This window comes from Vigna unguiculata, chromosome 9 (genome assembly GCF_004118075.2).
Source record: "Vigna unguiculata cultivar IT97K-499-35 chromosome 9, ASM411807v1, whole genome shotgun sequence".
Lineage (NCBI taxonomy): Eukaryota > Viridiplantae > Streptophyta > Magnoliopsida > Fabales > Fabaceae > Vigna > Vigna unguiculata.
Genome location: NC_040287.1, coordinates 27,823,105 through 27,895,193, shown reverse-complemented (window position 1 = coordinate 27,895,193; position 72,089 = coordinate 27,823,105). Strand labels below are relative to the sequence as shown.

At 31.7% G+C, this 72,089-nt stretch overlaps 6 protein-coding genes across 10 annotated transcripts in view; 4 read left to right on the top strand and 2 right to left on the bottom strand.

Moving 5' to 3' along the window:
* LOC114195887 (carbamoyl-phosphate synthase small chain, chloroplastic-like) overlaps positions 1–1,083 on the top strand; it is a 2,860-nt gene extending 1,777 nt beyond the window's left edge. The window contains exons 8-10 of the mRNA XM_028086315.1: positions 1–170; positions 373–538; positions 699–1,083. The exon at positions 1–170 is cut by the window's left edge and continues 178 nt beyond it. Of these exons, the coding sequence (XP_027942116.1) occupies positions 1–170; positions 373–538; positions 699–787 (425 nt within the window). The 3' untranslated portion in view covers positions 788–1,083. The remainder of the gene's footprint in view (positions 171–372; positions 539–698) is intronic.
* A 5,103-nt stretch (positions 1,084–6,186) lies between these two features.
* On the bottom strand, positions 6,187–7,339 carry LOC114162845 (RING-H2 finger protein ATL78-like). The gene has a single exon (XM_028046825.1). The coding sequence runs from the start codon at positions 7,030–7,032 to the stop codon at positions 6,352–6,354; it is 681 nt and encodes a 226-aa protein (XP_027902626.1). The 5' UTR covers positions 7,033–7,339; the 3' UTR covers positions 6,187–6,351.
* A 36,628-nt stretch (positions 7,340–43,967) lies between these two features.
* On the top strand, positions 43,968–46,411 carry LOC114163140 (serine/threonine-protein kinase ATG1t). Its single transcript, XM_028047258.1, has 8 exons — positions 43,968–44,568; positions 44,753–44,870; positions 44,948–45,006; positions 45,331–45,395; positions 45,503–45,596; positions 45,668–45,748; positions 45,827–45,938; positions 46,039–46,411. Exons 1-8 carry the CDS (start codon positions 44,302–44,304, stop codon positions 46,104–46,106), a joined length of 864 nt encoding a protein of 287 aa, XP_027903059.1. The 5' UTR covers positions 43,968–44,301; the 3' UTR covers positions 46,107–46,411.
* A 203-nt stretch (positions 46,412–46,614) lies between these two features.
* On the bottom strand, positions 46,615–50,440 carry LOC114163139. The gene is made up of 7 exons (XM_028047257.1): positions 50,203–50,440; positions 49,501–50,103; positions 48,426–48,610; positions 48,071–48,309; positions 47,761–47,960; positions 47,292–47,417; positions 46,615–47,196 (listed from the first exon to the last, which is right to left on the bottom strand). Exons 1-7 carry the CDS (start codon positions 50,356–50,358, stop codon positions 47,098–47,100), a joined length of 1,608 nt encoding a protein of 535 aa, XP_027903058.1. The 5' UTR covers positions 50,359–50,440; the 3' UTR covers positions 46,615–47,097.
* Positions 50,441–52,916: 2,476 nt separating this feature from the next.
* LOC114162737 (UPF0235 protein C15orf40 homolog) lies at positions 52,917–55,134 on the top strand. 2 transcript variants are annotated; one of them, XM_028046699.1, is made up of 3 exons: positions 52,917–53,174; positions 53,256–53,344; positions 54,823–55,134. In XM_028046699.1, the coding sequence occupies exons 1-3, from the start codon at positions 53,015–53,017 to the stop codon at positions 54,982–54,984; spliced, it is 411 nt and encodes a 136-aa protein (XP_027902500.1). In that variant the 5' UTR covers positions 52,917–53,014; the 3' UTR covers positions 54,985–55,134. The 2 variants fall into 2 exon arrangements, with proteins under 2 accessions (XP_027902500.1, XP_027902501.1); XM_028046700.1 differs by lacking the exon at positions 54,823–55,134 and adding an exon at positions 53,665–54,020.
* Positions 55,135–65,006: 9,872 nt separating this feature from the next.
* On the top strand, positions 65,007–68,519 carry LOC114162235 (probable serine/threonine-protein kinase WNK7). 4 transcript variants are annotated; one of them, XM_028046062.1, is made up of 8 exons: positions 65,007–65,400; positions 65,572–65,660; positions 65,756–65,793; positions 66,125–66,352; positions 66,449–66,669; positions 66,797–66,954; positions 67,034–67,490; positions 67,583–68,519. In XM_028046062.1, exons 4-8 carry the CDS (start codon positions 66,309–66,311, stop codon positions 68,401–68,403), a joined length of 1,701 nt encoding a protein of 566 aa, XP_027901863.1. In that variant the 5' UTR covers positions 65,007–65,400; positions 65,572–65,660; positions 65,756–65,793; positions 66,125–66,308; the 3' UTR covers positions 68,404–68,519. The 4 variants fall into 4 exon arrangements, with proteins under 4 accessions (XP_027901863.1, XP_027901861.1, XP_027901862.1 ...); XM_028046060.1 differs by having other exon boundaries at positions 65,554–65,660; XM_028046061.1 differs by having other exon boundaries at positions 65,551–65,660.
* The last annotated feature ends 3,570 nt before the right edge of the window (positions 68,520–72,089 follow it).

Here is a 72,089-nt window from a genome sequence, read left to right as displayed (position 1 = left end):
AAACAGTGAAGAATATAATTGGAAAGGTACCTGTTTTTGGAATTTGCATGGGCCATCAATTGCTAGGCCAGGCTTTAGGAGGTAAAACATTCAAGATGAAATTTGGTCACCACGGAGGAAATCATCCTGTTCGTAACCTTCAAACCGGCCATGTTGAAATTAGTGCTCAGGTATGTGAACTAATGGATGATTATCTGTTACTTCTTACTTCTTGCGTTCTACCATAATAATACTTAAAATTCCATTGGAGTGCATTAGGGAGTATGTTTTTGCCTCATAAAATCATAGTCACTTGAGAATTTTTCTTGTTTTTATCAAGGAAATCATTGTTGTTTTATTCATGGCTCATGGATTGGTATATAAAATTGGCAGAACCACAACTATGCTGTTGACCCTGCCACACTGCCGGAAGGAGTGAAGGTTACTCATATCAATCTCAATGATGGAAGTTGTGCCGGTCTTGCTTTCCCAGCACAACAACTTATGTCTCTTCAATACCATCCTGAAGCATCTCCTGGACCTCATGATTCTGACTACGGTGAGACACTTAAAACTTGCTGTTTATTAGGCTTGATATGATCATCAATTCATATGTGATTAGTCTTGAGAAATGTTAGTTTCAAGAGCTGAATTGTGAGGTACGTAACATTTGTCATTTCTTAATGCAAATTTTAAATTAAAATTTGTTGGTAATGCAGCTTTTAAGGAGTTTATAGAGCTAATGAAGCAAGGAAAAAACAGAACAAAGGAAAATCTACCCCAATTATCTGCGCTGCATAGCAGTTGAAGCATGCTGTTCTCTCCTACGGGCAGAAAGAATAAAAACATCTGCTAAGAAGTTATGAGTGTCTGATTTTGTAGATGAGTTTGTTAAGGTTTTGTAGGATCAATTAATATTTTCTCTTCATTTTCTGTGCTAGTGTGAGCATGATCATGATTATCATAAACCTCAATGAGGCTTAATGTTCTGCTACTCGCAGTCAGCATAAAACTTTGGTTGCTGGCTTTACTAATGTTAAGATTAATAATTGTTTCCTTTTCAAAATATTGAGATAAATAATCTCAACAGGCCTTAAACTAAAAGTGGCTTTTGTCTCCAACTTATGTATTGAAACTGAGAAAAATTTCCCTCAAATCGTGGCCAATTGTGCACACATGGTAGGTGTTGGACTTTGGACTGATTCATGTTTTATATCACCTCAAGTTCTTTTACTTATTTAACATCAAATACGAAATTAGTGATGGAAAAAAAATCATAACTTTACAGAAAAAGAAAAGTAAAATTACTGAAATGCAAAATATTGTTAAAATGATGAAAGAAATGAAAATAGATACGTGCACCATAGTTAGACAGGCGTAACCAAAAGGAGCACTTTGTAGCCCAAAACTATTCATCTTTTTTCCTTTACATCTATTACAAGTGATGCATAAGCTTTATAACCTACTTTGATTACATGTTTACTAAAATTAGTTTATACAGATTTTAAATTTTATAGATAAATATATTTATTTTATTTTTATTTTAAGTGTTTATGAGAATAAATGCTTATGGAAATATTTGTCAGGATCCATCCGAAGGGACTCTGGTTAACTTAAATGTATGGGGGATTCATTTTAATGTGTTTCATGTGTTCAAAAATGGGTTGATGCATGTTTTTTTTTTATAAAATTTTGTTCGATATCAAATTTGTGGCTAGAAACAAATCGACCGTCAAAACTATAAAGGTTGTCAAAATTGAAAATTTTGGAAAGCTATAAATATTTCTATACAAAGAAGGGGGGTAGACCTAACTTATTTTTCAAATCTATATTAATAAGAAAATCAATACACACGTTATTTTCACGAAAAATATGTTTTAAAACAAATGACTCCGTCTTTTCTTCTAAAATAAAAACTGTTACAATCAAGTTAGAGTCTTATAGTTTTATATAGGGTAGAAATTGAATATAATATTTTAATATCTTATACAGATTTATTTATAATTTATTAGTATTGATTCCCCTTCGTATTTCCTATTGAAAGATCTTAACAAATATCCGACATAATTGGTTTTCATAATATACAAGATGAATAAGAAAGTATGGGTATTGAGAAAATTCGGCATGAATAATAGTGTATGACACAATATTACTGGTTTTTGATTTTTCATGTCTATAAGAAACATTTCCGCAAATACCACTCTTCTAAAAAGAAGATTAAATCAAATGAATCATTTTCGACATTATTTTTTCTGAGCTTAAATATGTTTTTTTTCTCTTAAGTTATAGTGAAATTTGAAATTAGTTTCTCTTTAATTTTTTTGACTAATTTAGTCTTTTATCTTTAAAAATACGTGAATTTAGTCTTTTTAATAAAATTTTGTTAAGTTTATATAATGTTTCAAGCGTATTTCATGATAGTATTTGAATTGTTTACACCGTTTGACATATTTATGCTTCAATGTTAACTCAAATATTATCATGCATTTAAAATGTCAAATAAACATAACAAAATTTGGTAAAAATGACTAAATTCACGTATTTCTAAAAATAAAGAACTAAATTGGTATAAAATTTCAAAAATGAACTAATTCCAAAATTCACTTAAACATAAGGAATAAAAACATATTTAATCCTTTTTCTAATTAACTTTGAAATTTGAGTAACAAAAATATATTTAAACCTTTTACTTTTATTAATTAGCTTTGTATTTTGTTGTGCATTTAGTTTCCTAATCCATTTACCCTATTATTTGTATTATAAAGAGATCCTTTTTCTATGTGCTAGTACATAGATCAGAGTTAGGTGTGAGTCATCTCATCCACATTACATATGATTCCCTACCCTAGTATCCTTTTTATTAATTATAGTTTTAAACATGTATGAATGGTATATGTGATTAAGTTATGATGATTTTGACATGTAAAAAGTGAAAAAAAAGAAGGGAAAAGGGAATGTGGTGTGAGGTTTTATTCCGATGTACTTGAATCTATTCATAGAAGGGTTTATCATAAGCTAGATCCTGCCGCCATTACTCCACCCTATCTCACTTAGGTACTCTCAAAAGTAGATAATTCATAATTCATTTTACCCTCTAAAGTTTAAGCAATTAATATGTTTTTGGTTTAAAAAAGTTATTAGCCTTCCTTTTTGCCCGGTATTAACCGAGGAAGCTTGATATTCTACTGATAAAATAGAAGAAGTTAACCACAGTCATGAACTAGTGGTGAATTTTTAATATGCTTTTATCTAAACAACCAGTTAAAGCCTGCCTTCAAAATATGGAATTGAACGATATATAAATGAGAAAAAATGTTTTTTCTTGTATTTAAAATTTTGTATTAGACATTGACAAAAAAACCAACGATGTTAAAAAAGCATTATATATATTGGTTGAGAAATCATATTAGTCAATAAATATATATATTTGATCTACCTCAATATAAATAATAATCAAATAATATTAGAAAAAAAATTGTCAAACTAATGACACTTATGTTAAGTTTGAGTTGAATATAACAAAATTAATGTACAATTGATGACTTCTTGAGCGATCTAACAATATTTTGATTGAGATTGAGTTAATGATCTTTTAATCAATATGTGAATCAAGGTTGAGAAATGATTATTTTCTGATCAAGACGAAGTCAAGAGATAGAGCCATCAAAGTGGGTCAGAACTCGTGGGCCAATCCGGCTTACCACGGATTTTGATCGGATTGGGTTGAAATAATTTTTTTACAAATGTTAGTACAGGTCAATTTTTGACCCGGCTCACCCGGGTTGAACCTGTGGTGAGCTGGATTGGTCTACCAACCCGTATGGTCTCACATTATGTGGGACTTTGCAATGTTAGGCTGTTTTTTAAACCAAACACATTAGTGGGTTGACAAATGGAAACCTAGCTTCAACTCCAAATAGATGGGGATAAAGGATATGCTTCAAGAGATGGAAATGTTGTGGATTTATCCATTCAAGACTCTAATATTATAGTTGGATAAGTGACAAGAATGTTTTGATCTTAGATAGTAATTTGTTTTTTTTTTTTTTTTGTTTGTTGGAGTTTAACATCATTTTGGATTGTATTTAGATTGTATTGAAGTTTATTAAAATTTTAATTTGAATTATAATTTTATGACTTAAAAAAAATATATTTAATTTTAATTAGGTGGGTTAGTGAGTTAACCCATTTAACCCACCAACCCGTGGTGGTTCGGGTCAAACTGGGCTGGACAGTCCATTTTGACAGCTCTATCAAGAGATTATTGATTGATGCTGATTTGACAATGTTAAGACCAAGAGAATAAGAAAATGTAAAAAGAAAAAAACATAAATGTTAGATGAAAAATAATATAAAATTTCAAATTATTATTCTGAGAGTAAAATTTTAAATTTTATTTTTAAACAATCAAATTACTTGAGTTTTTAGAATTTTATTTTTTTGAAAATTCTATTCAAACAATATATTTTATCTCTCTCGATTTTCTTTGTCTCAACAGAAGTATTAAAGTTGTGAGTTAAATGTGATATAATATTTTGTTTTATAAAATTTACTTGTAATATCCTTATGAAAGTCTGAGTTAAATGTGATGTAATGTTTTGTTATGTAAATTACTTGTAATCCACTCACATCATATCTTATTTGTATACTCCTAGAATGTAGAAGTTAATATGCAGGAGTGTTATATTTATTTATGTTGTTATCTGAGAGGCTTTGGTGGTTCCCTTTCCCTCTGGGAATTGTTTTTGCAGTATTGGTAGAATAATATCCTCAGAAATTGCTTTAACGATAATGCTATGGGCGTCCTATAGGCACACACATTTAGCATATGAGTAATGCGTTGAGCTTTATAGCAAATCAAGTTTCAACCGTTGGGGATAGTGTGGTTAGTCAGTGTTAGCAATGAAACCAAACACTCTTTGTCAGCTACTACTATATGCTACAACCCCTCACTTTTTGTACACTTCTTTCATTTGTTACTTCATTAGTGCTTTCACCCTCATCCTCCATTCATTATATGCTCCATTGACTGTATAAAGTACACCACTTTCAATCTTCTTTCTTTTTTCATTATTTTTTTTTTTCCCAGAATATGGAATATGGAGACATATTAATCCATATGGAGACATATCAAGACACCACCAAATCATATTTTTTTTGTTTCTAATAAATCTTGTATTATTAAATCATTTTAAGTAATATTATACTAGAGGGTGTGTTAGAAACCATTTATTAATTATCTAGTGATATTATATTGCTGTTAAGTTGTATGTATGGTATACAAATTTTGAAATACTTATCCCACAACTTCGTGGTCGTGCATGAACTTGGTTACAGAAATTAATTATCATCGTATTACTTATTATACTGGATCATGTTTCTGATGTCGGAACACAGCTAGATTTCATATTAGCTTTAAGCTTATATAAATAATGACACTTGAGGCTCTGGTCAAACAAAATACATAAAAAATGGTATCTCTTGGAAGCATAAGTAAAACACTACTTAATTATGAGAAATGGGGAAGCGAATTTTAAACAGATTTATTTATCTGATGAGGCTCTTCTCGTTAATTAAAGAAAACGGTGGACTTGTTTTTGGAAAAGACATTAATTTTATTAAACAAAAGGTGTGGCATGATTGGTTGCAGAATTGAGTAGTTAATAAAACTGTGCATTTTCAGCAGAATGGTATGTTATGCGAAGAGCAGAGCCAAATACATGTGGTTGGAATTACATATAGTATAAGGAAGGTATTATTGTTACTAATAATACATGTGGTTAGAATTACTCAGGGTAGTGCAGTGGCACATCATAAAACCAAAAAGTAACTTACACGTCTTTGCATTAACTTGTTATTTGGAGAATTGTTTTTATTTTCTGATAAAATCTAGAAAAAGTTGTATTTATTTCATCACAAAAACAATCACACACTTAATTTCCTTAAAAGGCATGAAATATGGTGCTTGCCTCCTCACCCTCTTGCTTCAATTACCAAGCAGATCAAATTTTGTAGCCAATCAACTCCAAATATAGTTCCACAGGTTTTACTCTCTCCTATATAATCTTAAAAATGATAACTTTGTACAAACAATTTTCAAATATTAAAACTTTTAACTTGATCAGAACTTTGAAGGACTGTTCTTACTGAATACAGAAAACAGGTTAAGAATGTACAGTTAGGTGAGGTGGGAAGGGGAGGGTAAAATTGAAAGAGGTGAAAGGAGATTAATTATATACATTAATGATTAAGCACTACATTAATTATGATGGAGTGGTGGTGGGTGACTGGTCTTAACCAATTATGGCTGACCAGGGTCCAATCCAATCCAATCCAATCCACTGCAACTGTTATGTCATTAAGCAATAAGCACTAAAGTTCCCTATAGTTACGCACCAAACCTTCTGGCTCCAGTGGCGTAATGGTGAGAATGGTTTCTGGCACCTGCAACACGGGTTGTTGTTGTTGTTGTTGTTGAGAGGAGCTAGCTTGCTGAGTGCACCCAACAATCTTTTGGCAAGTCTCAATGAGGCAGTGTCTGCATTTGGGGCATGAAGAGTGTGAACTGAGCCACATGTCAATGCAGCGTACGTGGAAACCGTGGTTGCACTTTGGCAAAATGCGCACCTTTTCACCACTTGTGAACTCTGACAAACATATCACACACTCGGAGTCCAAACTCGGGAGGTTCAGCTCAGCTGAGTAAATCACTGTGGGGAAAGTTTTGAGGGCTTTTTTCTTCACTCCGGTGTTGGCAACTCTCGCTGGAGGGGTGTTGGTCGCCACTGAGTCACTCACTACGAAATTGGAACATCTCAGTGCACACCTGATGATGGAGTTCAAACCCAAGGAGCAGATGAGTGCACAGAGTAGGACTGAGAGTACCATCACAACATTTGCATCGAAGTTTCCATCTCCGAGATATGTTTCTGTGGAATCGTGAGGGGTTGCTGGGGGCTTGGCTGATTGGTTGAGTGGGGAGTGAAGAAGCAACCTTCTTGAGTGGAAGTTCTGAAGGTCATGGAGAAAGAAAGTAGCAGCAGCAGAATACATTTTAGTTGAAGGTGTTGTTTCTGGTGTGGTGTGGTATTAGAGGTTCTTGGGGTTGGTTGGTTAAGGGAATTATATATAGGGAAGTAAGTTCACATGGTTAGATTTTGGTGCCTACCATTGATTGGAATGTGAAAGTATTGTTTTTTTGGAGAATGGTAAATTAGAATATTCCCAAGGGTTGTGGTCAGGTTGAAAGGGTTTTTATCTTTGTCTTTAATCAGTTGTTGTTGCCTCTTGCAGATAGATAGATGTCTTAGCACAAGGATCCTCCACTCACTGTGAACCTTTTGTGATTGGCTTTCACAATCAACATGGTCCCATTCAATTTCAATCCCACCTTACACGCAGCACGATTTGCCACCTGCCACTTTAGTTTCGTATTATACATACGAGGAAGGAGGGTTTTCTTAAATTTAGCTCACTAAACTAAGGATAGTTTACCTTTATTAAACTTAAACACAATGAGGCTTTTCTTTTTATGTTTTCATATACTGTATCATGCTGTTCCCCCAGGGACCCACCAGCACATGAAGGAATTGGGAAGCTTCCTGATGGAGATGAGTTCAAAATTGAAAAGAAAAAAATTATGCTTTTGATTCCAAGGTTCATTTATGTCCCATCTTTTTGGGTCCCAACTAAAAGGATGAGCTTCAAATGTTGATTTATGTCCCATCTTTTGGGCCCCAAAATAAAAAAGGATGAGCCAATTGCTTTTGTTTTATCCGTACTTGCCCAAAGGAAAGAGTTCAGATGAAGGATATCTATCGTCTTTTCTTTCCACCTAGCTTTTTGATCATGCTTCAATGTAACAACCTAGAGCTACTGTACATGTTGCAATGCCACCACAAATTGGAGGTTCTGAACATGAACATAACAAAAGACAAGATCAAGAAAAGGAAATTGAAATACAAGTATGAGCATGATTTATTGTATTTGGAATCTGACATTGTGAATTGTGTACAGTTTGTGTGTCTGGTAGTAGTGATGTATCTCCATCTATCAGAATCAGAGCGTGAGACGTTTACATCGAAAATGGTCCCGTGTGTTTCTGCGTTGTCAGAAGAAGTTTGTTTTACAATCTTTACATGGTGTGCTAGTGGTTAGATATGGCAACAAGTAGTGGTTTGTGATAAAAGCAGCATCCATAACGATATGAATTGATGAAGTGATTGGGCAAATGTATAAGCCAAAACTGATCTGGATCTGATTTAGTTTGTCTCTGACTAAACTTTTTGGCTTAAACCCCACGTATTAAAGGCGGAAAGTAATTGCATTAAGCGATGTGGTATTATAAAAGTGGTGAACAAAGGTCATACCTTTGTTCTACCCTTTTTCTTATTTTATCTTTTCCTCACCTTTGCTTCCTCAGGATAAAATATGAGTCTAGATTCTGTAGTCATTAATGGTACGGAAGTTAGTCCCATGATAAAACCGATTAATACATGATTAAATAAAGATTTACGTGTTTTAGAATGCAAACATACTTTTCCACATATTCAATTAATGATGATTACCCAAGTAAAAAGTAAAGGTAATATTTTTACTAACAGTAGAGTTTGATAGCAGATAAGCAGAAAAAAGTTGAATGGTGTGAGGTATTGCATTTTGGCTCTTGCAGTGGTCGAAGTACCACTTACCTGGATGAATATGTTAGTGGGTTGGATCTCGGTGTGATCATGGTTTGTTGTGGACCCACTTAAGAAAGAATAAGATAAGGGCAAAAAGAGATGTAACTTCATCAGTAAAAACAGTATCTATTTACAACCATGACATGAGCAAGGATTCAAGAGTGATTAAATTGTTGATTTTCTTGCATTAAAATAACGAGTAAATGTCATACACGAGTGCTTTCTCATCAATCAGGATTAGGATCAGGATATGAGATAATCATTTTATATTATATATAAAAAATAAAGGTAATAATAGAAAGAAGATGTATCATTCATTTCAGTAGTATAAAACTATTGAGATAAGACATTCCATATTATAATATAAAATAAAACACGCATAAAAAGTATATGAAAATCAACTTTCTACAGTTATCCAAAATATATCAAAGCAAGAGTACCATAGACACATAAACAAGAAATAGTATGGCAAAAGGATTGCTCAACATAGCAGAGAATTATAATTAAAACTTTTCTTTAAAAGGGTACTCCAAAGAACAATAACTACCACCTAGTCTAAACAACGACATCAAAACCAAAACCATCAGAACGATGTCCATGAATCTCCACATCTACTCACACCAAAATTTGGTGATCATTGCAAAAAGGAAAACCATATAGGAAACATACATAGAGAGAAAATAGTAAGCTAATTGCAAAAAGAAAAAGAAACACACACACACACACACACACACACACACACATATATATATATATATAACACTCAAAAGAATTACAGAATAATGCACCAATTACACCAAGCTAAGCAATATCAACTAACCCATCACACATGATGACACTCTAAACTCAATTATCCAGATCTAGACATTGATGTATGATTCTTGGTGGTTTTTGCACTTGTGGTGGCCTCTACTACCTGCAAATTGTCAGTGAGTTTCATCATACCACACAAGGTTAGCCCATTTAATCTTCATAAGAACTCTCGGCTTGTTCTTAAAGACAAGACCTCTTGTCCCTCTCACCACATGACTCATTCAGCTCTACATGAGTTTTGAATGAGCATTAAAGTATCAGGATAAACATCCAGTACTGACTCCTTACATCAATGAACACACTACTAATTAAATCAAATAAGATTTCTCCCATGGAATCTCCTATATTCTTACACAAGCATTTGAAAACACATATTAGAAACCTTACAACATATGTCTCTCTTGGAAAATAACTAATTCTTATCATTTTTATCCAATCTAACTTAACAACACATTACGCAAACAATTTGGAATTTTAAAAATAAAACTATAGCTTGTGTAAAGCTCCAAAAATTTTGTATTTACATTCAAATTAAAGATAATTGAATCAAGAACTCGATGCAAAAGGAATCAATTTGATTGGCTACCTATAAAAAAAGTTATGCACTAAACAAGTGACAAAGGTCAAAGTTGTAAGACCCGAGAAATTTAAATAATTAAATTAATAATTATTTAATAAATGCAGGTAGTAGAAGCCTTTATGGCATTTAATGTTAATTGTTGTGACATGAAAAAGTACTAGCTTAAATGGTTGAGAGTACTTGATTGTGTGAGAGAATTTGGGTTCGATTGAATGGGAATAATATTTTATTTTGTGCATTATTTTAAGGTTATGATTGAATGGGAATAGTGATAATGTAATCCTAAAATTATAAGAATTATCACGAGACATGAATTGGTTGAATTGGTTGTGTATTGACTTTATCATTGAGTGATTGTGTGTTCAAACCTTGCTAAGAATGAAATTAACTTCTTTATTTTTGCTAAAATAATTGTGGCCTGAATATGAAAGGGTAGAGAAAACCCTAGTTGCAAATAGTGGTAGCCAAAAGAGCTAGACCATAGCCATAATGGACTTGAATAGCAATTAACCACATGATTAATATTAATTATCGTTTTTGGACCATTAGACCTTTTTAAGGGATAATTAAGAGATATTGAATTGGGGAGAGGAGAGGAATTGAGATTGCATTTTTGTGAGGGCTGGGAAGAGGGTTTTACATAACAATTGTGAGTCTTAGATGTGTGAGAGCCGAATTGTGGAGAGTAGCCAAAGGGAGGCCCTTGGTAATCTTAAAGCAACGGTTAGAAGACCATTAGGAGCAAGGATTTTCCAGGTAAGGGGATCTTTTTCGTATATTCTGAAATGCATATGTATGAATGTGTTTTGCCATGAATTTTCGTGCTCTATATGGTATAATTCAGAGGGTTGATTGTTTTGATGTTGTTTGAGCAATCCCTTATGCGTTTGTATGTATATGATGGGGGGTTTCTGTACTATATGTTGTTTATGGTTAAATATCAAATTTTGGTGATCAAATTGGGTCTAAATAATGTTCATAAGATTTGTGCACTGATTTAGATTGTTTAGTAATAATTGAATGTGATTTTGGGCATTGTTCTAGTGTTTGCGTGCATGAATAGGGAGGACGTATGCTATTCTCGCTCAAGCGAGCAAGGATCGCCTAGGCGAAAATAGTAGAGACTCAAACTTGGTTCTGCTCGAGCCTCTCGCTCAAGCGGAGAGCCCTTGTTTTGGGCGGCAGGTCATCTCGCTCAGGCGAGCGAGTCTCGCCTAAGTAAGAAATCGTGAGGATTGTGTGGTTCTGCTCGAGCATCTCGCTCAGGCGGAGAGCCCTGCTTTGGGCCACAAGTCATCTTGCTCAGGCGAGAAAGTCTCTCGGGGAGGTACGTAGCTGGTGAATCACGTGTGTTGGATCCGTAGAGCAGGACTACGAGCAGGGAGGTTCGTAGAGGTAGGACCACGAACGGGCAGGTTTGTGTGAGCATCATAAATCCTGAATCCAAGGCTAATTGTTTGTGTGTTGTGAAGGTTGAAAAGCCTTGGGGATTAAGATCTTGGCAAAGAATTAACTAGGATAAATCATATGTGTGTATTGATTTTATTCTATTTCATTATATGTTATTTTTATTTATAAGCTCACCCTTTCTGTTGTGATTGGCGATGATCGTGTAATTCTTTACACAGGAGCAGATAATGCTACAGGTGATGCTGGTGATAGAGACGGAGAGAGGGCTAGCTTGGGGGCTCTTGAGATAGGGACTTTTTTTTTGTGATGTGATCTCATTTTGTTGGATTTTAAAGACTTGTTAAAAGATTATTATTTCGTTATGTCGATTGGTTTTCTATATTTTATTTATTTATTTAATTAAGTAATTTCTCGTAGGGACGTTACAAAAGCTACCAACAACCTAATCTAAGGGAACCTTTTAAGAGAAAAAAAAACTGCTCTTACTATAAACTTCCAAACAAAGATCACAACGGTCAAAACAAAGCATCATATGTTTAGGACATGCTGTAAAAATTGCAGCTTGATCCGATGGTTAACGAAGCAGAAATTCAAAATTTCACGAGATAAGTCAAAGTTGGAAAGCTCAACTCGTCTAACAGGTCTGCATAATGTAGAAACATGAATTCTGCATTTTGACAACGTCAAAGGAACCTAAAACCAATTTTAAGCCCCATGTAAGTCAGAAACATTTCCAATTTCATGTTACAATTATAATTTTCATCAAATTTATCTTTAATCACATGCATTCAACAAAACCCCTAAATTTCTCTTACCTATAGATACCTAAACGTGAAATTCATCCCCATTCAATGCAATAATCAATCAGACATACTCAGCACATTCCAAAATGAAAATAAGTACAATCAATTTCAAAGAAAAAGAAGGAGTTCTAGCTTCCCTTACCTTTAAACAACTACCAACTCTGAGAAAGGAAAACCCTAAATTGAATAGGGCATAGGAACCCCAAAACTCAACCTAAGGATTTTGGAGAGGAATGACGTTCGGTAAGAAAGAGGAGAGCTCCGTAGTGGTCTCAAATCCAGTCTCTGTTGCAAAAAGGATGGAAGATGTAGACGAGAAGCAAAAGATTAGTGGTCTGAGAGTTAGGGAAAGGTAGAGAGGGAAAATGGGAGACGATGGAAGGAAAGGTTTAGTGGAGAAAAGGGAGACTGGTTTTCTCTTTATTGAAGTGTGAGTATTTAAACAAAAGGGGTTTCATAAAAGAAGAAAAGGAAGAAAAGAGAATGAAAGGAAATATTTGTGGGTGTTTTATTATTGATAGGAAAAGTCTTATTTATATATACAAAATGTAATCCATACATGATACAAATTAAATAGTTAGTACACATATTTGAACATCATAAAGAGTAATTAATCATATGAGCAATTATAGCAAATTGATCATATGAGTAACTGTATTAATTCAGTGGACGACCATTAATTCATAATACTCCCCTTGGGTATCCATTGAGAATCTATCTTGTTAAAACCTTACTATGAAAAATCATTTGGGATGAAAGCCTAGTGAAGGAAAAATAGTACAACATTAAAGAATATTTTTCATCGCATATTTTATTTCCATCCCATATTAAACTCGTATCATTAAGATGGCGAAGTCCAATCTCATAAACTAATTGCTCAAAAGTTCGTTTTGGTAAAGAATTTGTAAATAAAATTTTCAAATTTTCACATAAACAAATCTTTTAGATCTCTATATCATTCTTTCAATTTGAACAATGCACTATTGTCTTCATATATGGTTGTTGATTCCATTTTTGCCTGTGATAGACCAAAAGTTTGTTGCACATGTTGATTTATAGACCTTAACTAAACACATTTACAACTTACCTGATGTAATGTTACAATTCCGTATGATTTGACGATGTTATTGTTATGGTTTGTTTCATAGACCGATATGAAATCATTGTGCTACCACATGGAAACAAATATTCTGTATGTAGTCAACCATTGTGATATTGTGAGGATCTGATAAATAACATGCATCAGCATAATCCATTAGATCTAATTTTGAATCATTTGGATAAAATAAACCCATATTCATTGTACCCTTAAAGTAACAATGTACATGTTTTCCTCCAATCCAATGTCTTCTTGTAGGTGAAGAACTATATCTTGCTTAACAAATTTACAACAAATGCAATATCAAGTTGTGTATAATTAGCAAGATACATTTAGTGCTCCTATAATGCTAAGATATTAGACTTCTGAACCAAAAAATTCTTCATTATTTTCTTAAGATCTAAAAACGTCTTTATAAACATCTAACGACCTCACAATGAATAGAGTGCATAATGGATGTGACTTGTCCATTTAGAACCTTTAAAGCACCTTCATTATATAAGCCTCTGGATCTACAAAACACCTTTATTTAAATACTCAATTTCTAATCTCAAACAAAACTTTGTCCTTCCAAGATTATTCATCTTAAATTATTTCTTTAAGCAATTACCTTTGCGAGCTCATTAGGAGTTCCAATGATGTTTATGTTATTTATATAAATAACAATTATGGAAAATTCATTTTCTAATATAAATACAAGGACAAATAGGATCGTTCTTATACCCTTATTTTAACAAGTACTCACTAAGACGGTTATGCCACATACGTTCTGATTGCTATAATCAACAAAGAGATTTGTTCAATTTTATTGAGTAATCTTCTTCAAAATTTGTTTTGTTGGGCAAATTAAATCCTTTAAGGATTTTCATATAAATATGATTCTCAAAAGAATCATACAAATAGGTTGTAACATCATTCATTAAATGTAAATGCAAACTTTTTTGTGCAATTAGGAAAGTCAAATATCGAAATATCGTTGCATCCAATACTAGTGAATATGTATTTTCACAAATCAATATCATGTTTTCGTGAAAAACCTTGAGCAACTAATTGTACTTTGTATCTAACAATTTCACCTTTCTTATTTTATTTTTGCGCAAAAATCCATTTGTACTCAACGTGTTTTACACCATCAGGTGTGCGAATCATTTTGGCCAATCATTTCTTTGTCGAAAATCTTCAATGATCATTAGTTCTTGATGATCATTATTACTCATAACATTCATCGCTATATTTATATACAAAAGTCTCGTCAATGTTGACTTCATTTTTTGTTCCATATTATCTTGTTCATGACATAATTTATGGAGATCTCATCATTTTCAACAATTTCATGTACATGAGATTTTTCTGGAACCGAATAATTAATTATGTCAAATAAATCTTTTGGAATTTCCAGCTTTTCGATTAGGTCATCTTGCATTTTAGCTCATTATCTCAGTCGAGAGTTTTTATCTTTGGAACCAATAAACCTACCATGCTTCAAGCGTATCTTTGGAACCCATAGGCCTACCACGCTTCAGACGTGTTATGAATTAATATCAATTCTACTTGGAGCATTAGTTACCCTTTTTTTGTCAGTAAAAGCATCTGGTAATTAACTAACTCATTTTGTAAATGAATTATCCTTTGAATTTTCAGTTCACATTCTTTTTATACGAGGATCAATATGAGATAATAATAATTCATTCCAACTGATATATATTTTTTTCAATTATTTTCTTTCTCCCCCTGATGTTGGAATAACTTATTCATCAAAATGTCAGTCTACAAATCAAGCTGTAAATAAGTCTTATGTTGATAGTTCAAGATCTTTTATAATTGATGTAGAATCATATCCAACATATATTTTCAACCATCTATAAGAACCCATCATAGTCCCTTTTGGTGGGGAAATTGGAACATGTACACCAACCAAAAATTCTTAAATGAGAAATATTATGTTACTAACCAAAAGCTAACTGTATAAGAGTATTTGTGATAACTTGTCGGCTTGATGTGAATCAATACTCCAACATGAAAAATTTCATATCCCCAAGTAGCCATTGGAAGGTTAGCTCTCATAAGTAATGATCTTGCAGCCAGTTTTAGATGTTTTATTAATGATTCTGCAAGTCCAGTTTGAGTATGAACATGTGCTACTGGTGTTCAACTTCAATTTCAATTGATATACAATACTCTTGAAAAGCATGAGATGTAAATTCACCAACATTATCAAGACGAATTTTCATAATAAGATAATTTGGGAAGTGAGCTCTTAACTGTGCTAATAATTGCAAATGTCTGATTGCAAGTTGATAATAAACAAATATGTGACAATCTAGTTGATGCATAAATTAAAATCATGAAATATCTAAATGATCCACATGATGGGTGTATTGAACCATAAAGATCACCCTGTATTCGTTCTAAAAATGAGATTGACTCATTTCTAATTTTTTTGGTGATAGTCTTATTATCAACTTTCCTTTGTGAACGTGCAGTATATGAGAAATCATTGGACTGAAGAAATTTTTTACTCTTAAATGGGTGTCCACATGAGTTTTTCAATTATTTTTCGCATTATAATAGATCCAGGATGACCCAACTTATCATGTCAAACTAGGAATTCATTTTTATTCGTAAGCTTCTAGCTTATAATGACATGCATTTCAATTGTATTAATTTATGTGTTGTACAAGCCATAAGATAAGGATGATAATTTTCCAATACACATTTTTTTTATTCAACTCTATTCTAGTGATATAAAAATATTTCATATCTCAATATGATATCGTTTAGACAAATATCCTTGAAACTTATTAAGTATCTATTAAACTTCTATTAAAACTTATTCTAGCGCACCTGTGTGTTCACATTTTTTTAATTTTCAAGAAATTGAAGTTAAGATCTATAAATATATAATTAATTTTTAAAATAGTTGTTAAATGTAAAATTAAAAAAAATGTACAATTTTATTTAAATAATGGTTTAAGACAAAAAAGGTTTTTATAATAACGGTTAAAAGTAAATAATTTATAAAATAATTAATTTTTAAAATAATTAAGGGTAAAACTAGTATTATGAAATGCGGACATAAAAAAGAGAATCCTCTTTATATATTTTTCAAGAAATTTAAGTTAAGATCAATAATAAATATATAATTAATTTTTAAAATAGTTGTTAAATGTAAAATTAAAAAAAAAGATATGTACAATTTTTTTTAAATAATGGTTTAAGAAAAAAAAGGTTTTTGAATAACGGTTAAAAGTAAATAATTTATAAAATAATTATTTTTTAAGATAATTAAGGGTAAAACTAGTATTGTGAAATACGGACACAAAAGAGAGAATCTTCTTTATATATTGTTATATATAATTGCTCTTTTAGAGCCTTTAAATATAGTTGTAGTACTAGAGATCATGTTAATATTGACTTCTCGCATAACAAAACAAGAAAAAAAAGAATATTATTACACTTGAGAATTGTACGAGCTGTTAAAATATATAAAAAAAATGACAATATATTTATTAGTCCATACAACACTAATGCAGATAAAATGATTATATATATATATATATATATATATATATATATATAATTAACTTTTAATGTACTCAATAACCTTAACTAGTTGTAGGTAAGGGCAGAAGATGCTTATGACTGGGGAGCCACGACTCCTCCAACCATTTTTTTTACTTTGTTTTTTATTTATTTAAAAAATAATATTTATATATTATTATTTTATTTATATTAATTAATTTATATTTTATTTTATTTTCTATATATTTAAAAAAAATATTTATATATTATTACTTTATTTATATATTATTACATTATTTATATATTATTACTTTATTTATATTAATTTAGTTTGGAAAATCTTTTTTCCGAATATTATAATTTCTTATACTTTTTTATTTAGTTTCTCTCTTCCGTGCCTCCATCTCTTTCTCTCGTTTTATTTTCATCTCATTTTTCACTATCAATTTCTTATTATTTTCAAAATCAAATTGCACTACGACAAAATTGAAGAGTTAAGAAATATTTTTGACCAAACAATTTCTTCTTTTGAGTAAGTTCATTTTTCCCTTTTTTTAAGCAATTTGTTTCCCTCTTGTATGTGGCTTTTTTACGCTCTAGAATATCTCTATGTGTTAGAGATCATAAAATCATGCTTTAATTGTTGATCAAAATCTTCTTTGTGTAGATAGAGCTATTTTAGGCTTTGAAGTTGTGTAAGAGAAGAACAAGATTAGGAATCTACTCTAAGGTAAGGAAGCTAATCATTTATAAGTTATTAGTTTTCTTAAAATATTGATTGCTTTTAAGATTTAATTTGGGGTATTCATAATTTTATCTTTTTGTAAATAGGTGAGAGGTGACAAATTTATATTAGAAAAATTATGATAAAGAGTAAAAGAATTGATTCTTTTTTCAAGAGGAAGACTTGTGATGAAGATGAAAAAAATGCATCTACGTCATCTAAAATTGAGAAACTTCATGAGAACCCAAATATTGAAGAAAACGAAAAACAACTTTCTAAGGTTCCTAAAGTTACATATAATGAATTTGAAAATACTTTAGAAAGTGATCCGGGAAAGCGTCTTCCAATTTGGCAATACCCACCAAATAAAATTGGTTAGGTACGAAGGGCTTAATCTAAAATGGGGTCCATATCAAATGCATCTAGAAAATTATCCGTTGTCTGGTAAAGATGATCATCCAAGAAGATTTCAGTACACATGGTTTAGTTTATTTCCTTCATGGTTAGAGTATTCACCATTAAAAGATGTTGCATATTGCTTACCATGCTATCTTTTTAGTAAAAAATCAAGTGAACGACCTGGCTCAGATGTTTTCATTGTTACAAGTAATTGAGTTTATTTTCATTGAATTCTAATTGCCAATAAGTTGATTGTCATCAACATGTTTGAACTTTTTGAATGTTTTTTATAGGTTTTAAAAGTTGGAGGAAAGTTAATAATGGAAAAAATTGTGCTTTCCTTAAACACATTGGGAAGGATCCTTGTTCACCACACAATATTGCAGTGTCTGCTTGTCAAGACTTGTTAAATCAAAATTGTCACATTAGGAATGTTTTGGAAGTGCAAAGCTCAGATCAAATTATGAAGAACTGGTTATGTCTCAAGACTTCAATTGACACAATTCGTTTTTTTTATCACTTCAAGCTTGTGCTTTTAGAGGTCATGATGAAAGTACTGAATCGAGGAACCAAGGTAATTTTCTTGAGATGATAAAACTCATAGCATCATACAATGATGAAGTTGCAAAAGTTGTGTTGGAAAATGCTCCATTCAATTCCAAATATACTTCACCTAAAATTCAAAAGGAGTTATTGAATATTCTTTCTAGTAAAGTGAAAAATCATATTCGTGAGGAAATTGGGGATTCCAAGTTTTGTATAGTTGTCGATGAAGCTTGTGATGAATAAAAAAAAAGAGAAAATGGCTCTTGTTTTGAGATTCATTGATAAAAATGGTTTTATTCAAAAGCAATTTTTTGATATTATGCATGTTAAAGACACTTCAGCAATAACTTTGAAGAATGAATTGTGTGTTGTACTATCTCGACATAATCTTAATGTTTCTAATATTTGTGGTCAAGGGTATGATGGTGCTAGCAATATGAGAGGAGAATGGAATGGATTACAAGCATTATTTTTGACTGATTGTCCTTATGCATATTATGTTCATTGTTTTGCTCATCGGTTACAACTTGCCTTGGTTGCTGCATCAAGAGAAGTTATTCCAATTCACCAATTCTTTTCAAAATTGACTTTTATTGTCAATATTGTTTGCTCTTCTAGTAAACGTCATGATGAGTTACATACTGCCAAGTTAGATGAAATTGCATATTTGTTAGAAATTGATGAGCTTGAAAAGGGTAAAGGGGTAAATCAAATTGGTACTTTAAAACTATTTGGGGATACCCGTTGGAGCTCTCATTTCTTTTCTATTTGTAGCTTGATCAATATGTATGATGCAACTTGTTTAGTTCTAGAAAAAATTACTGTTGATGGATCTACTTATTCACAACATGGTGATGTTGATAATGCTTACAAAAGCTTGACCTCATTTGAGTTTATACTGATCTTGTTTTTTATGAGAGAAATTATGAGGATAACATATGTTCTTTGTCAAGCATTACAACAACAATCTCAGGATATAGTTAATGTTATGCGTATAGTTTGTTCTACAAAGGACTTATTCAAAACTTGAGAGAAAATGGTTGGGATAAGTGTTATGACTTTGGCAAGTGTACCAAGTCGCGCAAGTAGTAACCGGTAAGACCGGGATATCGTTTCCCAAGAGACTCGTGTATACTAAATAATTGTGTAATTAGTGATTAATTTAAACTAATGAATATATTCATGATTTGGGTTTTTATATGCAAGAAAGTAAATATTTCATAAACAATTAAAATTGAACTTGGATATTTGAAGACTCTAGAAAATGGTAAAGGCTAGAAATGCAATGGATTGATATTGTTGGAGTTAGACTTCACCTACTTCACTCTCATGTATATTAAGCAATAAAACTTTTCTCCATTAATTACTAATGTCAACCCACAAGTTTACTCAAACTCTAATCCCTTAGTTGAATGAACCTAGGTTTCCTTATTTAGAGTCAATTCCTTGAATCCCTAAATAAACATACTCGCTTTACAAATTAGGGTTTAAGACAACTAATGGGTCAAGTTCCATTCCTAGATACAAGTTCCATTAGGTATCTTGTTCCAATTCAAGGTTTCAAGAGATATTTTCCAATACCTAATGACCCAAATATCATGCAATGAATGGGTAAAATAAAGCAAGCTTTAAATGCATAAACAAAGATACTAGAAATCAATGGAAGAAGCATATATATATTCAAACCATTCGAAAATACATAAGAGTTCAGTGGCTACATCTAACCCCAACAAAAATGGGTTTAGCTCTCCATTGTCATGGGGAGCTCAAGCTTACAAAATGGAAAATGGAAGAGAAAGAGATACAAAGAGGAAGATGGAGTTGTTCCCACAAGCCCTAGCACTCCTCCAAGCTCTCCAAATCGCGTTGCTCGAGCTCCAAAATGTCCAAGATAGGTTTCCCCTCGCGAAAACAGAAGAAAAAGAGCCAACTTGCCACATCAGCGAAAACGGGCGCCTGGCGGAAGGGTCTCACCGCCAGGCGCTAGCCATCAAACAATGGGCAAATTCCTCATCTACCGCCCGGCGGTGGCCAGGTGCCGCCAGGCGGTGACCAGCAGTGGCGCCTGGCTGGCGCTTGTCTGGCGCCTGGCGTTGGCGGCCTGTTGCGCCTGGCGCTGTATTTCTGTCGCCGGGCGCTTCCTGTTGATATTTTTGCTCTTCTCCTTGCTATTCCGGGTCACTCATTTATCTGGACTTTTGGAGCAAAGCTTCCAATCTACAAAAAGGATACAAAAAAAATGGGGATTAGTGGTATATTTGGATCAATGCAACTCACAATGTATTTATTTACAAAAGTAAGGTAAAATTGAGGATTAAGTAGGTTAAAAGCTTTGGAAGAGATGATTTTGCTAATGAAATATAGCTTGGATAATGGTAAAAATTAACATTATCAATAAGTTATTAAAAAATGTGAGCTCTTTTTGTGAAAAACATGACATTGAGGTGCCTAATTTTGGGGCTTCTTATGTAGCAAGGCAAGGACCTCGTCACCAAAAAGATCATATTACAGTGGAGCATTATTTCAGAGTTGAAATATTCTTTGTTACCATTGATAAGCAATTACAAGAGTTAAATTGTAGATTTAATGACCAAGCAATGGAGTTATTAATTCTAAGCTTTGCTTTGGATCCTAAGGATGCTTATAAAGCTTTTAATATTGATAAAATTTGCACTCTTGTGAACAAATATTATCCCATGGATTTCAATGAGCAAGAGAAGATTAGTTTGAATTTTCAACTTCAACATTTCATTATTGATGCTCATCAAGATTCAAATTTGAAGAATTTATCAACAATGCAAGAGTTATGTACATGTTTGGAAACAACAAAAAAGTCTGGAGTTTACTACTTGATTGATAGATTACTTCGTCTTATCATGAATCTTCCAGTTTCTATAGCTACAACTGTAAGATCTTTTTCTGCAATGAAAATAATCAAGAACAAGTTGAGAAATAAGATGGAGACTGAATTTTTAGCAAGCACTATGATAATCTATATTGAAAGGGATATTGCAACTAGCTCCAGTTCTGATTCAATTATTGAAGATTTTAAGTCTTTGAAAGAGCGTAGAGGAGCACTCTGACTAAACGTAACTTTTGTTTTTTATTATATATTATTGTTGATGATAAACTTTATGTTACTCTTTCATATATATTATTGTTATATTGTTTGGATTCTATTGTCATGAGTGCTAATTTTGAATAAAAAAATGATGTAAAAAAATTATTATTTTTTAATTAAAAAAGATAATTTATATATAACAAATATAATTTGGCCCCCATAAAATTTTTGGTCAAGTTCCGCCACTGGTTGTAAGTACCACCCAAAATTAATCAACTCCGTAAGACATATATAATCATATAAAATCAAATAAAACTAAGTATAAAACATCATCTCCGAAAAACTTTGAACCCTTATATATGTATATGTATAATATAACAAAATTAAAACTACAAATCCATATCAAAACTCTTATTTCACATTTTTACACATAATATGTATATTTTAATATATCATTAACTTAAAGCATATTCATTTGTAATATATGTAAAATGTATAATATTGGTAATTGAATATCTCCATTCACACTTCTATAACAATTACTATATAAAATCTATATAATAATAAATATTCATCATACACCCATTTCACACATACATTCTATATAATACATAAGTAAAATTGATTCTTATTTCTATACATAATACAAACATTAGACATGCATATTTTAAACCAATATATATATATATATATATATATATATATATAATTTACTTTAAATTGAATTATTAAAAACTTCATCACGTAGAGACTTCTCATGCCATTTTATATAAAACAAAAAAAACATAAAAAATTATTTCTTAACACTCCCATAACCGATGAGGTGATAAATGCTTCCATCTGGTTTAGGAAAGAAACAACAATATCAAGATGAGTGACAACCATATGGACATAAGAAAAATCACCATCTCCATAAGTAAAATGTATTTCTAAGTTCTAGTCCTTAATTTTTTTAAGATGCTTTGGTATACGACAAGTACGACTCAAATGACCTTTACCACTGCAATGAGAACTTATATTTTCATCTTATTTGCCATTATTTTCATCTTTTTCACATTATTGTTCCACTTTTGATGATAAAACATCTCTTTAAAATTTTCTTTATGACATGTCCACAATCATCACTAGTACGACCATGATGACGACCAAGGTCACCACCATGACCATGAAAATATGAACTAGATATCGGTTCATTCACTTATGGGAATGAAGCATAACCAGTTAGGCAGGTCTCATGATTTTTCATCAAAAGCTCATTATTTTTTTAGCCACAAGAAGACATGGAATAAATTCAAAATATCTATGAAATCTCTTTTCACGATATTATTGTTGCAATAGCAAATTAATTTCTTAAATGTTTTATTAATTTCTTTAATGGCCCCACCAAGACCCATTGTATCTAAATGTATTTCACCATTTAATATCCAATATAAGTAATTCTTCCTCATAATATCAAGAGCCACAAATTCAAAATTTGCAAGATTTGACATGTTTAGAACTAACACATAAAATAATAATAATAATAATAATAATAAAATAATAATAATAATAATCATATTTCATGAATTAATATAAAAATATTAAATTTTATAAAAAAATCAAATATAAATGATAATTATAATAGTAATAATAATAATAATAATAATCAGAATTATCATAATAAAAATAATAATAAGACAGACGAAAATTGATAAAGTCAAACAATTCTTATCACAAAAATAAGAATATAGGATAAAATTTTAAATGAAGAAAGGATTAGAAAGAACTTCGATTGAGATACACAAAGCACTGTCCTTATAGAGAAAATGCTCCCACTAATGCTCGGTTGGCTTGACCATTGTGGTGATAACATGTTACAAAATACAATTAATAATAAAGAGAAAAAGGAAATAAAGAAAATAAAATGTAGAATAACTTTACTGTATGTCTTATTATTGATAGAAAGAGTTTTATATATATATATATATATATATATATATATATATATATATATATATATATATATATAAAATGTAATCCATAAAGGATACAAATCACAAATTAACCAATCATATGAGTAACAATATCAAATCAATGAACGATAATTAATTCATAACATTTTTAAATTATTTTGTTCATTTCCATTTAGTAAATTTTAAATTTATTATTCTTCTTACTACTTAAGAACTGACTAAATCTTTTTTTTTAAGAAGTAAAGAATTATAAGAGCATAATAAAAATTGTAAGACAAAAGTAAAGTTTGTCTGATTGATATACATATATAGTTTTTTTAAATATTTGACTCATCATTAATTGAATTAGATATAAAATTCTCAACTATTTCTTTTAAATGTAAATAATCATATTGTCGATAAGGAATTCATCTTTTATTTTATTTTGTGACCTTATTTTGATAATTTTTATTATAGAAAATAATTTTTCTGTTATAGATAGAAACAAGAAGAGTTAAAATAAGACAAATTAAGTGATCAATCAAGTAAAAGGTTTGACTTCTTTGATCTTGGTATAGATTGACACAATTTAAGCATGATTGATAAATTCTTAAAATTTAGATAATTAGAAACATCAACAATAAAATGATGAAGTTGAAATTTTAAGTTAATCTTCTCTTGTTCTCTAAAATCAAAAGGATATAATTTGTTCACATAAATACATATATCATCGATATCAAGTTTTATAAGTATCCTTAAGAACTAAAATGTTGGTTAGAGTTAAAAGTTACATTAATTGTTCACCAAACCCGTCATTTAATTCTTGTTACACATAGTAACCTAGGTATTATTTTTATATTTTATGATTAATATAAAATAAAAACAAAAAAAACACTTATTATTTTACATTAACCGTAATATTATTTTATATTAATTCCAAAAAACTTAGAATTTTCTTAACACGTGAAGACAAATAAGTAAAAATATAGATAAGGTTCTACATTTATGAAAAATTAAAATTTAGTTTACCCAATACAACTTAAATTAATATATAAAACTCCTTTTACACTGTGAGTTTATTGATTCGTTTAAACCATTAGTGGTTAAATACATTTGTAGTCCTTAAACTTTAACATACAATTTGATCCCAAACTTTAAATAAATAGACATTTAAGCTCTTTATAGTATTTGACACGTTTCAACTCAAATGCTAGCTTGGAATGCAAATAACATGTAAAAAATATTAACGACATTGAGTTACAAGGACTATATCCATTCATTTTTAAATTTTGGGAACCAAAATGTATTAAAGTATATGAAACTAGAGATGTCAAAAAAATTCATATACGCGGGTATCTGCGAAATAAATCTATAACGGGTAGGAAATAGATATTGTAAATAGATACCCGCTGGTAATGGATACGAGTATTTTTTATACCCGCATATTAACGAGGTGGGTACGGGTATCATATTATTCGTACCCATGAATACCCGTAGCCGCTGTACTCTAATTTAAATTAAAAAAATTAAAAAAAACATTATTAAAATATTAACACATCGATTTTGAATGTGTTATTTTTTATCAATTGATTTTAAAAAAATATTCATTTATTTGTAAATTTTTATTCAACACTATTTAAATGGATTATTTGCATTTTGTTTGAAATTTATGAATGTTATACATTGTATTTTTATTTGAATTTATGGTTTAAATATGTTCTTAAATATTAATTTTTTCTTTTGTAAATATTCGTGGGTACCCGTGGATATTAAAAAATATGTAGGTACCCGTATAATGGATACACGCACGAATATAAGTACGGGTACGAGACTAATATTTATCTAGTGGATAGGATACAGGAAACTACTACTCGTACCCTACCCGCCTTATTGACATTACTATATGAGACTGACAAATTTTAATTTTGCATCCAAGTTTAGATCTACAAACATATTTAACCTTTAACCTTTGAAAAACCTATATAAAAGAAATTGTAGTGACTAATGCAATGGGAGTCAATTCTTTATAAAAATGATTTGAATCTCAAGTAAAAGACTACAATAACTTGATTGATTTTCTTATAAAGAAAATTGATTACAATTCAAAAGAACAGTAATTACAAATTGATTATATATAATTTTACGATAGATTGAGTATTCCTAAGATCAGATAATATATATATATATATATATATATATATATATATATATTTCTTTTTTTTACAGTAAATGAATAATAATAATAATAATAGTTGATGAAGTTAGAGATTGAGAAGCAATTATGCTTATTGATTGATGGATGAATGGTAATTGTAATGGAGCATATACCAAAATCCCATCCATAAACCTCACTAAGATGCGTGTAATTTTGTTTGCAATGATAATTTTGCATATTCTACCACCCTAATAGCTTCAACAATAATGCAAGTTTCACTCATTAATCATCATTATATTTCTATGGTTTACATTATATAAGGTACAACATCGCTCAACACCTTGGTTAATGGTTGGGTTGGGATATGACCACCCACTAAATCACCAATCTCCTATACTTTGTGCAAACAAGATTAAATTTGATTAGTTAATACAATTTACACTTTTTTTTTAATTTAAACTCTACAATGTAGAAAAACCAAATCCCTCAACACCAAAATTAACTATGAATTTATATACATGTGATTTACTAGGAATATTGGACCTGAATTGGGAAAAGTTATAGTAATGTTTTTGGTTAACTTAATTATGGTGGGCTATTTCATCCTCCACCAATATTGTTTTATGCAACTACATACAATTTTAGAAAAAATTAATTTGGCTATCACTTTATATTTTTTGGTTCTGGTATTTGAAGGTCTTTTATTTAAACCAGTGGAGTTTTTTATTTGATTTTCCAAAAAAACAAATTGTAAAAATTATATAAACAAATGGTAAATCATGTTTAAAAAATACAACTTTAAAATAAAGAAATCATACTTTTCAAACATGAATTTTAATGAAAAAGAAACATATTTTAAAATTGTTTTTTTTTCTTATAAAAATTATATTTTAATGCACAACTTCAATTTTTTATTATCGTTTTATTTGTTTATCTTGTTTTTTTTTTTTGGTTTACTTTCAATTTAAGATTTCCTTTTGTTAAATTTTTGTTTTCCAAATAAATTTGTAAACCTACCCACCCCCTCCCTTACCTAATTATCTCCTTTCTCTCCCTTTCTTTTTCTAATCTCCCTCTCCCACCTTCTTCAAGCATAAGCCACCCTCCTGCTATTTTTCTTCCACCAGCTTCCTACAACCCTACACCAGAGAGATAGAGAGAGCTTCATCCTCACCAAGTTTCCTTCAAAAGTGTAAGTTCTCTTTCGACTCATTTATTGAGTCAAGAGTCTTCCCATGCATGTGAAGTTTATGGACTCTGCATGTGTTCTTGGGGTTGTTCTTAGGGGTGGCAATTAGGGCCTAGCTTGTCGGGCCGACCTGCAGGCCCGCGAGAAAAATGGGGGCGGGCTAGGATAGTGAGCTCGCAGGCCCGCAGTCTGTGTGGGCTGGCCCGCAAGCCCACATAAAATTAAAAAAAAATTGCACTTGTGTATATTAATTACATCTTTTATGGAGTCTTGCATTAACGTTTCAAATTCTTGTATAACTGAAAAAGACAAGTATTATGTACTTTTTAATGTGCTAAAATTTAAAGAATACATTGTGTATGTCATAATATGAATATGATGAAAATGTTGAATTATTAATTTATCATCTAATTCCCCAACGTCTTTACTTAATTTTGTGAACTTCTTAAAGTTTTCCAATTTTTAAACATTGAAAGTTTTATCATAAAAATTAAAAAAAAAAAAAACGGGTCGGCTCGCGGGCCCGCAAGCCAAGGAGTATGCGAGGCGGGCCAGTGTTTTCAGCCCGCATAAAGTGTGCGGGGCGAGCGGGCCGGCCCGCATTGCCACCCCTAGTTTTTCTAGGGTTCTCAACCTATAGTTAATTTAATAACGTATTTAGATTTCTAATACTAGTTGAAATTTTGTGTTTTAGATCTTCTTGGAGTGTTGAGACTAAAGAGCTGTAAAGTCAGAGTTAGGATTCTACTTTTCACCGGTGAGGGAAGCAAACTTTTAAATTCTTGAATGATGATTTTCTTTTGGATGTCTGGCTATGTATTGATTAAAGATGTCAAAGTGAGTTAATCTGGCTCACACGGGTTGGCTCACCACGAGTCGGGTTAAAAATGAGTGAATCCAATACGGTTCACTTTATGGTGAACCAGAAATTTTGTAACCACAGGTTGATTGGTTAAGTGGGTTGACTCACCAACCCACAAAAAAATCTATTTATTTATTTATTTTTAGGTAAATAATTTTTTAAATAGTCCATGAGATGACAAGACAATCACAGTAAAATCAAGAACTAATGTATTCATCATGCTCACCACCAATATATGATGTATTGTTTCCAATTGTCCATATGGTCCAAGAAAACATGGGTAATATTACACATTTTCTGTCATGCTATTCAATAAAATATAAATTAAAAAACTACACATATTTGTCATGCTAATTTAGAAATTTTGTTTATAAGACGGTTGCTTTGGTAATTTATTATAAAGATTATAGTTAAAGATTAAAGTATCAATATATACAATCAAATTAATTAAGCATTCAAAGTATTCAAATATGTTTGAACAACATTCTAGCCTTTAAAAATATGAAATTGTGACCTATATAATTAAGAGTAGTAAATAATTATTAAAAAGAAATAAAAATTGTAAAAAAATGTTGGTTGGTTAAGTGGGTCAACCACCTTCAATCTGGCACGAACCCGTTTAACCCATGGGTTAAGTGAGTCGGGTTGAGTTTAACCCACTTTTGAAAAAATTAATTTTTTCTCAACCCAATCCGACTCAAACCTGTGGTGAGCCGGTTGGCTCACGGGTTGAAACTCATTTTGACATCTCTATTATTTATATTGTGTTTTAGTAGCTTAAATTGATTTGTTGATTTTGCTTTGTGTGGGTAGAATTTCTTGCTTTGTAGATGAAAATTCCTTGCAGATTTTGTTATGTATGTATTGTGGAAATTTTGGTATTTTATATGACATGTACCGTAATTGAAATTGTTGGGTTGAAATAAGTTATTGGTAAATAATGGTGATGTTTTTGAGGTAGGAAACATTGAAATGGGTCTTTGGTTCTTTTGGCATTGTCATTTTTGCAAAATTTGTGTTTTTGTGTTATGGAGATTTGTTGTACGAGCCCATTGCTCCTTGAGTGAGTGCCAAAATTGATCTTGGTAGAGTTTTACTTGCTAGGCAAGTGTAGATTTTGAACTCTAAACCATCTAAAAAAGATTAAGATTCCTCCTTTGTTAACCATCAGATCGAGTATAAATTTGAACATATGGTCCTAGACACAAATTTCTTTGACCGTTCGGATACTAAATTGGAGGTTTGTTGACAACTTTAACCTCTTCTGCTTATTTGGTACATAACTTTTTCTATAGTTATCTAATTGAATTGATTCTTTTTGTATTACATTGTATTCTTATTTCAATTATCTTTAATTTAAATGTGAGAACGTAATTTTTGGAGATTTATACAAACTGTAATTTTATTTCTAAAATTTCAAAAGTTTGTACCTATTATGTTAAGTTGTCATTTTGTACCTTAAAATACTTATATAAGAATGTGTAGATTAAATTTGGATTTCTTGAAATTATATGAACCATTTGGGTGATCTAGAGATTTTAGAATATATATATATATATATATATATATATATATATATATATATATATATATATGAATATTCGAGAAGATTAGAACCTATGACGACTTCTACAAAGCATAAAAGTCGTGTTTTCAAAACACGAAAGACACGAATTATTTTTTGTAGTCATCTTTTTATATTAAACGATTTATCCATTTATTTACATTTTTCAAAGTTATTCATTTTTTAAAATTTAAATCAAAATTACACCAATTTGAAATATTTTTCGTTAATATCGTACATATAGAAACTAAAATATAATAATGATTTTCTTTATGTTAAGTTACATGTAAGTTACATTTAGCTAAGAATATTATAAAGAACAAAAACACACTAAAAAAATTAGATCATGCATCTTAAATTTATTTATCACATGTTCTTGTTTTACTCTAATAATATAGAAATCCTTTATATCACATTATTTTCATGACTCTTCGATATAAAATGCTAAGAAAAGTTCAATTTTACTCTAAAATAAAAATTTTAACTTTATTCCTATCATACATATAAAAATTAAAATATAATAATGACTTTATTTATTTTTAGTTAACATTGACTTCATTTATCTCAAATTACATATAGTTAGTTACATGTACTTAATAGAATTATGATGATGAGATAGAGCAAACACACTCTAAAAATTAGATCATGTATCTTCCAATTATCACATCTCCTTATTTTACCCTACTAAATCAATAAGGTGGAAATCACCCCAGCATTTATGTCACATTATTTTCCTAAGTTTTCACTATAAAATGCTAACCAAAGCTCAATTTTACTCTGAAATAAAAGTTTTAACTCCATATCATAATGACTTTCTTTGTACATATGATTATTATGATTATTAGAAAGAGCACAAACACTCAAGATTTATATAGATGAATTATATTAAAAAACCACAAAAATATTTTTTTAGAAATAAAAAGTAAAATGAGAAAAGATAACAAAAGACAGAATAAAAATAAGAAGCAATTGTGTAGGTATGTTTTGATGCTAATTGAAGCATATGTGTTGAGCTAACTTTGGAGGTTAGAGCCGTTGGCACGAGGCAGTGTGGCAGGCATACGGAAATGGAGTGGAGTGGTTATTCTAAATTTGGGATGTGTGCAACAGTTTCTTTAGACTCTGAAGAAGATTGATGAGATGCTGCTCAATATGTGGGATTCCAAATATTGTAATGTGGGATTCCAAATATTGTAATGCCTGTAGTTCTGTAGTTGATCAATTGTGTTTTATAGGCTTGTGTTAAGGTTGCATTCAGGTATTTAAGCTTTGAGATATGATGATAAATCTTTGAAAGAGAAAGTAGTCATGATCTGCAAGAGTTATTCAACAGAGACACATAATCAGTCATGGAAATATATGTTCCACACATACATGAGATTTATAAATATTATATATCACTATAAAATGCTTTATTATAGTAGGGGTTTATTAGTAGATACATGAGAATTGTAATAACCTCCGGTAAATAGTAGATACAGGAGGTTTTAGAAACCCGTGTTAAGGGACAGTGGTTTTTTTAAGAACTCCGAAAATTTGGATAGACTTTTTTATTTTTCCTCTTTTAGATTCTTTTTTAAATTTTTAATTAGAACCGACCAGTTTTTCGTTGTGAGTGTGTTTACCTTAGGGAAGAAAAACACCCTTCTTCATGTTCTCCTTTGTGCCTGTACAACGTTCTCAGGTAAAGAAGATCTTTTCTCGCTTCCAATTTCATCTCCCTCAATCGGTCTTTCTCTTTCGATTTCATCTCCTTACATTCAATTTCGATTTCATTTCCTTGTATCACTCCGTTCGATTTCGTTTTCCTGTGTCACTGATTTTGATTTTGATTTCAATTTCATTTTCTTCTTTTAATTTCGTTTACTCTTACCCTAACCCACTTATTTTGCCAATGTCAAGTAGCAACGCTTGTTGGGAAATCACGCATTAAAAATAATAACCTCTTCAAGCGGAAGCACACCCAAAATAAGAGCAACAAAAATATAAATAAAAGCACACAGGAAAATTTAACTGGTTCGGCGCCTCAAGGCCTACATCCACAAACTTAACAATAAGTATTATCACCCAAGTGCAATTTTTTGTGGACCAAAATTGCAAACCCTTCATAGTGTAATTTTTCTGGCAAAAATTGCAAACCTTTCCATGACACACAACTACCCAAGTCCCCCATACACCCAAGAGATCTATTGAGTTATGGTGACAACTCCAAAACCAACTCTTTACTTTTATAATATTTTTCTGCTACTTTTTTCTTCAGATGACCCAATGTGGGACTTTGGTGAATACTCACTTGAGAACCAACATATCCTCCCTTCACCAAAAGTCTCACATGCTATGGAACAAACATTTGACACACCACCAACAGATATATTTGAACCACTCTTGCTACTAGTGATCCAACAGATCTGCTTGAACCACTCTTGTCACTGGTGATTTGCACGAACTCATTAACGATGACAATCTTTCCTCATCATCGACCCTCCCCTTTTTTCACATCAAACTCGTTGTCGACAACTTCCACATGTTTGTCATTAACAATTCACTAATACTCAAGGGGAATCCATCATGACGCCACCTTGGTCAAGCCACGACATTGTCACGACACAACGACGCAACACTGTTGACGAAGCATCGCGTGAGTCATGCAAAACACCACCATTGGACATTTCGAGCTCCACCCTCACCATGCAGATTCAACGTTACCAAACATCGCAGTCCACTGGACTCAACAACCAAAGCATACCTGTAAGCCGTACAGCATTTCCTCCATGCACGTGTCGCAAACCACGAATCACACAGATAAGATCTCCATGGTACATCACTCATTACGCCACATGAGCACCATTTGCAACCTCCTCCGTAAATTTGGGAGCATCTCACCACACATGAACTCCACTCTCTTCAAAGGACATTGATTCTGGTTGGTATGCCAAATTACTCCTCTTCCTCCCTTGATTAGAAACCCTTGGTCATTCCTCCCTTGATTAGAAACCCTTGGTCATAACCTCAACTCTAATACCACTGTTGGGAAATCACGCACTAAAAATAATAATCTCTTCAAGCGGAAGCACACCCAAAATAAGAGCAGAAAAAATATAAATAAAAGCACACAGGAAATTTAACGTGATTCAGCGCCTCAAGGCCTACATCCACAAACTCAACAATAAGTATTATCACCCCAAGTGCAATTTTTTGTGGATCAAAATTGCAAACCCTTCATAGCGCAATTTTTTGTGGATCAAAATTGCAAACCCTTCATAGGGCAATTTTTTTGGCAAAATTTGCAAACCTTCCCATGACACACAACTACCCAAGTCCCCCATACACCCAAGAGACCTATTGAGTTGTGGTGACAAATCCAAAACCAACTCTTTACTTTTATAATATTTTTCTGCTACTCTCTTCTTCACATTACCCAATGTGGGACTTTGGTGAATACTCACTTGAGAACCAACAACGCTAACCGTGCATCGTAATCGGAATGTGATTCCTGTGATTCCTACTTCTGTTTAGGTACTCCTCTTTGCTCACCTCAAATTCTCTGCTTTTAGATTTGTTCATCTCGATTCACACACTCTGCCTTCTTTTTTTTCCTTTTCCATCTTTATTCGTTGAAATCAGATTTTTATAAGTCGCACGTTAGTTTGTAGTTGTGTTTAAAATTTCATAAAATTTGAAAAACATACATTTCTAGTTTAAAATTTTCAAAGAGTAGTGTTAATCATTATCCACTCAATGACTCAAGCATCCAATTGCTCCTAATTTAAAACTACTTGTACTAGGAATTCATTTTCTATATTTTCCAGAGTAATGACATGAGTCACAAACTCACTGATACTAGTAATGGATGAATAGAAGTTGATTCCTAATGCTACTTGAGTGAGAGGTTGTTTGTTTGACAGTCAGATTTGAAGTTGAAAAATTCTTGCATATAATTTTAGATTCCCTTGTTTTCCATGTATTATGACAGTAAGAGTTGTGTTTCCATAGTATCCTTCTATTTACATTTCCAAAGATTTGAAATCTTAGCTCTCATTTGTGTTAGGCTACAAAAACGCCATCCAAGATGCTATTTTTATTTCTTCTGGCATTTATATTGTTAAACTTACTCATTTTCATGTTATTGATTCATTCTTTATTTTCTTGATCTTGGTACTGCTTTTTATACATGCCTATATTTTGTTAATTGGAAGAGAAAACTATATATAGATACACTAATCTATAAAGCCTATAAAGTTATTATTTTCTTTTTTAGTTAAAGCATATGCCTGACATTTTGAAAATTGTTTCTCGCAAGTTATTATTTTCAATTTTTCCTCTGCGTGTTTGATGTTTTAACATAAATCTTTATAACCATATTTTCCTTTTTTGATTTAGTTATATATTTTCAATCCTACATTTTTTTTCTCATCAGAATAAAGACAATTGATTGTCTATAATCTATACCAGAAGTAACGTTGATGATCCTTCTTTGAATACAATGATTGAAGCTAAGAAATTTAGAGCAAGACCTTAAGCTTTCCCAAATTGACTAGCCTAATGATGGAGAATGCAACTGGATTTGACAAATCCAGTTTAGAGACATTGGCTTTCAAACTCAAAGCAAGAGCATCTATATTTTTACCTAGTGTTTGGAGAGATAGTCGCAAAAGACATATCCATTCACTTCCAACTTCATCAGAACCATCAAAACTATATTTTCACCTAGTGTTTGGCGTTCATGAGGAAGTTTAAAAGAGACATTCCCTTGAAAGCAATAGTGAGTATCTCTTTAAGTTTCAAATGAATCAAGCCTATCCAAGTACATCATTTTCCAAACCGGTTAGTTCAATTTTGGAAAGAGAAACTGCTTATGATGCATGCTTAAATGAAACGTATAAATCATTTTATGCATCCTGTTTACATGGACCAATATTCGTTCCTGAGGCAACAATTCAAAGTGGAATAAAGCCAATGACTGGAATAGTGTCTGGTTTAGTAGAAGTATCTTCTCTTGATAATGAGTTGACACAAACCACTTTCACTTTTTGTCAATCCTCAAACAAATTGCCACCAAATTCTTATCCATTTGCAAATCCTGAAATTCTAGAATCTTCTTTCACAAAAGCAATTGTGCAAACTTTCAGAGATGGGAATACAAAAACCAAAACTATGAGTAATGTCATAGATGCGTATAGTCAGTCATGTTGATTCTACATCAAACTCAAAGTCTTTTGACTCTAGTCCATCGATACCAATGGATATGGTACAAGAATTGTGGAGGGAACTTCGTACATGTCGAAAGGATTTAGGATAGGATGCCGGCCAAGAACAACAGAATGTTATTCAAGTTCTTAAACTTACTAGTGGGCTGACCGATCTAATTTTTGAAGCTGACTTATTGTTTTGTGATCACCAACCAAAACAATGTGTAAGTGTTTTAAAATGTACTTTTCTTCATTTATATTGTACTGACACCTTAATTATGACAATAATGTGCAGGGTATGATGGAGCCTCCAATGACACTTTTTGAAGAAGCCACAAAGAGTTGGTATGATGAGCAAATGATGATGTCTACTGTACATGGTTTTTTTTATGCCAAACAAATATTAGATGTAGGATACAAGTTTGGTTATGAGAACGAGGTAGATCTAATCTCAGAGATGTTGGCTAGCACTACTAATGTTATGGCACTGGGAAAATTGTCTAGACAAGACCAAATAAAAAGCACCAGCATCTATGGCAATAAGCTATTCAAGATGAATAACCTGACAAATGATACCAAGTAGGTATTCCATGACTTTAATTTTAGAGTAGTGATGCACATACCATCATTTTACCCTCACAACATCCATAGTATTTTTTTATAACTTTTTTTACTTTTTTTTTCATTTATAAGTATTCAATGAATCTTCTTAATCATTAATCACTACATCTAATATATTATCTTTTTTGGAATGTGAAACACTTTGAAAGATTGAAGAAAGAAATGTATTTATCTTTAGTGTGAACTCTTAAGTGATATAGGGGTATTGGAGTATGGTTCTGATGAACTACTTAAACTGAATGTTAACAAATCTGTTTGTCTGGCTTGGCTTCAGCCACCTTTGATTATTTGAAAAAGGTTGGGACACAAACATAGTCTATTTTGCCAAATTATATTAGCTTCAAATTGTAGTTGTCTAGGATCCCTAAAAAGGTTTGAAAAACTTCCAGAAAGTAGTGTAGGTTCCAAAACTGTCGGTAAGTAGATGAGGTTCTAGAACCGCCAGTAAATAACAGGGGTTCCAGAACTGCCGGTAATTACTGCTTTACCAAGAGTTGCTGAAAACTGCCAGTAATCCATTAACGACGCTAGTTTTTCTAGGGGAAAACCAAACCGTGGATAATGCCTTTAGTGGAGGTTAAAATCGCCGGGAATGTCAAAAATAACCTCCGTAAAAAATTATTTCTCTTGTAGTGTATGTGTTTGTGTAGAGAAAGAGAAATTGAAACCAAATGGATTAAATACATTAAGCTTTAGAATATATTAATTTGATTAGATTCTCTTCAAAAGTTAGAGTAGTGAATTATTTCCCAGTGTATATGTACTTATTTCTATCTCAAATATATATAGGAAAATGTTGCATAATCATGAATAATTACAAAGTTTGAGTTGAGTTTTGTATTTTATAAAAAGTTATGAACGGGAGTAAAAGTCAAAAACTTATTTCAGGAGTCATTTGATCTTAATACATTTTTAAACTAAAAAAAATGAAATTTAGATATTGAAATGGCATTCAACTTACCCGCATCAAATATCAGATGGAATGAAAAAACACATATACAAGAAGAGACCACAGATAAAAAAAAGTAAGCAAAAGTTATAAACCGTAACTTTCTTGCTATTTTGCTTCTCTTCCAAATCTTGAACATCGGCATCAAGCCGTTTCGTGTCACACGGAGAAACATTTGTGGTAACAAAAATAAAAACTAAAAAATGCTTAAGGTAATAAAACCAGCTCAGCCATAAAATGAAAAGATGGCAGAAAAACATGAACAAGCCGGTTAGGATGGGAAAAAATCCATCTGATTCGATTCACTTTTGTTGAATCTAATCCATTGAATTTAAGATTCATTTTATAAAAAATCCAATCATTTTTATTCAATTTGGATTTCAGTTTAATTTATATTTTATATATTTTTTAGATTGGATATCAATTATTTGTATTTAAAATTTTAAATATGGAAAATTCAAATTATTTAATCCAAATTTTCAATCTAAATTTTTAGTTAGGTTGGACGAAGGTTAAGATGGACTAATCCAGATCAAAAGTCGAGATGGACTAACCCAGACTGAAGGTCGAGACAGACTAATCCAAGTCGAAGGTCGAGATGAGTCGATCCCGACTGGAATTTGGTCGAATCGACTTAGTCAAAATTCGACTGAATCAACCTCGATTGAAGATCGATCAAATTCGGTCAAGTTGCTACCGATCAAAATTCAGTTGTATTCGATTGAGTTGGCCTTGGCCGAAATTTGATTAAATTCGATCAAGTCGATCCCAACCAAAATTCGATCGAGATCATCTAAGTTGACAACGACCGAAATTTGGCTGAATTTAGCCACGATCGAAATTTTAGTGCATTCGGCCGAGTTGGCCTCGACCAAAATTTGGCCGAATATAGTCGAGTCAGCCCCAGTCAAAATTCGGGCAAGTCGACCCCAAACAAAATTTGGTCATATTAAGCCAAATTCGACTGAGTTGATCTTAGTCGAAATTTGACCGTATTTTGGAAGAGTTGGCCTTAGAAGAAATTTGGTCGTATTTGTTCAAATTTGGTTGTATCGGCATTAGCCCGAATTTGATTGAGGCAGCCCTGACCCAAATTTGGCCGAAATTCGACTGAATCCAGTCAGGTTGGTCTTAATCAAAATTTGGCCAAGTCGGCCTTGAATGAAATTCGTCCAATTTTAGCCGATTTGCCCCAGCCAAAATTCGACCGAGTTGGTCTGGCCTAAAGTGGGTCGAGTTGGCTCCGGATGAATTTGGTCATGTCAACCCATGCTGAAATTCAGCCAAGTCAGCCTAGTCAAAATTCGGCCAAGTCGGCCCCAGTCGAAATTCGGCCAAGTCGGACTAGCCGAAATTCGACCGACTCATTCCTAACTAAAATTCAATTGAAATTTCTGTTATAAAAAGATGTATTTTAGATTTTGAACTTGTCCAAATATTTGGATCTTGATTTAAATCTTGATCCAAATATTTTATTTGAATTTTTGAAAAATCCAAACTAGTTGTATCGAAAAAAGGGATTTGGATCTAAAATCTATTCCAATTATTTGGATCTAAAATAAATTTGGATTAGATCTTTAAAAATTCAATGAATGATCACCCTACATCTAGCAATGGTTAACAATATTTGAAATGAGGGAAATATAGGACATGGAGAATAAATGTGGCACAAGGTAATTAGTCTCTCCACGTCATACAATATTTTGTAATTTATTTGTAAATGTTTGTTGTTTTCCTAATACCAAATACAAGCCTAGTCTTTTGGGCTTGGAACAAACTACATACGGAGTTGCAAGGGCTTGGAACAAAACTACCTATGGGTTTGTAATAAATAAAAGGTTAATGTTTTTATTAGTTGAAATTTGACTTGAAATTATAATTTGTCTTTTAATATATTTTTCTTTAAATTTTAAAAGTGAATGAGTATAATCATTTTAATCAAATTATGTTAATTTTTTTTTGACATGTTGAACGTGTTTTTCTATATATTTTGAAGTGATAACTTGTCAAATAATGTAAATAAATAAAATATTAGTACAAGATGCATTTGATACGTCAATAAATTTTAACGTAATTGAGTTAAAATGACATATTCATTTATTTTTAGAGTTTGGAATCAAATCAAAATGTATCAAAATTTTGAATTCTTATTTTGCAACAAATTCTAGAAACTAAAAACATATTTGATCCAAAATAAAAATCTAATACAAAGAGAAATATTACATATAAAATAAAATTTGTGATGAAAAAAAAAAACGTTTGTGATAATTTATTAAATTGAGATTAGAAGAGGAAAAAAATTGTTTAATAAGCAATTCCACTAGGCCTCTTGATACAATTTTTGTTTTCTTTCTAAACCTTGGTACTTTTATAAGTGGAAAAGTATAGGACAAATTACGTATGAGATTAGAAATATTTTAACTAATCTTGTTCCGTGCATTGTACGGATATTTTTCTAACAATATTTAATAATAAAATTGATTTATAAAATTATATATATATATATATATATATATATATATATATATATATATGATTATTTGAAATATATATCTTTACTTCACAATATTATTTTAATTTTTTAATGCAAAAGTAAAGGTACTTCTATTGTTTTTCACTTTTATTATATGTTCTTATTTGTCAGAGAAAGAATGATGTAGAAAAATACTTCACAAATAACAGAAATTATAACTATGCGATATATGTTTCTGCAATGATTTAAGAGAGATGTAACAATTTGGCACGAAGAAAATTAATAAAACGAAACTAAAACTTACTTTTGAAGAACATATATTTGATGTATAATATAAGTTAGTGTTAATCTTGTAATCTAGTTTTATTTGAATTAAATTATTATTAAATACATATCTATTAATTGCAATTTTATTATACTTTTTTCGAAAAATTAAATTAAATTATTATTACAAATTATTTTATTACTTAATTATTTTATTTTTTGTTAGAAATATTAATTATATTTATGATTTTAATTTTATTTTTCAATTAAATTATTAATTATTAATTGAAATAATTCACTCACGTAATTAATAAGATATATAATCTAGTGTAATATGAAGGGGTTGTTCTTGTGTCTCGTGTCAGAAATTCAAAAGAATGTCCTTTTTTTTCTACTTTTTGTGAGAATGCACGAGAAAGTGTCATATGTCACGAATGGTAGTTATACATATTTTAAGTTAATGTTGAGTTATTTATATTATTTAATATATTTTTATTTTAATATTTATTACAAAATATGTTTAACATATAAAAAATAACATAATTAGATTTAAAGAATTATATTTATTTATTTTAAAATTTGAGGATATTGATGGACCTTTAGTGTGACTAAAAAGAGTTAGACCTTCCCCAAATCTTTTTAATTTAATTTTTATATATATTACAAAATTATATTTATATTTTAAAATTTTATTTATATATTAATATATTATTTATATTAATTTTTGAAAAAAAATTCTTTAACTTTTTTTTTGTTTTTTTTTTTCTTTTTCGTACCTCTGTTTTCTTTCATCTCTCCTTTTTATCTTAATTTTCACTCTCAATTTTTTTAAAAATTAAATTGCACCATGATAAAATTGAAGAGTTAATAACATTTTACAAAATAAATTTCTTTTTATAAGTAACTTCATTTTCTATCTTGGTATTTTTTTATTTATTTTTTAAGTAATATGTTTTCCTTCTTATATATAATAACTTTGTCTATTATGTAGCATTGGACGATGATAAGTTTATCCTTTTTCTAAATAGGTAAGAGATAATAAATTTATATTAGAAAAATCACGATAAACAATAAAAGAATTGTTGTTTTTTTCAAGAGGAAGACTTGTGATAAAAGGATGAAAAAAATGCATCTACATTAGCTAAAGTTGAGAAAAAAATTATATACAAAAAATCTAATTTGACATCCTTAAATTTTTTGTCCAAGTTCCGTCATTGTTGAGAGCCAAAATATATCAAAGTTTCATATAGAGATAAATTTCAATTTTATGTCTAAAAACATACTTAGACTTTTAATCTTTTGAGAAAGTGACTTGCATCCTTTGCAAAACTCAAAGGTTATATGGATGCAATCACACTCATAAAAGTAAGTTGAAATTCTTTTTGAAATTCATTTCATTCACATAGTTCATTAAATAAATACACCATTAATAGAAGCAAGTTTTAGGTTGTGTTTGTTTTAGGGAATGGTTGTGTTAAAACGGGTGTGTAAGGATGCATTTTTTCTAGTGGGTCACACGTTTGTTTTAGTAGATTTGCAACGATTTGGAGGCAAGGATTTGTAAGAGGGAAGGAATGAACCATCTACGCATGAAGGAGGAGATATGAGAGGATGTCCTATGCAAAGAGTAGTGAAAGACCTAACTATCCTTCACTTTAGTGTTGAATGCAAGCATCGGCGAACAATGGAGGAAATGCATGTATGAGAATGATGGGTTTCACATGTGGAAGGTTTAGAATCGATTTTGGGGAGATGGGATCGATTCTAATATATTGTGGTTTGCATGGAATCGATTACGGGGTGTTAAACAAGGGCTGAAATCGACTCTAAGTATGTCAAATAGCAGCTATAGTCGATTTTGGTTGTGTTTTTGAGGGTGTGGAATCAATTTTATTGGTGTTGGAATCAATTTTGGGTGTGTTCCTAAAGGTGTGGAATCCATTCTGTTGATGGTAAAAGCAATTTTGGGTGATTCAAAGAGACTGGAATCGGTCATGGTATTACTAAAATCAGTTCCATATGTTTCATATTGTAGATTGGAATCAATTCTCATTCATATGTTGATAATAGAATCGATTCTTTCCTCAAGTTATCATTGTTGTGATTTATTTCTTGTCAGCTTATCCTTTCAATTTGACTATAGTACCATACTTTCTTAACTGAAATTTCCATTCAGACTTCTCACATTTGAAGCCTTCTTATCATAATAGATCATAAGCCTTCTTATATTAATAACAATGATAATAATTATAGTCAGTGGCGGATCTTGACTAATAATGTTGGGGGAGTCAAAATAATATACTCAAAGTTCAAAATTTATATATTTAATTATTGTCATTAACACAATAAAAATGTATAAATAATTTAGTATAATCGTGTATCTACAAAAGAAATCACACATATACAAAGAATTGTCCTTTGTTTTTCAGATTTTTGAACTCATCCATAATTGATCAAAACTAAAATTTTTAACTATTTCTTTTTCAATGTAAAGATAAACATGTTCCAAAATATTAATATAAAACATGTTTCTCTAATAGAACAATATGATTATTTGTATCATGATTCAGGATACATAAAGTTAAGATATTGAATTTGTATTGATTTCATCTTACCAATAGCTTTCTTTTAATCACTTTTAAGAAATAAATCTATTTTTTTATTCTTCATCAATATACCTATTTCTTTTTTAAGTTTAAGATTAAAAAATAATTTATCATAATTTAATTAAAAAAATAAAAATTAAGTTACTAAAAGAAAAAAAATCAATGACAATCAATTCTCATTAAAAGCTGATTATGAAAAAACACATAGTACAATCATTTTTTTTCCTATAATCATAAAAATAAATATAAGGCTTATGAGGTAAAAAATAATATTAACTATTAAACAAATATTTCACTATCAAGTAATGCCAGAGAGTTACCTTTTGTCTTTACAAATGATAAATGAAAGAAAAAAAGAATAAATTTGTATTTAACTGTTTTTTTTTTCTCAAAACGAAAAAAAAACATGTAAAAATGTGAAATCAATATAACTTGTGAAAAAATGAAAAATATAATAAGAAAGAAAATAAAAAATATCTTAATAAATATTTTTATTATTTATTACATTTGATTTTATATTTTAATATTTATTAACATTAAATATTATGCCTTATAAAATAAATAAAAATATATCTCATTTAATTTTTATTAATTATTATATGTTATATATAATAAAAAAATTGAAAAATTGAAAGTAATATATATATATATATATATATATATATATATAAAATTAAAAATTGTGGGGGAGGGGAGGAGGGCCATGACCACCCCTACCCCAGTGATCCTCCGCCACTGATTATAGTTAATATTAATATAAAATAATATTCATAATAACTATAATAATAATAATAAATATTATTATTATGAATTTTTATTATATTTATTAAAAGTAATTATTATTCTTAAGAATTCTATTTAATTTTAGGCTTAAATATACATTTGGTCCCTATTTTTGTTGATTTTATTCAATTTGGTCCCTATTTTCGTTTTATGTTCAATTAGATCCTCATTTTCGTCAAATTGTGATCAATTTGGTCCTTTTCACTAACGGTGTTTAAATAGTTAACGTTTTTGAACAGTACATGCCACGTGTCAGCTCCTGGTTTTTTTTAATTTTTTTTTTGATTTTTTTTTTAATTTTTTTTAATTTTTTTTAATTTTTTTTTAATTTTTTTTAATTTCAAAAAAATGGTCCACGTGTCAAGTCATAATTGTGCCACGTGTCAGTTTGTGGTAGTATTATTTTTTTTGTTCAATTTAGTCCCTATATTCGTTATTTTTGTTCAATTTAGTCCCTATATTCGTTATTTTTGTTCAATTTAGTCTGACACTAAATTTAATATCTTTTATACAAATTATATTAATATCTTTTCTAAAATTGATCTTTAAATTTATTATTTTTTAAATTCAATTATAAATTATTAAATTTAATTATAAATTGAATAAATTCTTATATTTAATTTCTAAATAGAATATAATTATTTAAAATATTATGAAAATATAATTATTAATTTTTTTTCTAATATTTATATTCTAAAATATTTTTAAAATTGATATATAAAAATATTTTAAATATTCAAAATATTTTAGAAAAATAAACTAATATTTGTAAAATTAACATTTACATATAAAATATTTTAGATTTTAATATCTAAAATGCAATAAAAATATTAAATACTTTAAATTTAAATGTAAATTTTACAAATGTTAATATATATTTTTAAAATTTTAATAATTATATTGTAATAATATTGAAATAATTATATTTTAATAATATTTAAATAATTATATTTTAATAATATTTAAATAATTATATTTTATTTAACAATTGAATCTAAGAATTATATTCAATTAACAATTAAATATTATAATTTATAATTAAATTTAAAAAATAAGTAATAATAATGTCAATTTTAAAAATTAAATGATTCTATTTTCACAAAATTTGGGACTAAATTAAACAAAAATAACGAATATAGGGACTGAATTGAACAAAAATAACGAATATAGGGACTAAATTGAACAAAAAAAAATACTATCAGAAATTGACACGTGGCACTGACATTGACACGTGGCACAATTGTGACTTGACACGTGGACACTTTTTTTGAAATTAAAAAAAATTAAAAAAAAAATTAAAAAAAATTAAAAAAAAATCAAAAAAACCAGGAGCTGACACGTGGCATGTACTGTTCAAAAACGTTAACTATTTAAACACCGTTAGTGAAAAGGACCAAATTGACCACAATTTGACGAAAATGAGGACCTAATTGAACATAAAACGAAAATAGGGACCAAATTGAATAAAATCAACAAAAATAGGGACCAAATGTATATTTAAGCCTTAATTTTAATTTCATTTTTCCATTTTAAATTTTTTTCTAATTATAATAACAATTTCAATTTTATTTTAATATATTTTTTATTATTTATGTTTAAATTTATATCACCTTACTCTTAAGAATAAAATATCATCATCTACTTTTATTTATTAAAAACAATTTTTATTCTATTATCCTCATCACATTATACACAACTTTTCAATAAAATCCACATAAATTATAATATATTTTCCTCCATCCAAACAACATTACAATCTTTTCTTTATCCTACTCAACTTCCTTCACTTAATATTTTTCAAATCTTTTCTCTCCGAATGAGTAGAAAGATTAACTCTTTTTAGCTTCTCTGTCATTACCTGTAAACCCAAATCGATTTAATAGAATCAATTCTGCTGTGGTCTTTCCTAACACACCCTAAAAATACTAAAGTTTAATACTTGGATGCAAGATGGAAAAGAAAATTAAAATTATGACAATATAGTTTGTAGTTTGTGTTTTCCAAAATTAGAAGTTTCTAGTGGTACCGGAGCATGATTGGGAAGAAAAGAAGAAAGAAGGGTCAGAAATTTGCAGTGAATATGTGGGATTGAGGAGGAATGGAATGCGAAGGGAAATTGAGAGAGAAATTGGTGAAGGTGGTGGGAGTGGGAAAACTCTGTTATCTTCTGAAATCGAAAATCGGAGAGGGTTCATACTCCTTAGTGTGGAGAGCGGAGCAGAGACAAACCGGCGATGACGTGGCGGTGAAGCAGGTCTTTCTCTCCAAACTCAACCCTCGCCTCAAGGCTTGTTTGGATTGCGAGATCAACTTCTTGTCCTCTGTTAACCACCCCAATATTATTCGTCTTCTTCACTTCTTCCAGGTTCTATTTTCTTTCCCCTTCCATTTCACTTATTTCCCTTTTTCGTTGCTCTGATTCTTTTTACCCGTTTTATTTAGCAACCCTTTTGTTAATTTTTATTTTGAAACGGAATACACTGAAAAGATTATGACTTTATTTGTTGGGAGGGTTGAAGCTTGTTGTTTTGTTTTTGTTTGGTGGTCAGGATGATGGATGTGTGTACCTTGTCCTAGAGTTTTGTGCCGGAGGGAACCTAGCTTCCTATATTCGAAGCCATGGAAGAGTTCAACAACAAACGGCCAGAAAATTCATGCACCAGCTTGGTAACTTTTATTTGCATTTTTGGTTTGTTGAAGTACTGCATTTGATGGCATATAACATGAACTGAAGTTTGATGCAGGCTCTGGTCTCAGAGTAATGCACTCTCACGGCATCATTCACAGAGACTTGAAACCGGAGGTAGGAATATGATGTTTGTTTTCCGGACATAGAATTGGGTTCAGTACACTTTCAAAAATGGGAAAGAGCTTCAGTAGTTTCTGTTACTAATTTTGTTCAAAATGCTTCACAGTGGAATTTATGTGAAAAGGATTATTTCAGATTAATTACTTTCGTCTATATGTTTTGTTAGTTATCTTACTGCTTACTTTTCAAACTATACTATTATGGCTTGTTCTAATTGCATGGAAAATGATTCTCTTATTGATGATAATCAATCTGTAGTGACTATCATTTTGAGATCAGTAGCAAATTTTGTTTGCTTTGGTGCTATTGTTAAACCAGAACATTTTGCTATCAAGCCATGAGGATGATGCAAAGCTAAAGATAGCCGATTTTGGTCTCTCGAGGTAATTTGTTGGTTCGGGAAATGAATAGGGACAGGAAAACAATTTATTCATTTTGTTTTCCATTTATTACTCTCACCAAATTGACAGCATTTTCATAAAATGTGGAGGACTGTGCGCCCAGGTGAATATGCTGAGACAGTTTGTGGTTCTCCGTTGTACATGGCTCCAGAAGTTCTTCAGTTCCAGAGATATGATGACAAGGTATAAATTGCTCTTACTTTCAACATTACCTATGTTATGTTTGTTTACTCAAATATACTTCATTCATATAGGCAGACATGTGGAGTGTTGGAGCTATTCTTTTTGAGATTCTAAATGGATACCCACCTTTTAATGGCAAAAATAGTGTTCAGGTAGCACCATCAATTTGAACTACTAATATTAAAATATATATGTCCCTGATCACTGCTAATGCAAAATGCTGATTTCAGGTGCTCAAAAACATCATATCCTGCAACTGTCTTCCATTTTCTCAACTTATTCTTTCAGGATTGGATCCGGACTGTCTTGATATTTGTTCAAAGTTACTACACTTAAATCCAGGTTATGCACATTTTTTTATTTATTTAACATGTTTTTTTTTTTTTTTTTCAATTTCCTGTGCGCATCAGTTTATTTGTGAACCATTTTCACTGTGTTGCAGTGGAGCGCCCCTCTGTCGATGAATTTTATTGGCACAGTTTTCTACAAAGAAAGGTGATGAGAACATGACAGCAATACCACCATAATTTTCAGGATCTTTCTCTATAGCCGCTGTCTTCAAAGCTACCAAAATCATCGATAGAAGTTAATGTCATCATTGCCGTTCATTTCCATCTTTGTTTTCCCTCTCTGGACATTGGATAAGTGTATATATATATATATACATATATATGTATAAACTTGTACTGTTTTCTTTATTGCTTGCAACTTGTGTGCTTAGAAAAATTATTTTTTTAGTTTCAATACAATGGGCCTAGAGTTGTGCAGGCCTATATAACGCTTTTTATTGTGATATTTAATCCTTTGGTGTTGTATTCCTGGTGTGTGTGTATATATATATATATATATATATAACCCAAACAGCAGTGTAAGTTGAAAACATCTCCAGGTACCATCTAATGGGTAGACGATGAGATTTCGTTCACTTAAATGGGCAAACCATTGATATGAAACGTCAAAGGAAAATTCCAAACAATGTGGCAATATCAAACATACTAATAAACAGCTATTACAAAAGTTTGGTGTGATGAATTGTTGATTTCAAATTACACAATTATTACCTGATAGGAATTTTTTACTCAGAAGGTAAAATAAAGTTTAAACGAAAGGCTATCATGTCGCTGGATACCAATGACGGTCCTAAAATTTCCACTTATCAATATACACCGGACAAGGCTGTTCGACGATTTCTGCAATCTGGGTGTCACACTATCAGCCACGTTTCTCGTTTGACATGTAAACGAACATAATGGTGTGGAACGATGAAAAGAGGGATATCTCACACTCTTAATGCGATACCTCTATCCCATTTGAAAACGATACAGTAAACATACATAAACCCCATATATTTGTTAATATACATTCACCTTTTCTGTGTTCTGTACAACCGCTTGAGGATCACAAGTCTGAAGAATAATGATCAGTCACAACATAAAGCATGAAATTCATTACACGCTTGTGCCTGTCACTAAGCAATGCAATGCAACATTAGTGATTCAACTCAGCGGTCTTCCCTTCGAACAGCATTTGGATCCGACATCATGTCCATCATCATTTTCTCAGGTGAATCCTCCCAATTTGCAAAGGTCTTCAAGTCAACCTACAAAATATAATTGACAAAAATGTTATTGCTGTTTGATTTATCTAAGTTAATATTTGTAACAACTAATCTGACAACGAGACAAGGTAAGATACTTTTCTTCTTTGCTCGGTGAAAAGTTCTTCTCTCTTTTTGTAAGAGTTCTGCACTTCCCTCGCTTCTTTCCCTCCAAATCCCCAAACTTCAATTTCTGAAATTATACCCTCAACGGGTAGGAAACCCTGAAACATAAGCCAACAACAGCTCATAAATGGAATCGTCGAGTCAAGTTCAATTTTTTATTGGTTAATGGCCGTGATTCTTTTAACCAAAACTCTCAAATGTTTCTCAATTTTCAACATCAGCCAAATATAGAATGCATTGCCATGATATATAATGACAGGAAAATTACAGCATGCCAGCATGGAAGAGTTCACAAGATAACTAATTGTTTTAGGATGACTTTAAAAATGTTTACATTAGAGAACGTACAGAATCAGCAATTTTTTATGTATGCATTAATTGATACCGGGTTACATGTTTTATAATAGCACTGCCAGTATATTCATTCAGCAATAGATATACCTGATCTGGAAAGAGGGACGCACTCCGGTAAGTTTTGTCAACAGAATGATGGCGAACAGTCACTTTTGCAAAATCTTGATCTATAAATATTCTTTCATTTCCCGGAGTTCCTCCAAATGCAAGACCAACTGGCTTTGGGTGCGGTTGGTAAACTTTACCAGTAGGACGCAAGTGGCTATAAACAAAATTCTTTTCCTTACCTGTCAGTGGTAACATACGTAATTGGTTTCATTGTTTCAAAAAATTTGGTCACAGTCCCCGCCAAAAGAGAGGAAACAGGAAAAGGAACATTGTCACGCCTAATACCTACCAATAGGTGGAAACACGTGAAACACTGGGCCAATAGAATATAACCATCCAGAGTTTCCATAGAAGATATCTTTACTTTCAAAAGCTTGATGTGTTAGAGCACCTATAACCCATTTCCTATCAACAGAATTTCCTTCACGAGGTTCTCCTGAACTTGCAGATATCAAAATTAACAAAGGACCTTTGTAACCTTCAACATGGGACCAAAATCGGCCAAGGCCTCTTCCATGAGTGGATGACCTGTAACAGAATAGATGTTTGATGTCAATAGACATTTCTGTTTCCAACAGGTAATTCTGACAACGAGTGTCCAGATCTATTAAAGCACAATAGGATTGAGGGTCAGTGATGCAAACCTATAAATAAGGTTATCATCAATTCCACTTCCATTGCTTATAAATGCGCCGGAAATCTCTTCACTTACTCTACTTTTGTTGGTGATAGAAATTGCCCATGCCCTTCCTTGGGTCAAAAGATAATGATGTGCAGCTATTGATGAAATATCTCCAGCAGAGGAGGAATTAGGGGATGCCAATTCAACCTGCCATTCAGTCAAAGAATATTTGATCTTACAACATCTAGGAACCATATGCAGCATATTTTTCTAGGACTACATAACAAACGAGAGTACTTTCCCAAATTGTTTAAGTTTATAATATGATAAGAAATAAAAACAGACTGGAAATGTCAAAGGAATCTATATAATAATAACAATGAAAATGAGAAATAATTTGACAATTACATCGTTTTTCTTTATACATGATAAATGAATAATAACTGTACCAATGATTACAAACCTAAGAATTTTCAGCATTCAGACAGTAGAACAATGTCGTATAATTCTCTAGGACATTGTATTAATCATTAATCAGAAGAAAAGAGAACTGAACTTACCAAACACAAAGGAAAAATCAATTAGAAATGAACATAATTGCTTCAACTAGTATGTGTAACTTTTGTCATATACCGCAGTGAAGTTATAGGAAAAATGCTTAATTTTGTTAAATTATTCAATGGAAACACAGCTGAGTTTCTCTTTTTTTCAAGAAGAAAACAGAATAAAAAATTACTTAATATTCCAATACATCGATAAAATAAAGTTGAAATAGTCCTTGAAAGTAAGAAAGTGTGTAACAAGCCTCTGCTTGGTTCAAAATAACAAATTTCACCTGAGTTTTCAATTGCACTTACTTGAATTTTTGAAAAGTCTAAACACGGGCACGAAAAAGCAAAATTGAGTAACTTGTAGACACATCAGAATTTAGTACAAATAAACGAGAAGCCAATTCCAATCCATGTAATCAACCCAGAGTGGCAGATATTAATCATGTCTCATGTAGCAAAGAAATCAACAAAAACTTAACCCAACGTAGTAATTATAAGACAAAAAATCACAATGATCAAGCCATTAAACATAAACACAAAAATTACCCCATCATTTGCTGCCATTTGCAGTCTAGCATCAAAATACAGTCTCAAGCAATCGGGGAGGCAGGGGACGGTACTCATAACCCACGTTACGAACTTCCCTGCAGGAAGCTGAACCTCCAAGCTCGAGATATCACAATCCCACACATCGAAAGCACCCTCAACTTGACCACACGATGTGATCACTGACAACACCAAATGACTCAGATCCGGTAGGCTTGGATTCCCTTCCCCCTTCAAGTTTCTGGAACCCCACGACAGAGCCCAACACAGGGCAAGAAGCAAAAACACGTCCCTAGGAAAAAGGTGGCCGTTAATCTTACAATCAGTATCCCCCGATTCAAACTCCAAATGAGTAGGTACATTCGCACTTTCTGAGACAGCCACGAATACTCTCAAGAGCATGTTTAGCGACACCGACGAGGACACCCTCGAACAGCACTTGTTGTAACTCTTAACAAATTCAACCCAGTTTATTCCTTCTTTATCGGGCACAAAAAATTGATTCACTAGGGTTGAGCCTAGGTGATCCAACATCACCGTTAACGAATCTGGCACGTTGCTTCCGGAACAACTTCGACCTTCTCGAGCCAAATTAAAGCGTTGCTGAACACAACGAGCTTACACGTCATCAATTAGAAAAGAACAAAAAAAAAAGAGAACAATGATCGAAACGATAAGGTTGTTATGCATTTTGAATAGTACCTGTAGATTTTCCAAAGAAACGACGTTTGTTTCGGGATTGGCGAGCTTGGAGAAAGCTTTCTCAAGCATTGGAAAAGCTCCGGTAGAGGCTGCGACGGATTCCGCCTCGTTCTGTTCCTCCGAAACATTCTGCTCCGATGAAGTGGACGCTCCCATCGCTGGCGTCGCGTCGCGTCGCAAAGATCGGATTGAGTTTCTATAATGTTCTGGTAGTTTCTCGTCAGAATAATTGGAAAGATTAATCTCTAGATTTAAATAGCATGTGGTCACTATTAGTGTTAATAATTTTGAATTAGTTCAATTATTAATTTAATCCTGACACTTGTCTTTTACTCTTCAGTTTTCAGTTTTTGACTTTAATTTTATATAGATTTCTCTCTGATCTGTTCTCTTCTTGTTAACAACTTTTGTAGATTTGTATGACTTTGTTTGCAGTATTTTTTTTCTTTTTTCTAAGTGTTGATGTGTCCCAAACAGAATAACAACATAGCACGCATATAATGAATGATATGGTTTATAATATATTATGTAGTTAAATACATTTTTCGTCCTCATATTCGTAGTATTAGTTGTGAATAGTTTTTATTTTGACAAAATATTTAAAATAATTCTCATTTTTATTGAATGTTTAACATGGTTATCATTTTTATCAAATATTTAAAATGATCCTCATTTTCGCAATTCATGTTTTATTTGGTCATTTTCTATGACGCCGTTTAAATTCGTAATAGAGCACTGTACAGGTGACACTGTTTGTATTAGGGTGTATTACGTGTACGGTACATGTGTGGTAATGAGATATTTGGTACACGTAACACTCCAATGCAACTTAATACCACACCTGTCTGCATTGGGGTGTGTTACGTGTACCAAATATCTAATTACCACACTTGTACCGTACACGTAACATACCCTAATACAAATAGTGTCACATGTACAGTATTTCATTATTGATTTAAACGGCGTAACAGAAAATGACCAAATAAAACACGAATTGCGAAAATGAAGACCATTTTAAACATTATGTTAAAATGAGGATCATTTTAAACATTATGTCAAGATGAGGATCATCCACAATAAACACTACGAAAATGAGGACGAAAAAGGTATTTAAGCCTATATTATAGGTTAAATTTTTCTTTTAATTTTTCTTTTAGTTTTCTTATTTGTTAAGTAATATTAGTTTGGTTTTTAAATTTTTTATATTTTAATTTGGTTTTTATTTTTTTAAAAATGATTCAATTTAGTCCTTACCGTTAATTTGATCAGACAGTGTTAAAGTTATCGTCACATGTCAATTTTTAGTTTTTTAAATTTTTTAAATTTTTTTAAATTTTTACACGTGTCATTTCACAGTGTATCGTATCAATTTTTTAAATTGAGTGTCACGTGTTAATTTGGTCCCTATATTTATTTTTAATTTCAATTTAATCCTAATTTTTATAAAAATGAAGCAATATTGTCTCTCTTTAAATTGACACTAAATTTATTTTTTTTATAAATCTTATGATGATATTCTTAATAAAATTGACATTTTTATTAAATATTTGTAAAATATTTTTAAACAAGTTTTTATTTCAAAAATTAACAATTTTGTTATCATATATAAGGGCATCAAGTGTATCATATTATACAAACTTAGTGAAGATTAAAAATCAAATAACTTGTCACACATAAGTTTAGAAACTAAATTTCAAGTTCAAAACAAAATTAAAGTATAATGTTTTGTTTAGATTTTAAAGTTAATTTAAAATATTTTTACAAATATTTAATAAAAATGTCAATTTTATTAAGAATATCATCATAAGATTTATAAAAAATTTAAATTGAGTGTCAATTTAAGGAGGGACAATATTGCTTCATTTTTACAAAAATTGGGACTAAGTTGAAACTAAAAATAAATATAGGGACTAAATTGAGTCATTTTGACACATAACACAACTATGAGGTGACACGTGTAAAAAATTAAAAAAAAGTAAAAAAGAAATTTTAAAATTTTTAAAAATTCAAAAAAACCAAAAATTGACATGTTACGTTAACTTTAACACCGTCTAGTCAAAATTAACAAATTAATAGCAATAACCAAAATTGAATCATATCATTTTTAAGAAAATGAGGACAAAATTGAGACAGCGAAAAACTTGAACAACAAACTAATATTACTCCACAAATAGAGAGATTAAAATAGAGAGATTAAAAGAGTAATTTAACCTATATTATATTATTACATAATATTAAGTAGAAGAAAATCAATAGTTTTTTGAATTAATGTTTGTATTTATATATATATCTTTCTTTTCTAAGGCATAAAACTTTTCTTTTCTATCACGGGCTTTCTTTAAGTTCATTGCATCAAGACTAAATGTTAGTACATACAATTTAATTAAAATCTTATTAATAATTCTATTAGTCCTCTTGAAAAATATATTTGATAAATCTAAACTAGATCTAGCAATGGTAATAACATAAGAAAAAAAATATGATGGTAATGGAGAATGTAATAATATCACGACTTTTTTCTTTCTGTTGTAAAAGAAACTTCCATAAATTTAATCACCTATTCGAAAGAAATGTTCGATAATAATAATATTATCGAAAAAATTCAACATTTTTTATCTATAATATTAAAACAATAAATTTATATATAATATTAAAACAATAAAGTGCGTGGAAAGTGAACTAAATTAATAATAAAAACTTTTTAATCCCATGCAGCGAACTGCATCTTAAAATCGGTACTCTCACGCATCATAAAATTAAGAAGAGAACGACGGCGTTCCTTGTACGCAACGCAAAGGCGTCGTTTTAAATTATGCCGCCGGCGAAGAAGGGAAAAGCAAAGGCGGAGCCTAGGGTAACGCCGCCGCCGGAGAAACCTAACAACTTTCCGTCTTGTATTCGCTGCGTGCCTCCTTCCTCCGTCGCCGTAACCATCCACGCCAAACCTGGTTCCAAATCTGCGTCCGTAACCGGTCTTTCTCAATCTCAATCTCAATCTCTCTAGCGTTTCTTTGATTTTAGTAAATAAATGCGATTTTTTTTTCACTAATTAGATATTAGCGATGAAGCGGTGGGAGTGCAAATTGACGCACCTGCCAGGGATGGCGAAGCAAATGCGGCTCTTCTCGATTTCTTCAGTTCTGTAAGTTCCGATTTCTGATTGTAACATTTTCATTTGTATGCGATTTGTATGTTCTTATTCTATCCATGCGGTGGGCGATCAAAGGTGTAATGTAATTGCATATATTTGGTGTCTATAGTTCCAAACAAAATTTAGTCTATTTGAAACATTTTCTATTAATCTTTATGCATATTATTATTTTTAATTTTTTTAATCTCTTTGTATGCCATTTTAATTATTTATTAAAATGAAAAAAAATGTTTTTAAGTATTAAGAGTAAAATAATTGTGTTATATAACCATAAAGATATATGAATAATTGAAGCTCAACATAATTTACAGGTTTTAGGTGTGAAACGTAGACAGGTCTCTCTAGGCACAGGTTCTAAGTCGAGAGATAAAACGGTGATCGTGGAAGATGTAACTCAGCAGTATGTTTTTGATGCTCTGGATAAAGTCTCGAAGCAGTAGTCATGTTTTTCATTGATGAGACGAGGCATCTTGCTGTTATTATTATTATCTGTTAGAAGACTAATATAGTGGTAGCGTAGCAGTGAAGAGCGTTGTATTTGTTTTATTTTGTTTTTTTGCTTCATAGTGCGTACTGCAGTGTATACTTTGACAACTAGATGATGGTGTGTGCATGTTTGGGTTCAATTCAATTCTTCTATTGATTCCAATTTCGTAAATGTTTGTTAGCTTCATGTGTGTTTGAGTATCAGAAATGAGTTGTTTTAGTTCCAGTTGTGCAGCAATAAGTGTGGTTTAGGTGATAATGCAGGTTTTGTTTGTGGGAAGGCTCAGGGTTTTCATTGTTTTACAGGAAATAGGAGGGAAGGGATTAAAAACATTTACTGAGTATAGATGTTTAGTGGGTTGATTAAATGACTTTCTGATGAGTTTTATATTTCATTTCAAATTCATTAACTTTGATCATTTTTTAAATACTACACATTGATTTATCTCTTTCTATTGATTTCGGCACGAATGTTTCTTAAACTTAAACAACTCAAACTGTTCTAAAGAGGATGGAAGTAACACGGAACGAATTAACTACCATTTTATATAATTGAAATACAAAGGAAAGAGAAGTTGTTTTTTGGATCCCATATGTAAATTAATTCTATCCTTTCCAAGTAAGACATTGGTTTCATTACCAGACAAGAAGTCATTTTTTTAAAACTTAATTCATTTTGAATAACGTATCTATAAATAACAATTTTAAATCTTATTAACAGTATAAATGCTTTTTAGTTTATGTTATGTCTTCGCATAGTTCATTTATTATCTATTACCTTCTTTTTCATTAATTTGAAACAATTGTAAAGAAAATTGTTTACTTTTTCTTTTATTATACATATTCATCCTATTTCAATTCTTATTTATTTAGTGGTTTTCCTCTCTCTATATCACTACTAATCTAAAGAAGGGACAAATGTAATTAAGTTAAGAAATACATAAGCTAAAGTATAAACAAAATTATTTTCTATTCTTGTACAGGATATCAAGAAATCTCGAACACAGACAAGTAGAATCGAATGGAAGATTCAAATAGAGAACACTATTAAAAATATTGAAAGGAACTTGACTGAAGCACAAGACCTCTCAGGTGGTTGGATTCAAGCAGAGAAAAACGCCAAAAAAAAAGAAGGTCGAAGTTGAGACTACAATAGTTCGAAAAGGAAGTTACATTGTAGCAAAAAGTGAAACCAATGAAGATGTGTGGCACGATGAGGGTGGTTCAATAAACAATTACTCATATTTTATGTATTTCTCTTTTATTTTATTGTGCCAAGTAACTGCAGAATAGGAGGAAAAGTATAAATAACTAGATTAACTATAAAATGGGGGAAACAAATTGTGGATACAAATTCAAATATATTAAAAAATGTCGCGAACAAGAAAATGACAAGATCAATTTTGATTGTGGCAATTTTGGTCATGCTTTCGTAGATTTCCTTTACCAATTTTTGTTTTATCCTTGGTATTGTTCTTACAATTTACATTTGTTCAAAGCCTACATCCCTCTCTTTTTCATCCATTTATTTTTCCTTTTAACTCCTCCATAGGACTTTTGGTTTGAGTCCATAGGACTATTGGGCTTGCAATTTGTCAAGCCTGTTTCCACCAAAATATCAAGAGCATATTTTCTTTGGAAAATGGTGACACCTTCTTTTGATTTGCCACTTCAATACCAAGGAAATGTTTTAGACGACCCCAATCTTTGGTCTAAAAGTGGCTAAGCAAATGGTTCTTGAATTTAGCAATTCTAGTGATATAATTTCTTGTGATAACAATATCATCAACATAAACCATAAGATAAACACATTTGTCAAGAGAAGTATGAGCATAAAACATTGAATTATCAACCTCACATCGTTTCAATCTAAAATTATGAACAACACGACTAAATTGACCAAACTAAATTCGAGGTGGTTGCTTCAAGCCATAGAGTGAACGATGTAACTTACAAACTAACCCAAACTCCTTTTGAGTAAGAAACCCACGATATTGCTCCATGTATATCTCCTTTTCCATATCACCATGAAGACATGTATTTTTAATGTCCAACTGGTATAGAGGCCATTGGTGAATGACAACCATAGCAAGGAAAAGAAAAATATTACTAGTTTTAGTCACATGAGAAAAAGTATCACAATAATCAAGTCGATCTAATGCACTAGTAAGACCAACCTTAATAGCATAGACCCATTTATAACCCACGGACTTCTTACCAGGAGGAAGAGGGACAAGTTCCTGATAAAGCTTTTTTGTCGCCTAAAAGACTCAATCAAATCCAAAATTCCCTTTAAAAATGCAATATAGGGAGAACCTTAGGAATCAATTCGTGTACATGGCTAAAGTAAAATGCAATATTTGTGCTTGAATTGTGGTGGGGAAATTTATTCAAAATCAACACTTAAAAACATAAAACCCAAAATCATCAAATGCAAGAAAAGCTATGAATTATGCATGAATGCATGACATGCAATGCACAAAATGATAGGGGATGATGAATTAGCTAATCCTAAATGCTCAAAACATGTTTAATGATCAAAACTAGGATAATGCAATCGTTAAATTGGTCCAAATTCATAAAACTCAAAACCTACCCAAAATAAAGAACATGTTCATGAGCAAAGTGCATGGTAACCTCAGATTGTGATCTTTTGATGATACAATTGAAAATGTAATGATGCAGAATGATTATAAATGATCTTAATTGCATTTAGAAACTGGAATCACTCAATTTGGTGCACTACACTCAAAGTTCCTAATTTCATGAACCCTAATTCCCAAATTTGAGTAGAAACACGATTTCAATCGATTCGACCAATTTGTGCAACGAAAATGCAATTAAAAGTGCAGAAAGCTTCGTCATGATGTAGTGAATGAAACCCCCAAATCAATTTGCACCAACAATCATTAAAATCGTGCAACCATTAAATTATGTAGAAACGCGAATTGATGCAATGTAGAACTTCAAATTCGATGATTTATGGAAGGAAATGTGAAATTAATGATTCAAATCACTTGGGGAACATCCAAGGATGGTGAAAGAAGCTCAAGAATAAATAAAAAAAAAACTTAAATCGCACGAAAGTTGAATGGAATAGTGATTGTGCGTGAATGTGCATGAGAAAAAATGCAGAACATGTGAATTGATGAAATGGTGATGGAATTGGATGTGTGATGGTTTGAAATGCTTGGGAATCATCCCATGAGTGTGCACGAATTTATAGAACTCAAAATGATTAAGAAATGAGTGAGAAATTCAATGGAATAGTAACTATGGTGTGTGTAAATGTGAAAAGGGGTACATAATTGGGATTTTGGTGATTTAATGATGGAAACTCAAAATTAAACTTGCAAACATTTAAAGAAACTTAAAAGTGATGTGTGCGAAGTGGTGGAATGAAAAGAAACTCGAAATTACAGCAAGAGAGCAATGAAATGGAGAAATATAAGGGAAATGAGCTTCGCTACTACCATTGGTCTTGAATCCAACCCATTCATCTTGTTTACTCCGAAATAATGATGTATAGAGGTTTTTTTGAACACACCAATTCATAGGCCTAATTCCAGAACCTAGATTTGGTAAGGTAGGGTGGAGTTCAAGTTAAAATGTGATAGCCAATGTGATGGTTTAATGATAAATGATGATGAACATTATGGAACCATAGACCAAATGAAAAATACTGAAATTTTCATTCATTAAAGCTCAAATCCATATTACAATACGAAAAATGAGTACAAGGAGTTGCCCCAACCTTCCTCTCACTGAGGCTTGAGTTATCCAAGCTTCCATAAGCAAAACTGAGGTGAAAATGGGTGATTTTTGAGGAAATTTCGGGTCTGCTACATGAATTGTAAAAATATGGTCATGAAATGGTCCAAGAAACCTACAACCTCCCTAGGAGGCTTCTGGATCCTCCACCCTTTGCCACCAAACCAAATCTACCTTAAAACATACCCTACACTAAGCCATTTCTCACTAATTAAGCTAAAACTTCAATGTGCAGCCCCCTCTTGGATTTTTGGCAATCCCAAGGCCCAAACTAGTCACATTTAATGTCTTAAAGTGCTCCAAATGGTTGGCTATTGATTTGGGGTCCAAATGGCAAAAGTCAACTCTAAAGTTAAATATGTCACTTTTGCACACTTCATGCTTTGCCACCAACTTGACCTTGTTGCTATGTGAACTTCTAGGCCTTCAAAACTTCAATTAAACCTTGCCTAAGGATAGAAGACATGCAAATTGATCAAAATCTCAAGTGGAAGGATTAGCTCTACCTTGACACTACTTGAATAACTAAGCTAAAATTACCAAAAACATGAAAACTAAGACTTTTGCTCAACCGGGCCTAAACCCAAAATGTTTGTGTTTGACCACTTCCAACAAGTGTAATTAGGCATTTATAATGATTCCACAAGGTCAAATCACTCAATTCAAAAGAATTTCAAAAAGTCAACTATGTCATAGTTTAAAGGCTAAATTAGAAAAAATTGACTCTTAACACTAGGTTTAACTAACCTAAGACCCTAGGACTCAAAATATGATGCAACCACACTCAAATGACGTTTAAAAACAGTCTACAAAAACTAATTTTACGAAAATGTGAAAATGGCTCTAAGTGAGGAATCTAACCTAATATGCTCAAATTAGCTCTTCTAGAATGAAAAAATGAACACTTTGACTAATGAAAATTAACAAATTCAAGACACATCAATTCCCAAGTACCATTGTGTTCAAGTGCCTACATTTCATCAATCATGGCTTGTCACCCTCCAGGATGACCAAGTGCCTCATGAAAATTATTGGGAGCCTTAATGGTAGACAAGGAGGAAACAAAAGAGAAATATGGAGGAAACAAATGATGATAACTCAAAATATTATAAACATGGTATGTGTAAGACCCATTAATTTTAAATAATTAAATAAATAAGAATTTAATTAAATACAGGTAGTGGAAGGCAATTAATGCTAACCTTCATGATGTGAAAAAGTACTAGCTCAAATGGTTGAGAGTACTTTATTGTGTGTGAGGACTTGGGTTTGAGTCCTATGTATGCCATTTGTGTGTTATTTAATTATTAGTATTTTCTTTTGATACGTTGGGATGTGATAAGAGAGGATAAATTGCTAGATTTATAAATGTTATCACGAAACATGAATTAGTTGAATGGTTGTGCGTTAACTTTGTAATTGAGTGGTTGTGGGTTCATGCCTTGGCTTAAGCAAAATAGTTTCCTTTTTGCTAAAAATTAAATTAGGGTATGAATGTTAAGAGCCTAAAACCCTAGCTAAATAGGAGGCAGATAAGAGTGGCTGGAAACTATGGACTTAATGGTGAATCATTAGTCTTAAATCCATTTTAAGGGAAATTTCGTTTTAATTCCATTAAACTAAATTAAGGCATAGTTAAGGTTTTTACTAAGGGAGAGAGAGAGAGAGAGAGAGAGAGAGAGAGTTAGTGAGGCTGCCACTGAAGCATAGAGTGAGGAAGGGAATTTCAGATGTTCACGGCTGTAGAGAGGGAGAAAGAAGTGTTGCAACGTGGAAGAACAAAGGGGTTAGTGCGACTCAAGGAAGGATTCAAGTTTTGGCAAATTGAGTTGAAAATCCAAGTTAGGGGAGTTCTTATTGATGATTTAGTTGTAATTGTATGTACTCGTGTTTTGTTTGAGTATGTGGGAATGCTAAAGTTCAATTTCAGTCGTGTTTAGTTCGGGTTTCCAGAATTTTCCAGAAACTGCTTGGCAGTCACGCGTGACCTACCAGGCGCACACGCTCTAGACCCTGTTTTCTGGGTTTCTTCATGAATCGCCTGGCGACAGGGGATGGTCCGCCAGGCGACGCGAACTATGATAGCCAATTTTGGTTGTCTTGGATTTTCTGTGTTATTTGTGATATTGTAGTGATGTTTCACATGCATGAACGTGAAGTTTGATGTATAAATTTGATAGTTGACTATGCATGAAGTTAGGATTAGGAATCATAAGGGAAGGGGGTAATGGAATAAAGGTAGTAATTGAGTATGATTTATGGTCTACTGCATGAAAATAATGTCAAATCGGGACACAAACGGTCTCTGTAGGAAATTGGATCCTTAAAATTATGCTACAACGCGTGCTAGAATAACTGGGTTGAGGGTCAGGGTGCGCACAGGTGTGGGACAATCTCGGCAGAACCCAGGTTTGGATGCACCGCTTGGTGGCTTAGGATCTGCCGCCAGGTGACACTTCAGAACAGGGGCAAATATGATGCTTAATATGGGACTTTGTGTTTTAGGACGCTATTTCATGATTTTATGTGAAATTAGTCTAGTAGGTAGAGAGTATAGAAAAGTTGACACTTTTGTAAATGAATGGGGTTATGTTTAACTTGCTAATGGACATAAAAAAGGGGTTGGCCACAATGTGTTAGATGGTTTAGTACCTAACAAAGAACTATAATTGACTAGAAATTGAATTGATGTGTACTATACTTGCGGTGTGGTATTGTTCCAACTATTTGGGGAATGATATGGATTTAATTGAGAAAATATGCTAATTGAATTATGTGTGACAATGTACTTCAGTTATATGAATATGCCTGGATGAATGGGATTAATGTCCCTGAGTTGGCCTAGATGGTATGTTTCTTTGGCTGTGTGTGTTAAGGAATATGTGTGAAATTGATAACTGTGATATCTTGATGAATGGGTAGTATAATACATCATAGTTGTTTAAAAGAATGATAATTGTTTTGTGCATGAATTATATATGTGTATTTCGTGTTAGACATAGCATAATGTCTGAAATATTGTGAGTTTTGCTAAGATTGGTGTATGGTATATTTGGGGTTCCTTAAGACTTGAGGAAAAATGCCAAAACCAATAGAATTACACTACTGATATGGCGCCTAGCGGCAAGGGCGAGCCATCAGGCGATAGGTACCTAAGACAGTGGAAGTGGCCATTGGAGGATAAATGGCGCCTAGCGACAAGGTGTGTCCTGTCAAGCGGTGCCGGAGTGACAGGGCTCCTGTATGGCGCTTGGCGCCTGGCGGTGTGAGATGCCCGCCAGGCGGTCTGGAACCAGGCTCCGCCTAGCGACCTGAGAGGCGCGCCAAGCGGTTTTGGTGCAAAGTTGGTGCGCTAGGAAGGATTTCTACACAACTTTAGGTGATGTTCATGATGTGATGCTTTGGTTGAGGGCCTAGTTACGAGTGTATCTTGTATTGGGGTAACACGTGACCACTCTAGGTTGTATCCTGGTGGTTTAGGAAGTCCAATGGGGTGTGCGAGATCATGGCTCATACGATGAGGTTTCAGATGATTGCCCTCTTCAGTGCATCTGATAGAGTTTTGGTAGTCTGGGAACAACTACGGACTTATGTTCGTTTTGGGGAACTCCACTTGGTGTCGCGGTGAGAGGTCATGGCAAAGTTATTCACGCGTGTGGATTATCGAGTGGTGGCTTGTAGTCGGAGGGGTGAGTAGATACTCGTGCAACAAAGGTCAATCAGTGAACTCACTCAAAGGGTGTATAATCAATAGACGTCTAAATTAAGGATTGGAAGTTGAGGGACTAAGGAAACCGGGAAATACTAACATGGGTTATAATCTTGAGATGTTGTGTTTATTGTTATATTTTGTTGGTTTATTTAAATGAGCTCACCCTATCTGTGTGTGAGTGGCGAAGATCATGTAACTTGTTACATGGGAGTAGATGTTGATGCAGGTGAGCATGTTGATGGATAGAGACGGAGTGGGGGATACTCACTATGGGAATTTCACTGGTTTTTATATGGACAAATTATGAATTATTTGTATTGGCTTTATAAACCTTTATAGTTGAAATACTTAAATGCCGCGATTTTACTTTGGTTGGCGCGTTGAAATAATTGATTTAAATTTTCCCGCGTTTTGGGAAAGACGTTGAGAATAAATGAGGTTGTTTTTATTATATTATATTTTATTTTTTTTAAATAAGTAATTTCCGACTAGGACGTTACAGTATGAATTACGAGTAGATCAAATACCTTTTCAAAGGGTAAGGCCAAGTATGACCTGAGTCAAGAGAAGGCGAGGAGGATGAAGATCCATGATTCGAGAATCTAGTGGAGGATGATCTAAGTCTCAGGGTCTTCATGCAAGGAAGAAGGATTTATTGGAGTTCGGCGTTGATATGTGAGAAAAGGTGGTTCAACAATGTCATTGCCATTTTTAGTTTAAGTTTGAGTTGTAGGAATAACCAGGGGATCACAAAATGGTAGAGGAAGGACCTGTTGAACAGATGAACGATCCATCATGGAGCACAAGAAAAAAGGTGTATCCTTAAATAATTTAACATCAACAAACATACAATACCTTTTGGTTGAGGGAGAATAACATTTATACCCTTCTGAAGGCGAGAATATCCCAAAAAGACACACTTAATAGCTTTTGTAGAAAGTTTATCAAGATCTGGAGAGACATTATGAACAAAACAAGTACACCCAAACACACATGGATAGACACAATATAGAGGATCATTTGGAAAAAAATATAGAGTGAGGAACTTTTTTTTAATAGAAGGAGAAGGCATCCATTGATTAGAAAACAAACAGTGAGGACTACATCTCCCAAATGATGAACAAGAACATTATTATTCAACATTAGGGAGCGTGCAATTCCAATAAGACTATTTTGTTTTCTCTACTATGCCATTTTATTGTGGAGTATGAGGACATGTTAACTGATGTAAAATTCCTTGGGAGGAAAATGATGAAATGTTACTAAAGACATGATCTGAGGTACCTGAATCAAGAATCCATGGACTATGAACTTCCATAGATTAAGAGATGCATGCAATTGACACATTTGACATTGAAGAGGATTGGTCAAGATTGGTAGATTTCTCAGACTTGTATCTAAAAAAATCTTAGTACTCTTTATTAGAAATTCTAGATTCCGAACTTTCATACTTAGACACATGAGCAACTTTATCTGGAAAACCATCAAGGAATAACATTTTTCTTGGGTATAGCCCATTCTATCATAATATGAGAATATAGAACGCCCACATTGACCACCTTGTCCTCCACGGTTGCTCTGACCTCCTCTTATTTCTCGTGGTGCTACCATTATTGATGTTTAAAAAACATCAGTTGAATTTTCATCTATTACCAATGTAGGCACCCGAAGAAGTCTAGTAACTAATCACTAGTTAAAACTTGACCATGTACATGATCAAAATTCGAGTGCAGACTCCTCAAAATTAGAACCATGTAAAACTTATCAAGGTTTTTGTTGATATCTTCTAATGAATCAGCCACAAAAAAAAACCTTTAATTCTTCTACTACAATCGTAACCTTTCCTATATGAGAGACCATATCATGATTGATTTGTTTGAGTGAGGCTACTCTTTGAGTTGCATCAAAGAGACGTTGAATGTCATTAGAAAAAATGTCTTGTGCCCTTTTCAAAAAAGAGAAGCATGTCTTATAAAATCTCAAAATGTCTAAGACCTTTTGCTCAACAGATTACCATAAAATAACACATAACTGAAAATCTGGTTTCTTTCATTGAGGTTTTTCTTTGTCTGAAATAGTAGAGACATCTTTTCAAGATGATTATGATATCCTTGACCAAGAAATCATAGAAGCAGACCAAGATGAGTAATTTTTCCAATTCATTTTGTTAGTGGTAATAGTAGGAGTAACAAATAGAGAGCAAGTCATTTCAACACTAGAAGTCATTCCAAAAAAAAAACCTAACTTGAAAAGAAACCCCACCGAAACAAAATAACAAGAATAGAAACACATTAGGGAGGCTCCAACAAGACGAACGATGACAATGCAGGTCGATTTTGACATCAGGAAGGCAACACATGAAGAACATGCGCTTGAAGCTCGCCAAAGAAAGGCGGCGCGAGCAGAGGATTCAGAGGTCGCGAATTTTGGGGATGGGTTGCTCTCCTTGAGGCGCACATAACCCTGACTTCAACGGAATAGATACGACGACCACGACGCGACAGGCGGTAGATAGGTAGTGAAGGGAGACGACACCTGTGGCAAACAATGAAGATGAACCAAAGAAGATGTTCTAGCTTTTGATACCAACTTGGAGAAATTTAGAGAAATGAAACAATCGATTATTATCTCACTGTACAGTTTTACCACTGTATATATATAGTACAAAGAGGTAGAATACAAAGAGTTAAGGCACAACCCTAAACCTTAACCCTAAAGATGGGTTCCCATACATGAATAATGATAAAATAGATAAAACTTTACAATTCAAGACCAAGTGCTAGAATAGGGAGAAAAATATAAATAGCTGGATCAAATATAAAATGGGATAATGAACTGCGGACACAAATTCAAACATACTAACAAACGTCAAGAACAAGAAAATGGCAAGATCAATGTTGATTGTGATAATTTGAGTCACTTTTCTTTCGCAAATTTCCTTTACTAATTTTTGTTTTATTTTTGGTAATTTATTGTTTCTACAAGTTACATTTGTTCAAACTCTACGCCATCCTTCTCTTCTTCACCTAGATTTTAACATTTTATTTTTCTTTTTGATTGCTCCATCATTTCATCCTTAATGACAAAAATACTAAAAGTATGCTCTTTGAAAATAGATACATGGTTTGTTGATCATATTCAACATATCACATGAACTTAATTAAAAGTTTTTATGCATTTGATCTAAAATTGTATGTGAAACTCCTTCTTGCGGTGAACGCAGAAAACACTCATCAAACATTTAAAATTAAATTTTGAAAGAAGTTAAGTTAATTAATCCATAGTAAACGAGCATACTTGGAGTAAATTGGATTAATTGAAACACTCAAAGACTTGAAATTCTTATTTTTTTCTCGCCGTTCATTTCAATCTCACTAAACTTGTTTTTAATTTTTTATAGGAATTATTTAACGAGTGACACTTTTCGTTTGGTTTATTATAATTAATTTTAATGAAATCAATTTTGAATGTTTATATTTTCGCAAAAAATAAGAAAATTAATTTTCAACGATAAAATAAAGAGGACTATTTTCTACAAAATTAAAATTTGTTACGAAGCGTTGTTGTCTTCTCGATTTGCCCATGTAGCGATAATAACATGTTTGACTGAAAACATATACATCATGGGCACGAGGACTATAGATAGGGAATTTATATAGAGTTTGAAAAAAAAATAGGCAACAAATATTTGTGGAGAAATAATTAGTAATTAGTGATTAAGATTATATGTGAATAACAATAGAAGAAGAGAAGGATGATTGAGAAGAGCAGAGGAGTATTTGTTGGTGAGAGAAGCATAAAGCATAAATAGGTGTGGTATTTGAAACTACTGTCTTGCAAATTAATTTTGGCTGTTTTTAGTGAGAGAGAAAGGGAAGAGATAGGTGTTTGTGTTGGAAGACAAAGTTGTGGCATGCGATTTATTGACACAATTTCACCCTATGCATTTGGGTTTCATTCTCGTTTCCCCCTCTATTTCTTTGCATTTGGGTTCCGTTCTCTCTCTGATGTCCTTTTCTCTCTCTAAATTCTATGGAATTCCTCCGGAGAGGCTAAGCTTAGAAGATCCTGTTCTAAGGTACATTGTATTAATTCCTTTATTCACCAGAAAAAAAAATGCATTCATTTCTTTATCTGATCATACCTATATAAAATTTGGGTTTTTCAACTTTTTAACATGATGTTCGAAATACTGCTCGTTAATTATTTTGATTCCAACTATTTGAAGCAGTATAGATGAGTTTGGCAGGAACAGAAAGCTCAGAGGAGGGGACAGGCCTTCTAGAACCTCCTGATCCCAATATTGTTGAAATTGATCCTACTAATCGCTACATTAGGGTATGAAATGTAATTATGTGATTTTTTTCTTACTTCCTCCCAAGAAAATATTTAACAATGGATTAAACTGGTGTTATTTTTTGTATTCATAACAGTATAAAGATGTTATCGGCCAAGGAGCTTTCAAGACTGTGTATCCTTTGTTTTAAGATCTTGACAATGTATTTCTTTATTATAGTTCGGTTCTTATTAGCACTTCACTAGTAATCTGTAAAATTGAAAGACATATTCAATGCCCTGCTCAATTTAGAACATTATGCATGGAATTTTTCATTAGGGTCGGTCTAATGGGGCATGATTGGGTAGTTCACATAAGGTTCTAAATTCAAAACTTAGCACCATTGTACACACATAAAAATAGTGCTTAACATTCTTTGGGTCTAATTTTTGTGTTAAGAATTTTATTCTTATAGTGAAATTTGATTCAAGATATGCAAATTTTTCCTTTATTTATGATTAATTAGTTACAAGGCATTTGATGAAATTAATGGACTTGAAGTTGCATGGAGCCAAATTCATATTGATGAGGTATTACAGTCACCTGGTGGCCCAGATAGGCTGTACTCAGAAGTGCATCTCTTGAAGTCAGTTAAGCACGATAACATCTTGACTTTCCATAATTCTTGGATTGATGATAAGCACAGGACTATGAACTTGATTACTGAGTTATTCACCTCAGGGAACCTCAGACAGTGTGTTCACTACCCTTTATAAATGGTTTTCATTTGATTTTTTTCCTTTTTGTATGACATCAACCATTTGGTTAGTGGATTTGATGTATGATTTAGGTACAGCAAGAAACACAGGAAGGTTGACATGAAGGCTGTTAAAGGATGGGCAAGGCAAATTTTAAATGGTTTAAATTATCTTCACAGTCACAACCCACCTATTATGCATAGGGACCTGAAGTGCGATAATATATTTATCAATGGTCACCGAGGAGAAGTTAAAATTGGAGATCTAGGGTTGGCAACTCTATTAAAACAAACTAATGCCAAGAGTGTAATTGGTATGTTCTTCTGTTTTCTTGCATTTTCTTTTTTTTGCTAATTTTCCATCCTTTCTATGATTAAAAATAATCAAGAATTTATTTGATTTCTACTCCAATTATATTTACAAATATGTAATCCTAGTAGGAACCCCGGAGTTCATGGCACCTGAACTGTATGATGAACATTATAATGAATTAGTGGACATATATTCTTTTGGGATGTGCATGCTTGAGTTGGTTACGTCTGAATATCCTTACAGTGAATGTAGAAACTCAGCTCAGATATACAAGAAAGTTTCATCTGTGCGTATTCTTATTGACAATGTACTTTTTCTTTAAGCAATTACTGGGATCCATGGTAATATAATATTTGATATTGCAGGGCATAAAGCCTGTTGCTCTTTCCAAACTCAAAAATCTAGAAGTAAAATCATTTATTGAGAAATGCCTTGTCCCAGCGTCTCAAAGATTGTCAGCAAAGGAGCTTTTGATGGACAATTTTCTGCAAGTGACTGGTTCATTGAAGAATCGTCGTCTACCATTACCAGATATCGTTCTCCCTAAATATGGAGCCTATGAAAATCGTTGTCTTATGTCAGAAGGTCCTGCTAGCACGCGTATTAGATCCATTTCAATGGATCTTGGTGATGCCACCGAGCAACCATTAACCACTTTACTTTATAATTCTGTTGATTCTATTGTTGATTCTGCTGATGATGTTTTGCCTTCTCCTTGTGTTGAGATAAGAAGGTTAAAGGAAGGTGACATTTTTTTTCTAAAAGGTGAACAGAATGATCAAAAGTCTGTGTCATTAGTTCTCCGCATAGCTGATCAAAGTGGTTAGTTTAACTTACAGTTCTCTTAATAAGCATGTTTGGAATTTATTGGTTGAAAGTAAGTTATCTTGAAAAAGAAAAAAAAAAAAATGCAGGACGGGCAAGAAATATCCATTTCATATTCTACATCAACAGTGATACTGCGATTTCAGTTTCAAGTGAAATGGTTGAGCAACTTGAACTGGCTGAGCACAATGTTAAATTCATAGCAGAGTTGATCGATCTATTATTGACCACATTGCTTCCTGATTGGAAACCTTGTGTACCAATTGATCATTTAGTTACTTGTAATGGTAAATCATCTCAACAAAGTCAACAAACACGAAGCTCAAGAGATTCCATCCAAATTGTGTCTGGAGGTGGTCCAGGTCTCCCAATCTCACGTAGAAGATCAAGAGACAGGGTGAGCAGAGACAGGGTGAGCAGAGATAGGGTGAGCAGAGATAGGGTGAGCAGAGATATTGTCATTTCTGAGAAGGTTTTATCTAACACAAGCATTAGCCTTCAAGGAGATGCAAAGATAGACGACTCTTGTTCTGAGACGTCACAAACTGGTGCAACATTTGACTTCAACGAAAAGCATTTTTCTACAGTTTCATTCATGTCTGCTAAATCAGGATTTACAGACTTTGACTTGCACAGAGTTAATAGTCAAACCTCACTTGTATCTGAATTCGAGGCGTCGTCCGAGTATAGGAATTTTCCACGTGCGGAAAGCTATGGTACCATGAAATTCTTTAACTACCCCATGAATGCTCCCCCCTCCTTCAATGAAGCTGAGGATGAGTTGAGAACAGAGTTAGAGATGATTGAACAACAATATCAAGAAGCAATTAGAGATTTATCAAAAAGAAGATATCAGGCCATTACTGAGGCTAGGAGGAAGGTGTCACAGAAATTTCCAAACTTTAAATAAGTACTTTCACTTTTCTAACATGTAGTAATTACTATTAGTGTGTTCTCCTTTATCAATATCCTTGTAAGTAACCATTGTAAGTAGTGGGATATGGATGAAAAAGGGTTCTCTTATTAGTCATTGTAGCAAGGAACTTTCATTGAAAATATCTATTAAAAACCAATTTTACTAACAATGTTACAAAACATTCTCTAAAACTTCTCCTTCCAACATCCAAAACATTCTCTTTGGTTAAAATATGCTAAATTATAATGCACCACATTTTTTATTCATGTTTGATAATTATAAATTACAGTGATTTAATTATTATAATTTTTTCAACAGAAAATGTTATTTTAACCATTCCAGTGCATAAAATGAATTTCACATTTTATTGCAGCCTTACTAAATTTGGAATAATAATTTTGATTGAACAGATATAAACACTACTAAAAATATTTACAAGTTAAAAGTGATACATTGTGGGAAGATTACTTAGTTTTTCTAAAATATTTTTATATCATTACTATTATTTTACTACAAGTATAAACCTACTTTTACAATGAAAACGCCACAACTACCAAATAATATTTCCAACTAACTAATAACTTGTTCCTACTTCAAAGAAATACCTAAATAATTTCCATTGGAATTACAAAATAATATTTTAGTAAAGTGAGAGTTGAACAAGGTTACGTAGCAAAGTAATAAATAAGTAAAGGGTACACATCATTATTCATTTTCTTTAAACGACAAAACGTGGGAAAAGCATGCCTCATAGGTTTTAGAATCAATGAGTGCCAATTGCCATCAATTTTTGAAATACAGCTGCAGTTATGGGCTCAAATCCAATTCCTAACTTTTAATTCGATAAATTTTATCTTAATATATAAAATAAATAAATAAAAATTAACTTTTGGTGAGTATTTGTACAGAAAGAGTAAATTAGAGAAGAGGGGTGAGCTTAGTTGAAAGGTAAGGTGTAGCTTGATATCATTGTTTTGATTACTATTTCAATGTTTTGGCACTGAGAAATTGACCCTAAATAAGAAAGCTATGCAGTGTCTACAATGGTGATGGAGAAGGGACGATGCTTTTGGAAATGAAAATTGAAAAGTGAGTAATACAACCATGCAGATGTGACTTCATCCAAAAGATAACAAAAAGTAGAACACAAAAACAGAAGAAAAGGCTTTCTATTTGAAATGTGATTTAATTTGAAGATATGTATATAATTGCGCCATTGTGAAAACAATATTATGAAAATAATGCTTCATGGATTATTCAATAATCATGTTTATTTGGGGGAAGAGTTTTCAATTAATTGATTTATGATTATTACCCAAAAACCACACAAATTAAAATTGAACTCTAATGATGAAAATAACACTGCAATACACATGATTGTGGACAAAAAAAATATTATATTTATCATTTATGTCCCTCCCAATATCTTTTTCAAAGGAATCCAATGAAACCCCAATCAATACTCATCATCTTAGCAATGTATCTGAATTTTTTTGAGTTATTCCAAAAAAAAAAAAAAAATTGTTAGGAGCATCTGCAAAAAAATTCGCACCAATTCATTTGAATTCTTATTTTGAAATGAAATATTCAATGAGTTAATATTATTAAAAAGTGACATTAAAAAGGAAGTAAAGAGACTGTAAAGTTGGTTTGGTTTAACTGTATATACATGAAGAAACTATTGTATTTATTAATTTATAATACACAATTTTAAGTTCATTACATTTATACTTCAATTGGTTTCGGGTTAATTATATTTGACTTTAGCACAATTAATTAAAAATAAAAGGCTTAACTCCTTAGGAGTATATGATTTAAATAAAATTGTCACAAAAATATTATTTTCTAAAACAAGTAATATAGGAAAAATAGACTACGCCTTCACAGTATAGAATAAGTTTATATATATTATCATTCAATTACAAGATACTATACATTATAAGGATATGAGTATTTACATTATTATTGTTGTTTAAGAAATACTCGATTTATTTTATTCCTTAATTGTTACAGTAGTTAAAAAGTTATTTAATGTTTCTTTTTCTTCAATCAGATTTTGTTTTATATTTTAATTAAATTGTTTGTGTCTGGTTATACACAAAGTATGATATTTAATTCTTAGTTTACCTACTATAATTAATTCAACAAATAAGTTTTTATTATTTTGATTTTGTATATCTTATAACCCTTGTTGAAAGTTTTATATAAATTATTGAAATGCAAATTTCAGAAGTAATTGATGTATACAATTATCTGGGAAAAATCTGAAAGAATGTAATACACGCAACGTGATAGATCACCATGCCCCGAATTCAGTGGCTTCAGATTCTTGCTTGCATAAAGGTAAATTCAACGCAGTAGGTATTTACTGTCAGTGTAGTTCTACCCACCAGTGTAAAAAAGTTTATCACTCACATGAATAAGCTTCAAATTAATCATCTGAGAAAAAAATTGAAAACAAGTGTTCCAGTTTGTTTGAAGAACAACAGGTTCACACAGAATACTACTGATTTAGTTGCAGAAGAAGTACACAAATGCATGCATGTACAGTAATATGTATATGTATAGGTGTATATATATATATATACACAGAGGTATGAGTACTGGAAATGTTCTTATCATGATATACATCAGAAAAACAACGTTGATGTGGAAATTCTGCAGCTTTTTGATCATTCATCATTGTCTATAATAACTGATATACACTCCAAAAGTAACCCCCAAAAATAAAGAGATTAAGCATCAACTATCTTCTTTAAATAATTCACCTAATAGATCATACATACCACCCATTATGGCATTACAACCCCAGAATCAAAATAACAGCATGCCCCAAATGTACATTAGTTTTTGCTTCCAAACAGAAAATTGAAATGAAAATCCAAAAGTCACCTCAGAGAAAAACTGGTCTTTAGGGTGATCTCCAACTTTGTAGACCAATGTCATTGTGTTTCTTTGAAGGAGAGGAGTATGGTATGGGCAACCTTTTAGGCAAGAACCCAAGAAAATGCCCTCTGTGTGGAGACTTTGGCTTGAATTTGAAGACGTTGTTGGTGGTGGTTCTTGAGCCATGACAGTGAGACAATGTGCAGAGAAACAAGATCAGCAAGAGCAACAGAAATTGGTGTCTCGTCCTACGTATGACCATTGTGTAAACTTTGAAGACGGTGAAGAAGATTGAAGAGAAAAGATGAAGTTAGGGTGGCTATATTGTGAGGAAAATGAGGTGGAAATGGAAGGAAACATGGGCAATTAAATGCGAGAGAGTGTGAGTGTCAGAAGTGAGGGGGTTGGTTTGGTTTGAGAGTTCATGTGGGGTGTAATTTGGCAGAGATTGAGTCAAAAGAATTGGGATGCTTCTTCAAATGTTGGAAGCAGAAAGTGGGAAAGCCTTAGGAAAGCTTTTTGGAAGGGGCCCTTATGGGATAAAGTGATTATTATAATGAAGAGAACGAAAAAAGAAAGATTATGGGAGAAAAAAAAAGATGATATTCGAATATCAATGAAGAGAAAACAAAGCAAAGTGGTGTATTATGATATTACTATCACATTATGTCATCTATTTTGTGGTTAGGTGAATCTTTTGGTCCCACTTCGTATTAATGGCCCGGCTAAGTAACTAGGAACAGTTTTAGACTCCTTTCTATACAGGAAAAACTTGTCCATACACCAATGATAGT

Coding starts and splice junctions, on each gene's coding strand:
- LOC114162845 (XM_028046825.1), bottom strand. CDS start 7,032: ATGTATTCTGCTGCTGCTACTTTCTTTCTCCATGACCTTCAGAACTTC.
- LOC114163139 (XM_028047257.1), bottom strand. CDS start 50,358: ATGGGAGCGTCCACTTCATCGGAGCAGAATGTTTCGGAGGAACAGAAC. Junction 48,310..48,425: donor GATGATAACCTTATTTATAG/GTTTGCATCACT, acceptor ATTCTGTTACAG/GTCATCCACTCATGGAAGAG. Junction 47,197..47,291: donor TCACCGAGCAAAGAAGAAAA/GTATCTTACCTT, acceptor TATATTTTGTAG/GTTGACTTGAAGACCTTTGC.
- LOC114162737 (XM_028046699.1), top strand. CDS start 53,015: ATGCCGCCGGCGAAGAAGGGAAAAGCAAAGGCGGAGCCTAGGGTAACG. Junction 53,175..53,255: donor CAAATCTGCGTCCGTAACCG/GTCTTTCTCAAT, acceptor TTCACTAATTAG/ATATTAGCGATGAAGCGGTG. Junction 53,345..54,822: donor TTCTCGATTTCTTCAGTTCT/GTAAGTTCCGAT, acceptor ATTCTTGTACAG/GATATCAAGAAATCTCGAAC.
- LOC114162235 (XM_028046060.1), top strand. CDS start 65,559: ATGAGTTTGGCAGGAACAGAAAGCTCAGAGGAGGGGACAGGCCTTCTA. Junction 66,353..66,448: donor ACCTCAGGGAACCTCAGACA/GTGTGTTCACTA, acceptor TGTATGATTTAG/GTACAGCAAGAAACACAGGA. Junction 66,955..67,033: donor TATACAAGAAAGTTTCATCT/GTGCGTATTCTT, acceptor TTGATATTGCAG/GGCATAAAGCCTGTTGCTCT.
- LOC114163140 (XM_028047258.1), top strand. CDS start 44,302: ATGGAATGCGAAGGGAAATTGAGAGAGAAATTGGTGAAGGTGGTGGGA. Junction 44,871..44,947: donor AAAATTCATGCACCAGCTTG/GTAACTTTTATT, acceptor AGTTTGATGCAG/GCTCTGGTCTCAGAGTAATG. Junction 45,939..46,038: donor GTTACTACACTTAAATCCAG/GTTATGCACATT, acceptor ACTGTGTTGCAG/TGGAGCGCCCCTCTGTCGAT.